At 43.4% G+C, this 72,089-nt stretch overlaps 2 protein-coding genes across 2 annotated transcripts in view; both read right to left on the bottom strand.

Moving 5' to 3' along the window:
- OC90 (otoconin 90) overlaps positions 1-934 on the bottom strand; it is a 36,626-nt gene extending 35,692 nt beyond the window's left edge. Inside the window, exon 1 of the mRNA XM_060202387.1 lies at positions 889-934. Within this exon, the coding sequence (XP_060058370.1) occupies positions 889-934 (46 nt within the window). The remainder of the gene's footprint in view (positions 1-888) is intronic.
- Positions 935-12,858: 11,924 nt separating this feature from the next.
- On the bottom strand, positions 12,859-57,787 carry HHLA1 (HHLA1 neighbor of OC90). The gene is made up of 14 exons (XM_060202384.1): positions 57,783-57,787; positions 56,197-56,303; positions 55,477-55,560; positions 55,296-55,379; positions 46,345-46,428; positions 43,323-43,379; positions 43,131-43,217; positions 39,648-39,887; positions 37,277-37,525; positions 32,162-32,230; positions 31,784-31,849; positions 23,806-23,962; positions 17,444-17,526; positions 12,859-13,753 (listed from the first exon to the last, which is right to left on the bottom strand). Exons 1-14 carry the CDS (start codon positions 57,785-57,787, stop codon positions 13,710-13,712), a joined length of 1,416 nt encoding a protein of 471 aa, XP_060058367.1. The 3' UTR covers positions 12,859-13,709.
- Positions 57,788-72,089: the final 14,302 nt, after the last annotated feature.

Here is a 72,089-nt window from a genome sequence, read left to right as displayed (position 1 = left end):
TCTCTCCTGCTCTGTCTCCCACTTCCATCTTGATTTCTCTCTGTCTCTATCCAAAATCAGTAAATAAAATATAAGAAAGGAAAGTTAAGAAAGAGAAATATCCACGGAGACCGAGGCAGTGGTCCAGCAGTAAAGCATGGAACTTGAATGCATGAGGCCTACGACTCAGTCTTTGACACAGCATAAACCAAAGCTCCTCAGTGGTGCTGTGGTCTCTCTCTCATGAGAATAAAATCAAAACAACAATAATTAATTTAACTTTTAAAAAAATATATTTATTTCGGTAGAGACAGAGATCGAGAGGGAAAGGGGATATAGAGAGACAGAGAGACATCTGTGATACTGCTTCGCTACTGCAGGTAAGTGCTGGGGGCTTGAACCCAAGTCTTTATGCATTGTAGCATGTGCACTTAACCAGGTACGCCACTACTTGGCCCCAGTTTAACAATTTTTTTAAATTTTATTTTATTTATTTATTCCCTTTTGTTGTCCTTATTGTTTTATTGTTGTAGTTATTATTGTTGTTGTCATTGTTGGATAGGACAGAGAGAAATGGAGAGAGGAGGGGAAGACAGAGAGGAGGAGAGAAAGATAGACACCTGCAGACCTGCTTCACCGCCTGTGAAGCGACTCCCCTGCAGGTGGGGAGCCGGGGTTCGAACCGGGATCCTTATGCTGGTCCTTGTGCTTTGCGCCACCTGCGCTTAACCCGCTGCGCTACAGCCCGACTCCCAACAATTTTTAAGATATCCATTGATCATTCTATCAGGAACCACGTAGGTTTGATTTCCATCACTCTATAGGCAAAGAGAGAACATTTGACAACACATCCCAATGCTTCTCCTTGGAGACCAAGCTAGAAACGCAGTGGGAAGTTCCATCACTCACCAACGAGCGGCGCTGTCAGCACACAGAGCAGGAGGAGCACAGTCATAGCAGGAGAGTAAGGAGCGACAGCAGAGCATCAGCTGGGGCAGGTGCCTGCAGGAGAACAGTGGCCGTGAGGCGGGCATTTTCCCAAATTCCCTCAAATAAGAAGCCAGAGAAGTCATCTATCCCTTCAGGAGATGCGGTAAAATGAGCAAAACCTGAAAGGGTTTCTATCAGCCCCACACCCCAATCTCTTCACTGCTGATGAGCAGTATGGCATTACCTTATCAGCGCTCCTCTATTTAAGGACTCAGTTTATCCATCTGTAAAGTGGAAATTTAACTGAATATCCTGAGGTCACAGCTCTACCTCACACGCTCATTCATCTGCCCTGCTCGCCTGTGTTTGTGGCGGACGGGGTACAAGGATCCAGGACTGTAATGTGTGCAGGCCCTTGTTCATTCACCAGTGCAAAGGAAGGACTTGTGTTATGCTTGGGCTTCTGTAAACTGATTTTTTTTTTCAGAGTTAAGTTCTGTTTCAGGGTCAAGCCGTGGGGCACCCAGTTGAGTGCACATGTTACCATGTGCAGGGACTGGGGTTCAAACCCCTGGTTCCCACCTGCAGGAGGGACACTTCAGGAGCAGTGAAGCAGTGCTGCAGGTCTCTCTCTTTCTCTCTCTCTCTCTTTTATGAAAAAAAAAAGGGTGGGGGCATAAGGAGTGGTATATTTCTCCTAAAGACATCAAGCCCCAGTGCTCATTCTGGTGACAAAGGAATCTAATAACTAGGGAGTTGGGCGGTAGCACAGCGGGTTAAGTGCAGGTGACGCAAAGCAAGGGTGGGCTTAAGGATCCCAGTTTGAGCCCCCAACTCCCCACCTGCAGGCGAGTCGCTTCACAAGTGGTGAAGCAGGTCTGCAGGTGTCTGTCTTTCTCTCCCCCTCTCTGTCTTCCCCTCCTCTCTCCATTTCTCTCTGTCCTATCCAACAACAACGACATCAATAGTAACTACAACAATAAAACAACAAGGGCAACAAAAGGAAATAAATAAATATTTAAAAATAATAATAATAACTAACTAACTAAATAAAACAAATTCTGAGTTTCTTTTCCCTCCCTGGCTTTGACACCATTTTATTGAAGCAATGCAGAGCTATAGGATTGTTCTTGTCATGGGTATACAGCTCCAAGACAGGTATCAGCACACCTCACTCTGCCAAAAACTGACCCTTCTCTTCTTACCACAGGACGCAAGTCCCGAGCTCCTCCTTTAGCTCCCCTGCCTTCCCCTTCTGAGTCCCCAGATCTGTGGCAGTAGAACACACTCCACTTGTGCATAGCGCATAGTACCCTGAGCACTTAACCGGGTGTGCCACCGCCTGGCCCCCAAACCATGCTATTTCTTGCTTTCTTTTAAAGTAAAATGTAAACAGATCATATGCCAACATACATCAAGTGCATTGCAACTATACTTGTAGCAGACTGACTGCAGAACTGTCTGTACCAATGTCACTTGAAATGTGAATATATCTGGCTGTGGTGTGGTTGCCAGGTAGCAAACAGGGTTTTCTATAGGGACTCCATCTTCCCTTCCTTGGATGTTTCTTCCTTGCTGTCAGCTATCCTCTGGTGATGAGAGACAGACAGGTTGAATACTTTGTTGCAATCCGAGGGCTTCAGGAGGCATGCCTCAGAGCCAGCCCCATACAAGAAGGATGGCGGAACTGGAAAGTGTCCAAGAACCTAGCCCATTTTAACCAACCTGCTCCTCAGATCAGTAGGTACTTAGCTTGAATTGTCACTGATTTCACTCCAGAGCTAAGTCAGGCAAGGAAAACATCCAAAAGGGGAGCAGGAAAAGAAAAACAAAGGCCAGAGAGCATTAGCATACCCTTAACTTCCTGAGAATATAATTCTCTAAAGAATATAAACTGGGGGTCCAGGAAATAGCATAATGGTTATGCAAACAACTTTCATGCCTGAGGATCTGAGGTCCTAGGTTCAAGCCCTTGTACCATCATAAATAAGCCAGGGCTGGGGAAAAAAAAAAATGAATGAAGAGTGTAAGATGGTTGGATGATGTAAGATGACTGCTCTTCTCTCGAATGTGTCTGTAGGGGCCTGGTGGTGGCGCACCTGGTTGAGTACACAGGTTCCAGAGCACGAGGACCTGGGCTGGAGCCCCCAGTCCCCACCTGCAGGGGGAAAGTTTTGTGAGTGGTGAAGCTATGCTGTCGGTGGCTCTCTGCGTCTTTCTTCCTCTCTATTTCTTCTTTACCCCCTCCATTTCTGACTATCTCTGTCCGATAAATAAGTAAAGATAATTAAAAAAATTTTTAAATAGAATATGTTTTTAGGACAAAGTGAATAATAGTGATGATGATGATAGTGATGAAGATGGTGTGTAGCATGATTTGTTACCCCTTAGACACACACACACACACACACACACACACACACACACACACACACTGGGCTTCTGGATAGACCTGTCCATGCTGCGCTGTCCCAAGGAAGTTCAGTAGAACTGAATGCAACTAGTTATCCACTTCATTACCAGAGCTGGATATTGGAGGAAGTGTCTGTGGGGAGAAGACATCTGTAGGATATGGGGCCATTACTCTGTGAACTTGTCTTAAGATCTATTACAGACTTTTGTGGCTATAACATTAATGTTTGCTGAGCAAGGTGGTGAGGTACAGGTTCTTGGAGAGTCTCACTCAATGTAAGCATTATCTACTAGTCTGCTTATTATCTGGTTTTGCTCTGACAATAAACTCTGCTTATCATCTTGAGGCAGCAGGTGAACCTTCAAGGTTGGACAGGCTTTCTGATTGCTCTGACAGTCAGATCAGAGTGAGTGCTTGCTTAAGCCGTGAAATAAGACGAACAATGAAGAGTGAGGCATGGACTGCATCCAGATGGAAGTGGAATAGCCTGGGAAACTCCATCAACAAGAGAACAAAGATGTTTCAAAAGCCATACCCCAGGGTTGGTTCTTTATCTTAATTGTTTACATCTCTTAGTGAGAGAATGTTCAAACTTAGAAGAAAGGGCAGTAGTATCATCTGATCCAAACTCTCTTTTTACGTATGAGGTCAATGAAGGTCAGAGATACCCAGGCCCAGTGCTTATCACAGTACCAGTACCCACCTAGGAAGCTGGTTAGACACACAGCAACCCACTCACAACAGTGCCTTATTAGTAAATGCCCTACACACAAGATGGTTACAAGGACAGCATTTGGCGCATAGGAAGGCTTAAGAAATACTGCTGGGAGCCGGGCGGCAGCACAGCGGGTTAAGTGCATGTGGCGCAAAGCGCAAGGTCCGGAGTAAGGTTCCAGGTTCGAGCCCCCAGCTCCCCACCTGCAGGGAGTCACTTCACAAGCAGTGAAGCAGGTCTACAGGTGTCTGTCTTTCTCTCCCCTTCTCTGTCTTCCCCTCCTCCCTCTATTCCTCTCTGTCCTATCCAATGAAGATGACAACAATAACTACAACAATAAAACAAAAAAGGCAACAAAAAGGAATAAGTAAATAAATAGTAAAAAAAAAAAATGAAAGGCTGAAAAAAGAAATACTCACTGCTTCCTTACTCCTGGTAGAGGGGAGGCCCTGTCTGACGACTGAAGGAAGGGGGTCTACCAGCCCGGTGGATGCTGTCTTTTTCTCTAATGAGGTTCATTTTACAGAAACATCTCCCCTTCCCCTGCTTGTGATCCTATTCAGAGGAAATAGATTGAGGGTGATGTTTATTGCAACTGTAAATATATTTACTGGATTCTCAAGCATATATTTACTAGAATGCTAATGAGCAAAAAGCACCTTCTTATAAACACAATCAACTCAGCTTTAATGTTTTTTTTAAGTAGGTTATGGGGAAGAGGGACTGGAGAATTGGCACTTGATAGGGACAAAGTTACAGCTGGGGGAGATTAAAAAAAAGTTAAGATGGAAATTAAAGATGGTGACATTAGTACTGCAACATGTATTTACTTACAGCTACTAAACTGTACACTTAGAAATGGTTAGAATGGCAGAGTTCACGCTATGCTTATTACTATTAATATTATTTCTATGGTCCTGCTCATCTCTGGCTTATGGTTTACTTGGGGACTGAACTCTTGACCTTTGGTGTCTCAGGTATGGAAGGCTTTTTGCGTAACTGTTGTGTTGTCACCTCAGCCAGCTACTTAGGGATTCATTTTTAACTTAATCATTATTTTATAAGGCCTTAACTCTGTATATGGCTACAATATTCAAAGATACTATCATTAATGTTTTAATGTAAATTTTTCAGAAGTGAGGGAATACAATTCAGCTCCTTACAGGTGCAAATCTGATTCAAGCTGCAAGGAAGTGGTTTTAGTTCTCCCCACGTCTGCTACAGACATTCACTTATATTAAAGAGGAGTATCTGTGAATCCTTCCACATTACTTTGAGAATTCTTACCTATCTCTGAACACTAAACATGTCACACTTCCTATGCTGATCATAGCTTCCCCTTCTCACAGCGACCTGGTGCCGTATGTAAACACACAAACCCAGACACACCAGAACATTCCACAATGGAGACCGTCTGGATTACAGTTACGCTTATTTTTTTAAGAAGTGAGTTACAAACTTCAGGCCTTATTCCTACAGGGACCTTTCATTGGCTGGGTCCTTCTTTTGCTAGGTATCCCTTCAAGTGTTCAAGAGGTTCTTAAGGGCAGTCTAAGATGTTTATTATGACAAATTTCCCTTCCTAAGCAATAAATTGAGGGTCCAAGAAGTCCAGCAACTGTCTAAGATTGCCTTTGTCACAGGATCACTGTAGAACAGTAAATGCAGGGTTCATGGAGGCAAGTCAGGTTGACTTGGTCTTTGTACCATATGCGTTGCCCTCAGCTGTCATGGAGATCAAACAGCACAAAATCAGCACTCTAGTAATTGTTCACTGCAGAACAAATCACAAATGCAATATATTTTTTTCAGTGCTTGTCTGGCTGACCCCAGAGAGTCACCAGTCTATCCCCTGGGGTGTGTTTGGACACTGCAGCTGATGATCTCTAGCTTAGAGTCAGGAAAAGAAAAATGATAGTAGCCGGTGTGGCAATCCATGCTCAGCTCTTAAGCGATGGCGAGGGAGACCCTACCCTTAGTATCTGGGGCTGTGGTGGCCCAGGGCTACTTCTGGAACTCTGCATTTTCCTGTCCAGTCACATCCAGCGACCTGAGGGGGGGTTCTGTCCATTTGAAGAAAAAGATATTTTCTTTTCTTTTTATTTTACATTTTAAAATATATTATTTTCTTTTCCTCTTTCCATATAACTAATTTATTATTGGACAGAGATAGAGAGAAATTGAGATCGAAGGGGAGATAGAAAGGGAAAGAGACAGAGAAACTCCTGTAACCCTACTTCACCACTCGTGAAGCTTCCCCCCCCCCCCCGGCAGGTGGGAACCGGGGGCTTGAACCTAGATCCTTGTGCACTGTAATGTGTGCACTTATACACTTAGGTGAGCCCCTGTCTAGCCCTCTGAAAAAACTATTTTCTAATTTGCCTAAGGAAGTCTCCCAGACTAACAGTGACCTCCTGGGGCAGTCCTGTTCTTGAGGGGCTAAGAATTTCCATGGCCCTAGAGAAATTTACAATTTGCAGACCTCCCTCACCAAAGTATATCCTGATGATTAATTCCACTCAGGGAAGGACGTGCATAAGAGCAAGGCCCGGCTACTGCTCAGGCCAGGGTCAAGCACAGCAAAACTGCCTGGAGCTCATTTTCTTGGTCAGAAAAATAGTGCCCATATGGTGATTCTTCATTAGGGCGTCACGGGGATTAGATGGACTAAGGATAAGGTTTGTAAAGGTGGGTTATCAAGGTGGGTTATATACCAAGTGCTCAGCTCAGTAAGGCCAGCCCATAATTTGTGGGAACTATGCCCTCCCTGTACCCTGGGGGCAAATCATTGACAATAGGATCCATACTGATACAATGTAGGTTTCCTCTCAGCTGAATCTGCTCACTGCCATTTCTTTCTTTTTTTTACTTTTTTTTTACTTTTTATTTAATTTATTTATTCCCTTTTGTTGCCCTTGTTTTATTGTTGTAGTTATTATTGTTGTTGTTATTGATGTCATTGTTGTTAGATAGGACAGAGAGAAATGGAGAGAGGAGGGGAAGACAGAGAGGGGGAGAGAAAGACAGATACCTGCAGACTCCCCTGCAGGTGGGGAGCCGGGGGCTCGAACCGGGATCCTTACACCGGTTCTTGTGCTTTGCGCCACTTGCGCTTAACCTGCTATGCTACTGCCCAACTCCCAGCTAACTGCCATTTCTATGGCATTGGGTCTTCTGAATTTATTATTATTATTATTATCATTATTGATTGGAGAAAGACAATCAGAAATTGAGAGGGGAGGGAAAGAGAGGAAGAGAGACAAAGAGGTAACTTCAGCCCTACATCACCACTCTTGAAGCTCTCCCCCTGCAGGTGGGGACTGGGGGCTTGAACCTGGGTCCTCGTGCACTGTAACATGTGCGCTCAACCAGGTGCACCAGCACCCGGCACTGAATTGCATCATTTCGCAGAAGGTCTCAGGGTAACTTTCAGCTCCCAGCTGCATTCAGGTCTCAGAATACCCTCCTCCCCACCCTCTACCCCTTCTATTTCATAGGAATCTCCTCCCTCTCTGCCTCCATCTTTCCTCCCTCTCTCATGTGCTCACTTCTTGTTCCTTCCGTCTCTTCTTCCATCCCTCTGTCCTCCCTCCTTTCCCTCCTTTTCCCTCCCTCCCCTTTTCCTTCATTTTGACTCCCTCCCACCGTCCCTTCCTCTCTCTTGATCTCCCTCCTATCAGGAATGTGAGGATCCTACCTTGAATGTCCCACTTGAAAGCAGTTGGATGGAGGATGCTTGAGTTTCCACAAGATGGAGACCGAGTCTTTATATCCTAAGGGAAGACCCTTAGTCATGTGACTCTCCCCCCCTTCACAGGCAGAGCACAGTCTTTCACAAAGGTTGACAGGTGCGTTGTCTCTGAGGGGGTGGGGAGGCATCCTAATGCTATGGTTTGGAACAACTAACGTCTCCATATTGAGCCTCAGAGGAGACCCAGGCTCTAATTAGTGAACAATGGCTCCCCTGTTTCAAGCCCCTCACCTCACCTCAAAGACTTGGAGACCCAGGGATTATGTCTCGGTCATCGGGGGGACTCTGGAGATGAAAGACGAATGAAGTTCACACAGGCCCTTTGACAAAGAAAAGAAATGGCTTTGTTTGGTCGAGTTAAATCTTTAGCAAGAGCTCTGTGGGGTGATTCTTCTTATATGTTTCTAGTCCCCAGGCCTGAGAATTTGATACAGTTTTTCCTTCAGGTTTTTTTTTTTTTTTTTTCCCGAACACCACCCCCCCTCCCAGATTGTGGGTTAAAGCAAAGTGAGGCTTTCATAACGAAACATCCTGGGTTCTAGTTCCGGCCCTGCCTACACATTAGTAGTGGGACACTGAATTTGTCTTTCCTTGTCATTCTTTGTCTTAACTCCTGCAGGTACTAAGTGGAGATAATTCTAATGAAGTTGTAAAGTGGGCCAAATAACCAGTGTGGTATGGTGTTAGTAAGGACTTCTTCAACTCCAAATCTTGTTTCCTTTTCACAGCACTCCTTAAGAATTCCTTTGGGAGTCGGGCGGTAGCGCAGTGGGTTAAGCGCATGTAGTGCAAAGCACAAGGATCGGCATAAGGATCCTGATTTGAGCCCCAGCTCCCCACCTGCAGGGAGTCCCTTCACAGGTGGTGAAGCAGCTCTGCGGGTGTCTGTCTTTCTCTCCCCCTCTCTGTCTTCCCTCCCTCTCTCCATTTCTCTCTGTCCTATCCAACAACAATGACATAATCAACAACAACAACAATAATAACTATAACAACAATAAAAAGACAACAAGGGCAACAAAAGGGAAAATAAATAAATAAAAATTTAAAAAAAAGAATTCCTTTCCAGATCTGAACCAGCAGCACATTTATTGTGTGATTTTTATGATTTTTATAGGATTTTGTTTGTAGCAGCTCTGCCATTGCTTTTCCTACAATCCAGTGTAGGATGGAGCACATCACACTTTACAAATAAGAAAAATGGTGTCATGGAGGGTGAAGTGTTTGTCCACGATGTGATGGGATTATCCCTGACTCGAAGGACTGACTCAACCATGGCTTCCTAGAAAATGACTTAACAGAAACAAAATCTAAGAAACACGCAGGGGCTATGAATCAACTCGCCAGTGTCCATGTCCAGTGGAGAAGCAATTACAAAAGCCAGAAGTCCCGCCTTCTGCACCCCAGAAAGAATTCTGGTCCCTATTCCCAGAGGGGGAGAAATGTTAGGGGAAGATGTCCAGAAGGTTCAGAAATCTAATTCCATCAGGACCTGAAGAGAGAAGAAAGAAGAACGATATTCAGAAATAGTAATCGGTACAGGTGTGACTTCGAAAGGAAGGGAAGGCAGGACCATAGAAAACTAGGTATATTTATATTCATAGACAAACCACATCTGTGACCTTGGGAGAACCACTGAAGTTTCCAGTGGAGGGGATGGGGACACAGAACTCTGGCGGTGGGAATGGTGTGGAAATATACCTCTGTTATCCCATAATTTTGTAAATCAACATTAAATCACTAATAAAAATAATAAACCCAAAATAAAACAAACAAAAAAGAAATCTGGGGAGTGGGGCTGTAGCGCAGTGGGTTAAGTGCACGTGGCGCAAAGCTCAAGGACCGGCATAAGGATCCCGGTTCGAGCCCCCGGCTCCCCACCTGCAGGGGAGTCGCTTCACAAGCGGTGAAGCAGGTCTGCAGGTCTCTGTCTTTCTCTCCCCCTCTCTGTCTCTCTCCATTTCTCTCTGTTCTATCCAACAATGGTGACAACAATAATAATAATTACAACAATAAAACAACAAGGGCAACAAAAGGGAATAAATAAATAAATAAATATAAATTTTTTTAAAAAGTTAATAAAAAAAAAATCTGGTAGCAGAACCTTCACAGAATCCCATGAACGACTTCTTCAAATGATTAGTCATCATTATGTCTGGAAACCTGTTGAAAAACCAGTAGCTCTTGCTCAGTGTCTGTCTGCCTTGCACTGAGGAATGAAGTCTGTTCTTCTCCAGCAAGGAGACCCCTCACGTCTGAAACTATCAGGACAACTGAAAGGTGTGTTTCAGTGTGGCAAAGTCAGCTCTTTCAGCACCTCTGCAGCGTGACTCCTGTTCAGTGTGAAATCATGTCCTGCAGAAGTCTTTTGTTCTGGACTTGTCATGGGGCTTTGAGAAGGTCCATTCTCACCTCATGACTCAACATCAGCACTCTCAATCTTTGGACTCAAACTTTTTTTGTTGTTGTTATGGGGGCTCATCTGGGCCTTATGGGATGTTTTGCAGCATCCTAGACTTTTATCCTCCAGATGCCTGTAGTAGACTGTGGCTCACAGAATGTATTTACACATTTCTCGCTGTTCCTTGTGGGGCAAGGTGATCTCCTTAATCAAAAGCCACTGGCTTAAAACATCCCCTGGAATGTTCTGGACTTAGCCTTTCCCTTTCCTGTTGCAGGATAGGGTGAGAGTGACGCTCACAGAAACTCAGACAGAAAAGGAAAAAGAAAAAGGTGATTGAACAATAGTTTAACATTAATTGCCTAATAATAAGGCCTTTATTCATGCAAATATGAACACACAAGCCCATAGAAAGGCACACTCGGACAAAATCCAAATCCCCTTCCCATCTTTTCTCTTTCTTTTTCTTCCTTTCTTACTCTTTCTCCCCTTTTCCATCATGTACCCTCCCCCCCCCCCATTCTTTTCTCTTATTTTCTGCTTTCTCTTGGGGCATGAATGAAATAGAAAGACAGTTATCTCTTTGTCTCCAGGAACATTGCTGTTTAATCATGTTCTATGTTTAAGTTGTACAGTCTTCTTCATCAGCTTGGAGACAATAACTTTCCATCTCTTTGAGCTCAACAGTGAATCACAGGTGGCCACAGAGGCACATATTCAGAGGAAATACAGTGTGTCAACACTTCTGAAGCTTCTTCATTACAGAAGCATTACCAAACCGGGACTTACTCACTGTGGCATGTGTGTGCCTGTGCATGTGCGTGTGCATGTGCATGTGCGTGTGTGTGTGTGTGTATAAAATCTCTCTTAAGATTCCATGGGATCATCAATTTCAGGCTCTGACAAGACTGTTCCTGCGCCCCAATTTTCTCCAGCCCTGGCTGCTGTTCAGACAGATGGTGTGATCTTTTTCCTGTCTGTAAGATTAGAGTCTGGCATGGGCCTCAGAGGTCTACCACATGTGAATTTTTTTTTAAGCTACTGCCATGCCTAGTCATTATTTCAAAGTATGGGCATGGGGAATGTGGATAGCTTGATGCCAGGACCATGTCATTAGTCTGTCCAAAGTCTTCACTTTTTGAGGAAAAAATCAAGGATCCTTCTCTGACAGAGGTTCTTAATTAATATCAGCTTCATCTATGAAGAAAGGTCTAGTTAGAGGAGTCCACACCTAGTGAATCACACTGTCTTCTTAATTCTCATCTAGACTGCATCGCTTTGTACTAGTAAATTTATCACATCTCCCTCAGCTTTGTCAACTGGAGGGTCCTTTGCATGATATTATATAACATATCATATAACATATAACACCTTCTTTGAAGCTCTCTCATATATTCTAGAGAGTAAGAAGAAATTTTTCTGTGTAAGAATAGACAGGGAAGTGTTTGGCTAATTTGCTCCCCAAAGTTCAAATCTGACCTCTTTAATACTCCTATGATTATCAGGTTGTTCAAGGACAATCAAATGCCTTCGGGGGAGGGCATTTCTATCTAGACCTTCTATTTGGAAGACAACTTTTGTCAACAAGTAGTTAGCATCAGTTACAAATGGGAAACAGATAACCTAGAAGGTGTACAGAGATGGAACAGAGTGGAAAACGGTTCTAGGTACCTCAGGAGGATTGTGGATCTCCCAACTGAGGAACTAAGGAGGATTTTCCATTCACTAGAGAAAGAAAAACTTCTTAGTAATGTTGTTCACAGACTCTAGACATTGACAGAGATCTTGGGGCAACTGCAAATCTGGGGATAGCAAAAAGGGTCCTGATGAAATGAAGAGCCTGTCTCAGTGTGTAGGTGAATAATATACGACAGGTCGAAGGCATTGAGACTCTACACTTTCCAAAAAAAACTTGAGCCCTTGCACTGTAGGTGAATAATATACGACAGGTCGAAGGCATTGAGACTCTACACTTTTCAAAAAAAACTTGAGCCCTTGCACTGTCTCTGGGAAATAGCTTCTAAAGCCTCGGACTGTCCTTCCAGACAAGATATCTTTGTTTACCAGGACTTTGAACCATGCCAGATAATCTAAGTTGACTTATTAAAGTTGTTGATCTTGTGGGCACTTTGTTTCTACATGGAAAACACCCCGTTAAATTTCTTACACTGTGGCTTGGATGGGCTTTCCTATCTGACCTATGCTTCCTGTGAGCATACTGTCACTGTGTCATTATTGTGGGGAGATGAAGTAGTGTCCACGTGACTCCAGCAAGAGAGAACAACTGAAAGCGAGAGCCTGGGTTCTGCAGGGTTTTACCTGCTGTGACTTTGCTTTTGTTGACATTTCTCTCCACTTCAGCATCACTCTATTAAGGAGATGTTGATTTACAGAGTTACTATTTTCACAAGGGTACATTTCACATCTCTCCAAGATAAATGGTGATACATATCCCCCTCCACCAAACCATCATCTTATTCCAACACCAGGCCTTGGTCTCCAACCTCCTTCCTGTCCCACATACTACCTGGTGAATGTGAACAGAATGGCATTTCTGAGATCTGTGAAAGATATTAGTGAATCAATGAACCCTAAGATGTCCTTGGGAATCACTCATTAGAGTTGTGTCAGGTTACGGGGAAGAGAAGAGACCAGGAACTCGTGGCTGAGTGGGAACGCAATGCAGTGCCTTTATTGATCAGAGAAAACACATTTACATCTTTTGAAATGGAAGTGGCAGGTTGGAAAAGGAAATGGCTAGGAGAGGGGTTGGAGAGAAGAAAAGAGTGTGAAGGTAGCAAGCTTCCATCTAACCAGTGGGGATTAGACCAATACCCTGCAGGCAGGGAGGGTCTCAGGCAAAACAATGATTATGTAAATAGACCACAGCGTCAAGCAATGCAGGGGACCTGGCGTAATGACCAACAGATTTGGGCAAAAAGAAGAGGAATCAAGACATGACATCAACAAAACAACTCTTCCTGAAGATAATTACTCATCCTCTCTTACTGTGGGGGGCAAGGGTTTAACAAAGAAATCTTGATTTCATAGTTTCCAGAGTCTGCTTAGTTGTAAATGACCAAGTCTGAGTTAGCTTATAGAGTGATAACATGTGCATCTCTCCTGAGTCGAGGGTCAGGATCATTCATGTATCCCTTTGCTGTCTTCTTAAAATCTCAAGTGGCGTGCCAGAGTTTCAGTGCCATAACCAGTTGATCCATGCTGGTTTCTTCTCCATGTCTCCAGTCTTGGGCATGCTGTGGGTGTCGTGGGAGTTTCTTGAGCATAGATACATTTCTGTGACCTTGTAACTGCTTTTGCTGCTTGCTTTTCCACCTTTAGTACTTATACAGATTCACAAGACAGATACAAAATACTATTGTAAAATTGTTGCTTTTAGTTTCTTGATGATCTAGAAGTTCACTCCTGGCTGAGATATGCCAAGTGCGGCCCACTTGAACCAAGGACCAAGGTGAAGCGTGCCACTGAATTTATACTTTGGGTCCATTGCTTTTTCAAAGCCTCACACAGACTTGCAGATATTTTCAAGGCATTTTTGCTTTAAGGCTGAGAGAAAAAAAAGAAAGAAAGAAAGAACTGAAGGTACTGAAATTGTCTAAAAAAAAAAAAAAAATCAGACAATTGCCCCAACTGGAGTAACTCATGCTAGTCCTCAAACCGCCAAACTGAGATTTAACAGATAGTTTTCTTTCTCCTGAATGTAAACTTAAGCAGGGATTGTGTGATCAGCATTCACAGCTGATCTGTCTATGCTAGACACCTGCCAGTCTGAAAAGGAAAGCAATATTGGCATAAGACACTCGTCTCTTTTTTCTTTTCTCTCTATGTCTCCCTACCTTTTTCTCTCTCTGTCTGTCTGTATGTCTCTTTTTTCTCCTTCTTTATTCCTTTATTTTACTCGTTTGACCCCTTTCTTTCATAAAAACTGCCTTTCACTTTATATATCTCACTGAGTTTCTATCAGCTTTACTGGATGTCATTAAAGGAGGAAGAAGATGGAACACTTTGCTTAGGACTCAGGAGCACTGTGTTTGAGAAGGAAGTAAGTAGGGCCGGGTGGTGGCGCACCAGGTTGAGCGCACATGTTACAATGCTCAAGGACCCATGTTCAAGCCCCAGTCTCAGCCTGCAGGGGGAAAGCTTTGCGAGTGGTGAAGCAAGTCTGTTGGTGTCTCTCTTTCTCTCTCCCTTTTTATCTCCCCCTTCCCTCTCAATTACTGACCATCTCTATCCAATAAATAAAGATAATAAAAAATAAAGAAAGAAGGAAAAACTATATGAACAAAAGGGAAAAGAGAAAATCAGAGATGGCATAGAAAAAAAAAAAACAATAAAAAACCGGGGGCTGGGCAGTGGCGCAGTGGGTTGAGCACACATAGTGCAAAAGCACAAGGACCAGTGTAAGGATCCCAGTTCAAGCCCCCAGCTCTCCACCTGTGGGGGGAGGGGGCGCTTCACAGATGGTAAAGCAAGTTTGCAGGTGTCTATCTTTCTCTCCTCTTCTCTGTCTTCCCCTCCTCTCATGATTTCTCTCAATGTTGATTTCTCAACAATGACAGCAATAACAATAATGATAATGAGGGTAACAAAAGGAAAAAAAAAGGCTCCAAGAGCAGTGGATTCATAGTTCAGGCACTGAGTCCCAGCAATAACCCTGGAGGAAATAGTAATAATAATAATAATAATAATAATAGTAAATCAAAATAAAAAACAAAGCTACAAAGACAAAAGAAACCAGATAGAAGATTGAATTCTAGGGGGAGTTATTGAATGAACTGGGAAAATAAATAAAGCTTAGAGAAAGGCTTTGAGACAATATCTTCTAGGAAGTGACTGATAACACAGAAAAAATAAAAAGCACAAGAGTTCCTAAGAAGGGCTGTCATCATGGCGGGGGGTATGGACCAAACTGTTAATACCCATGTGCAGAGGAGAAACAATTACAGAAACCAGACCTCCCACCTTCTGCACCCCACAGAGATCTGTGGTCTACTCTCCTAGAGGGATAAAGAATAGGGAACCTTCCAATGGAGGGAATGGGATACGGCTCTCTGGTGGTGGGAACTGTATGGAATAGTACCCCTGTTATCTTACAATCTTGTTAATCATTATTAAACCACTAGTTAAAAATAAGAAGTTGAAAAATAAGAAAACACAAAGCAGAAAAAATAATTGAAAAGAACAGGGGATCTTATTTTAAAAATATTTTTATGGGAGTCGGGCAGTAGTGCAGCGGGTTAAGCGCACGTGGCGCAAAGTGCAAGGACCGGCGTCAGGATCCCGGTTCGAGCCCCCGGCTCCCCACCTGCAGGGTGGTCGCTTCACAGGCGGTGAAGCAGGTCTGCAGGTGTGTCTGTCTTTCTCTCCCCCTCTCTGTCTTTCCTTTCTCTCTGGATTTCTCTCTGCCCTATCCAATAATGATGACATCAATAAAAACAATAATTACAACAATAAAATTATTTTTATTTATTTATTAATTCATAGAGACAGGGAGAAGTTGAGAGGGGGAGAGGGAGAGATAGTGAGAGAGACAGAGAGGCACCTACAGCTGGTCCACCACTTGTGAAACTTTCCCCCTGCAGGTGGGGACCAGGAGCTTGAACCTGGGTCCTTGTGCACTGTGATGTGAACACTCAACCAGGTGCACCACCAACCGGCCCCTTGGGCTGCTTTCAATGGAGGGGATGGGATATGGCACTCTGGTAGTGGGAACTGTATTCCTCTCATTCCAAAATCTTGTTGATCAGTATTGAATCACTAATAATAATAATAAAAAAAAGTTGAAAAATGAGAAAACACAAAGCAGAACTTGGACTGGGTTTGGTGTACGGCACCAAAGTAAAAGACTGTCGGGTGGGTGGGGAGAAGGGTGCAGGCCCTGGAACATGATGATAGAGGAGGACCTAGAAAGGGAAGACTGAGAAACATTACACATGGACCAACTACTGTATTTTACTGTTGATTATAAACCATTAATCCCCAATGAAGGAAAAAAAAAAAAGAAGGGCTGTCATGAATTTCATCTGATGTCTTTGCAGAACTGCAGGGAGACCGGATGACGGCTCTGCTGAATGCTCAGCATTGCCAACACGGACCCTGTGACCGCACAGATAATTCACGGGTCACATTAAGACGGGAGTTTTCACGCAGCTCAAGATAATGTCATCATTTTTACAAGAGTCTCTCTAGCAAACAGGTCAGGTAGATGGTACAGTGAAATGGCTAGACCATCTCTTTGCAACCAGAGATGCTGGATCAGCCATTGATGTCTGGGGGGAGTGGGAGAGAAACAAAGAAGTCTGGCATCTCAAGGAAACCAGGCGTTGATGTCCTCAGGACAGGGAGCTCCTGGACTCTCCCAGCACCTCACACTGCCTTCTTTTTCTTGAGTTATTTGCAAACATTTTTCTTTGGTCAGATATTTGAGTGTTCATGTGGGGTGGATCTTTTGTTTGCTTTTTCTTTGTCTCTTCTGGTCCCATGGGAAGCAGAGAAAATAAGGAACTTGTGACTAATGTACAGAAATGTTGGGTAGTTGCCATCTCCCCCTGGCTTCTGCTTAACCATATGCCTATATAGGGATTTTACTGATCCAAAGCTTTGGTCTATTTACATAAATCACTTTTACATAAAGCACTCCAGGGCATTGGTGGTTCTATGATAGGATTCTCTCCTGCTCCACCCCCTCCTTGTCACACACTGATCCCTTCCTTGTCACACTCTGATTTTCACCAGTCACTTTTCTCTCCACCCTCTCTATATCACATCCTGTTTCCACCCTACTTGGAGAGTATAAAAACAGCTGCTCTTCTGATTAAAGACACTTGGAAATTGCTTTCCGGCTCCGAGAGTTCCAGAGTGTATCTCCTGCGGAAGTTGGTGCAGCACGAGTTCCTGATCTCTCTCCCACACAGCAGCCTAGATCAGCTCCAGTTGAGTTCTCTCCAACCCAGAGAGCAGTAGCTCGGGAAGAAGTACCCTCAGGCTATCCCGGCACAGAAAGGTTTGGATGAACTAAGTCCAGCTTACTTTCTCAACAGCTTTCCACAAACATTAAAATGTTTAGTGAGGGGGAACCAGGCACGCCCTAGAGCTTTTTGTCTGGAAACAATTATGCCCGGAAGAACTACAGCTGTTCCTGTACTGCCGGGAATAGGAGAGTCACACCAGCTACTACAACCGTATTGTGAAATCTACTTACAGCCCAATTACAACATGGTCAAGGTGGATGCTTACTCTGTGAGTGAGACACCCTTTTCATCCTTTGACAGACATAGGTTGCATTCTTCACAAACCAGGAATAGTAGTCAAGACAGTATCTGCAGATTTAAATCAATGTTGAGAGCAATGCCTATCCTGCGATGACTTAGAAGAAAATCAGCATTTGTTATAAGGGTCAGTTAGTCACAACAAGGAATTCCCTGTCCATCCTGGTAGAGCCTGGGACACAAGGCAGAGAAGGGGGCTGAGCAGAAAAAAAACCCCTCATGTTTAAGAGCCAGCGAGATTGCTCTGAGCTCTATAATCACCCACTAGGGTGGGTGTCTTCAGGTTGATGACTGGATCATTTTTGTTCACATAAATTATTTTTTTTGTGAGATTTGTTTGTTTGTAATCATATTAATTTATTATTGTGTAGAGACAGAAATTGAGAGGGGAGGGAGCAATAGAGAGGGAGACAGAGGGAGAGGCAGAGAGACACGTGCAGCCTGCTTGATCACTTGTGAAGCTTTTCCTCTGCAAGTGGGGGCCAGGAGCTTGAACCTGGGTCCTTGCGCACTGTAATGTGAGCACTTACAGGTGTGCCACCACCTGGCCCCTTGTTCACATAAATTCTTAAGGCACTAATAGAACCCATATTCATGGATCATCAAGAGAAATGGCACAGGCAGGCAAAGCAGCTCACCTGGAGTGTGCAGTACTTTGCCTTGTGTGCAATAAAAGTTCTAGCCAGGATCCTACCATGTTGGAGGAAGCTCTGAGGCAACAGTCTCTCTCTGTCTCTCTTTCTCTGTCTCTCTCTAGCTGCAAAAAACCCCCAACATTTTCTTGGAGTGGTGAAACTCCAGTGGCAGCAACAACAAGAGGATGGTAATAGGTGCTCAATAAATGATACGCCTATTTAAGGCACAAGAGTGGTTCAGAGAGAGGGAGAGAAGAGGGCTGTTTAAGGCTGTTTTAGGCTGGCTGTCTTGGGGACTGCAGTGAAAACCATGTGCAGTGCCAGCTGGACCACTGCATCCTACAGAACTCTGGGAATGTGCTTCTCTTTCACTCCTTCACTGGATGCAAAAAGAGGATTTGACTAAACATTCTCTAATGTTTCTTTTATCATTATCATCCTGTCTTTCTAGCATACCCTGTGGAGTAACTAGGTACTCAAGGACAACTAGCTATAGAGGTTGCACCCCCGACCCTATTTATAGGGTATTAGAAGACTGAGGCACCACCCTGAGCGAGTTTGTCCATGAACACATCACTTTTTTTTTTGCCTCCAGGGTTATTGCTGGGGCTCACTGCCTACACCATGAATCCACTGCTCCTGGAGGCCATTTTCCCCCCCTTTTCGTTGCTCTTGTTGCTGTAGCCTTGTTGTGGTTATTACTGTTGTTGTTGATGTCGTTGTTGTTGGGTAGGACAGAGAGAAATGGAGAGGAGGGGAAGACAGAGAGGGGAGAGAAAGACAGACACGTGCAGACCTGCTTCACTGCCTGTGAAGCGACTCCCCTGCAGGTGGGGAGCCTGGTGCTCGAACCGGGATCCTTACATCAATCCTTGCGCTCTGCGCTACGTGCACTTAACCCACTGTGCTACCGCCTGACCCCGATCACATCGCTTCTAAACTGTGGTGCTGACTTCAGCCCACAGAATCCACTCTGTGACAGAACACACTGTTATCCTGGTCAGCAATTAGAGCAGCGGGAGTCAGGATCCAGCAGGGAAAAGAGAACCCAGGTGTTTCATTCTGGGAAGGAGACATAAAAGGGCTGAGCCACTAGGGCTCACAATAAATTAAGGGGGAGTTTTCCCCTCTATTTCCCCTCTATTTCCTTTCTACCCCCCCCCCCCCCACTATCTTCCAAAGGAAAAATTAGCAGGAAGCTGGCTGGCAAGGCACTCTGGGAAAAGTAGAACATGGCAGTTAGTCATGTGGATGACGAGCAGGAGCACAGGGGTGAACAGCAACAGGGCCGTCTTCACAGTGAGGCTGAGGCCGCATAGGGTCTCTCAAGCCTCAAAGATACAACGTCCAGCTTGGTCAACCACTGACAAAAGTGTTTGGCTATCGTAGTCCCAATATGTCAAGGACGTTTTGTTGTTGTTTGTTTCTTCTTCAGTATGTGTTATCATTCATTTCATTTTAATGAGGAATACAGAGAGATACAGAGGTAGAGACCAGAACACAGCTCACCTCTGGCTTGTGGTGGTGTGAGGGATTGAACCTGGGACTTTGGAGCCTCAGGCATGACAGTCTTTTTGCATAACCACAGTCTGCTCCTCCACTCTGTCAAGGATGTTTAAAGTGGGATTCAGACGTGGCTATTTGTGGTTGCTATCAACAACCAGAAATGTCTCTTCAGCAGTAACTCCTGACTGCAGCTCTCCAGGACTGCGGGCAGGGGTGCATGCACTATGTCCTTCACTCTGACTCATAGTCACTGAACAATGGGGCCTTTTCTACTACCCACTACTACCCTTCTACGTGAAGAGTGGTCACGACATTGTCATGTGCCATGCAGGCAGGGCTTCACCCATCTCACAGATAAACTGAATAGCCAGTTAGCTCACACAGCCTGGGCGAGGCAGTGGCTGAATTTAAGTGCACAGCAGCATGGCTTCCACTAAACTGACAAACTTTTCTTTTCCTTTATCTCCAGGGCTATCACCTGGGGCTCAGTGCCTGCATGTCAAATCCACCACTGCTCATAGTTATTTCTTTTTCTTTTTGCCTCTTTTTTTTTTTTAAATTATTTATTTCCTTTTTGTTGCCCTTATTGCTTTTTATTGTTGTTGTAGTTATTATTGTTGATGTTGTCATTGTTGGATAGGACAGAGAGAAATGAAGAGAGGAAGGGAAGACAGAGAGGGGGAGAGAAAGACAGACACCTGCAGACCTGCTTCACCGCCTGTGAAGCGACTGCCCTGCAGGTGGGGAGCCGGGGCTCGAACCGGGATCCTTATGCCGGTCCTTGAGCTTTGTGCCATGTGCGCTTAACCCGTTGAGCTACCACCCAACTCCCTTGCCTCTTTCTTGCCGCTTTCTTTTTACAGGACAGAGAGAAATTAAAAGAGGAGGGAGAGGGAGAAAGGGAGAGAGAAAAGGGGAGACACCCGCAACACTGTTGAAGCTTCCCCATTGCAGGTGTAAGCTGGGAGCTTGAACCTGAGTCTTGGCACATGTAACCTGTGAGTTCATCCAGGTAAGCAGCTGTGTGGTCCCTACCCCCTATTATTCTGAGAGCCTGAGTTCTTTGGCCTAATTTCACCCTCTATAATTTAGACTAACATGCATCTCTCTCTCTCTCTCCTCTCTCCCTTCCTCCCTCCCTCTCTCCCTTTCCCTCTCCCACCCAAGTACTAACCAGGCCCTACCCTGTTTAGCTTCTGAGATCAGACGAGATTGGGCATGTTCAGTGTGGTATAGCTGTAGTCATTCTCTCTCTCTCTCTCTCTCTCTCTCTCTCACAGAGGATATTGCATTACCTCAGGGAGTGGGTTCAATATTGCATTACCTCAGGGAGTGGGTTCAATGCCCTTTAAATGAAGGAGGAAAAAAAAAGTTGGATCTCTTTGGGAAAAGTCAAAACTCATTTGCAGGAGAGGACTGGATGCTTGGCAAGGCAAGATTTCCCAGAACAGGAACACAGTCTATAGAAAGGGTTGGGCTTGGAAGAATACAGACATGGTGACAGCCATCTCCAGGGTCATCACAGCAAGCATTTCCGAGGTCCGAAGATAGTCCAGGCTGCCTTCCACTTCATTACTGCGCATGTTTCTTTTGCTGGAGTGGCCTCTTCCATGTTCTGCTTGCAAAGCCATTCCTCCACAAACCTTTCCTAGTTCTTTCTTTTTGAGTCCCCAAGCCCATCACTCGGGACTTGCAACGGCACTAATCAAGTGACCCTGGAAGCAGTCTCTTCTTTATATGACCAACTATTCCACTAAACCACGTGTTTCTTAGTTGTAGAGACTGTCTTCCTTGATACATGCACTGACATGCCAAGTTCCAACTCTGTCTCACTTAGCTTTTATTCAATTGTTTAAGATGAGATTATGGAACTTTTTATTGTCAAGTTAGAATTATGGAAAATAAGTGGGTAAACTCAGGTTCATAAGATACCAAATTTCTCTACATTTAAATTCAGAACTTTTTTTTTTTTTTGGAACTATTTCCTTGCTTGTTAATTCTTCCAGCCTAAGAGGATAAAAACTAATTTTTTTTAAGTTCTGATATTTTATTTTTATATTGACCATGTCATGAATTCATATGGAATGGGTTCCAGCAGCTCTGGTTCCTTCCCGTTGGTTCGCACAAAGTGTGCTTCTCTGTGTGGGGCAGGCTGGTGCTTCAGCTGAACCCAAGTCCCCTTCTCTTTGGCTTCCTTTTCTCCTGATCATTTTCCTTCACACGTTTCAAGAAGCTGTCTCTGCTCTCAGCGTGCTTAATACACTCAATTCAAACATGAATTCTCTTGACAAGAATCTTTTGCCCTTGACTTGTTTGTTTACAACAATACCAGCAGCATGCTGGGTAACACTGTAGACTCTTCAGTTTTGCCAAGGTGACATTTGTGGGGCATTCCTTTTTGAACAGTGCCCATTCCCTTTACATCTATAATATCACCTTTCTTATAGATCCACATCTATGTGGCCAAAGGAACAACTCCATGTTTTTCTAAAAGGCCTGGAGAACATCTAGTGGTCTCCTCTCCTCTTTCCCTTTGTGTTGGTCATTTTGGTGATTTACTAGAAGATGGCTGCTCCAGCCAAAAGAAAACTAAACGGTTTTATACAAGTATGTATGACTTGGTTCTGTCAGTAATTATGTCATATTTTCTTTCTTTCTTTCTCTCTTTCTTTTTTTCTCTCTTTCTTTCTCTCTCTCTTTCTTTCTTTCTTTCTTTCTTTCTTTCTTTCTTTCTTTCTTTCTCTTTCTCTTCTTTTCTTTCTTGAGGCACCCAGGATTCTGGACTACATTTTCACTTAGATAGAGATAAGGAGGGAAAGAAAGAGCGATCACAATACTGGAGCTTCCAAATATCACAGTATCAGCCATCCATGCTCACAGGGGGCATACACCCTCCTAGGTGAACTGTATCTCTGACTCCTTATGTTATAGCCTTAGTGAGTACTTATAACTATTTCTTCAACCCGACTATGAAGATACAGTGCCCACACACTTCTAATTCTAGTTCACCCCTCTATCTCTGTGACGAAGCTCTCTGCAGTTGAAGTATAGCAATGATGCTACACTTGTGGCAGTAAAAAGCAGGGAGTAAAGGGACTGAAATGGGTCTGGTCCTGCAAGGAAACATCTCTTCTCCTAGAGGATCCATCTGCTGTGTAGACACATGTCTCTAGCTTGTCTGCTAGCACCATCTGGTCCCCATAGCAGACCTGTTTCCCCCTTAGGTAGAAGGAATATTCACAGTGGATGTTAAATCCAGCATCACAAAGGGGCTGTTGCCATCTTAAACGTGAGGGTCAGTGTCAGTAAATAATGGATATAGACAACAGGGAAGGGCCTGAGTAAACTTTTAAAAGAACACTCAAGATTTCAGGGATTGGCACTGAACCCCAGAACAGCAGTATCCATCTTTGCTGATTGGTTCTGTACTCGTAGCCAAGATGAAATCTTTGAAGAAAAGGCAGCATGCCAAGACAAGAAAATGTCCATGCTTAAGCTTTCTTGAGACAAGATGAGGTTTGTCTTTGAATTTTTTTTCTTATTTAACAAGTACATGACAGCTAGGGATTTATCAAAGCACTGGAATTTAGATGGATAAATCTTCTGATTATTATCTTCTAGCAAATAACACTCGAGGGGCCAGATGGTGGTGGCACACCTGGCTGAGTGTACATGTTATAATGCAGAAGGACCCAGGTTTGAGTCCCAGTCCCCACCTGCAAGGGGAAAGCTGTGAGTGGTGAAGCAAGTCTGCAGCTGTCTCTCTGTCTCTCTGTCTCTCTGTCTCTGTCTCTCTCCCCCTTCCCTCGATTTCTGGCCGTCTCTATCCACTAAATAAATAAAGATAATAAAGAAATTGAATTAAACAGAAAGAAAATAACACTCCAAACAGGGCATTTGAGTTAGTGAACCACTCCAAACACTCTACAGTAATTTGACCAGATGTGACACCACTCAGCTGAACTCGCCTTAACTACACATATTGTGACGGGCCCTCACTTAGTTCTGAGGACTCAGAAATGAATAGAGTTCAGTCTTGGATTTCGAGAAAGTGGTGGTCTAACCAAGCCAGTTCTTTGAAATACCCATGTCAGTTCTTGATGTACTAGTAAATTTCTGCCCACCTAGCCACCCGCAAAGAAGCCTGGCAGAATAAGAAGGCTGAGAAGCAGGAGCTGCCTCATGTTACCTCACGGTCTCCAGCCTGGTCGTCCTCCTTTGGCTCATGCAAAGACATTGCTGAAAAAAGCGGCAGAGTTCCATCAAACAGGGGCTGAGCTTCTGAATGGCCAGGCTGAGAGGAGCAGCTGTCATCAGCCCAAACTTGAGGAGTGGCTGAGGACACCCTGGAAGAGATGATCACCAAGAACGAGTCAGGAAGCTTCTTAGGTAGGTATTTTGATAGGTAAATACACCCTCGTCCTTGATCACAGGCAGTTCTACCCCAAGTAGGTTGACACAGCAGACATCGCAAATCTTTTTAAATATATATTTATTTATTTATTTTCCCTTTTGTTGCCCTTGTTGTTTTATTGTTGTCGTTATTATTGTTGTTGTTATTGATGTCATTGTTTAGGATAGGACAGAAAGAAATGGAGAGAAAAGGAGAAGACAGAGAGGAGGAGAGAAAGATAGACACTTGCAGACCTGCTTCATCGCCTGTGAAGTGACTCCCCTACAGTTGGGGATCCAGGGACTCGAACCGGGATCCTTACTTTGGTCCTTGCTTCTCACCACATGCGCTTAACCCACTGTGCTACTGCCCAACTCCCGATATAGCAATTCTTTATCCCTGCCTATTTACTCTCCTGTGACTGTTCCAGAGACAGGCAGAGAGAAGATATGGGGGTCCAGTTCCTGAAGGAAACCAGAGAAAATTTCACTGAGGCATAAATCTTAAACAGAAACAGAAAAGCATTGCACAGAAAGGTGTCAGGTGGAGAAATGCCCCATCCAGCTGTTAAAGTATGTGGTGACTCAGCATGATGCAAGGGACGGATGGGGAAAAGGTGACTAATCTGCTGGTAGAGAGAATACAGAGGAGGGGCCGGGTGGTGGCACACCTGGTTGAGTGCACACGTTACAGTGCACAAGGACCCAGGTCTGAATCCTCGGTCCCCCTTGAAAGGGGGAAGTTTTGTGAGTGGTGAAGTTGTGTTACAGGTGTCTCTCTGGCTCTCTCCCTCTCTGTTCCCTTCTTCCTTTCAATTTCTGAATGTCTCTATCTAATAAATTAATAAATCAAAACAAATTTAAGAGTGAATACAGGGCACTGGGTGGTGGCATACCCAGTTAGCGCACGTAGTACAAGCGTAAGGACCTGCACAGGAATCCAGGTTTGAGCTTCCAGCTCCCCACCTGCAAGGGGGTTGCTTCACAAGTGGTGATGCTGGTCGACAGGTGTCTATAACTCTCATTTTCTCTCTGTGTTATCAAATAAAATGGGGAAAAATGGATGCCGGGAGCAGGGGATTCGTAGTGCAAGTGCTGAGCCTCAGTTATAACCCTGGAGACAAAAGAAGGAGAAGGAGAAGGAGAAAGAGGAGAAGGAGAAGAAGCAGCAGAAGAAAGAGAATACAAAGGTGGGGTATAGACCTGTGTGCACAAGAGTATACTTGTGCATGAAGAGGGGTGTGTGTGTGTGTGTGTGTGTGTATTCACAAGTATTTCATATGATGCATGTTTGTATGGGTATTTCTAGACATGTGTTCACATGTGTGTATGACCTGTACATGGGCACAGATATGATCCACTATAAGGTGACTAGGAGGATTAAATTAAACAGTTTTTATGAAGTAATCATTGATTAGAAAGTCCCTGACATGGAATAGAGAGTAGCTATTATGATTACGAATGGATGCAGTAAGCCTTTATTGGACATCCACTGTGTTATAAACACTTCTAATAGACACTCAAGATAAAAAGTTTTCTTTTTTTTTTTTTTAAGAAAAAATAAGATTTGTTTATTCAATTGCTAATGAGAGAGGGAGAGGGCAAACCAAGGCACGACTCGTGCCCATAAAATGCCAGGGATCAAACCTGGGACTTCCTGCCCATGAGTCTGGTGTTCTAGCCACTGCACTTGCTTTCTTTCTGTGTAAAAATATTTATTTATTTTCTTTTTATTGACCTTGTTGTTTTTATTGTTGTTGTAGTTATTATTGCTGATGTCATTGTTGTTGGATAGGACAGAGAGAAATGGAGAGAGGAGGGGAAGACAGAGAGGGGGAGAGAAAGACAGACACCTGCAGACCTGCTTCACCGCTTGTGAAGCGACTCCCCTGCAGGTGGGGAGCCGGGGGCTCCAACCGGGATCCTTATGCCGGTCCTTGAACTTTGCGCCACCTGCGCTTAACCTGTTGTGCTATTGCCGGACTCCTGCCACTGTACTTTCTATAATCTCCAAGACCACTTAAAGTTCTCAGTGCTTGTTCTCCCTGCCTCTTTTTTTTCCCAACCCCTCCAAAATTCTCCATCTCAGAAAAAGACAGTTAGTTGTTCAAATTTGGGTATGCTTTTTGATTCTCTCCTAGGGCTCCTTCATTTTTAAAAAATGTTTTTTTTTTTAATTTATGTATTGGATAGAGACAGCCAGAGATTATGAGAGACAGAGAGACACCTGCAGCCCTGCTTCACCACTCACAAAGCTTCCCCCCTGCAGGTGGGGACTGGAGGCTTGAACTTGGGTCTTTGAGATTGTAACGTGTGCTCAACCAGGTGCACCACCACCTGGCCCCTGGCTCTTTCTGTTGTTTTGGCCGGGCTGGCTTCACAGGCTGGTAACAGACGACCCGGGACTCATGGCTGGGTTGTATGCAGTATCTCTTTAATTCATGCAGGACGCAGTGCAATCTATACCAAGCTAAGCTAAACTAAAAACTACAATCTTGTCCTTATAAATATACTAGCCCAGTAGGGTGGGAACAGGATGCAACGCAGAGAGGGTGGAGAGAAAAGTGACTGGTGAAAATCAGGGTGTGACAAGGAGAGGGGGCGGAGCAGGCGAGAATTCTACCACTGAACCACCAATGCCCTGGAGGGAGGGTGGTGCTTGTTAACAGCGGTTATGTAAATAGAATGAAGTGGTTATGTAAATAGAATAGTGTTAAGCAGGGGGGATTAAACTAATGAAACAGAAGGGGTTTTTAGAAGCATATCAACACCTTTCTATCATCCTTTCCTGCGGGTTCTTTCACCTCCAACCTATGCATTCAAATCCCATCTCCAGCCCTCATGTCTCATCAGTACAGTTTCCTCACTAGAGCACCTGTTCATAGCTTCCTTACTTCCGTTCCCACTCTTCTCCTGAAGAACTGTATCTGCAACACAGACCTGATTACAAACTGATTACCAACATGGTTCAGAAGAGTTTCATAAATTCTGAGCACGGATTCCAGCCCCACCTTCATCATTCTGCTTTCCAGAGCCAGGAATGAAGCCCTTTGCCTTTTCAGCTTCTAGTAAAAATCATGGCTTTCCTGTTTCAGGGTCTTTGCATCAGAGAGGTTTCTCCCAGGACTGTGCATTTACAGATGTACCTTGCTCAAATGACTCTTTCTGAGTCAATAAAGTCCTCTTAGATAACAGCCAGAGATCTGTTATCTTTTTATTTTTTTAATGTATATAGCATTTGTTGCTTGCTTCCCCCGCCTTAAAATCTTGTCAATTCACATTGTACATATTCTTCATCAAGTTATCACTGAAAGGAAGGAATAGACCCAGACCTAGGAATTAAAGAATTCTGAACTCAGATCTTACACATTTCTTTTTATTTTCTTCTTCTCCCTCTCCTCCTCCTCCTCCTCCTCCTCCTCCTCCTCCTCCTCCTCCTCCTCTTCTTCTTCTTCTTCTTCTTCTTCTTCTTCTTCTTCTTCTTCTTCTTCTTCATCTCCTTCTCCTTCTCCTCCTCCTCCTTCTCCTCCTCCTTCTCATCCTCCTACTCTTCCTCCTCCTTCTCATCCTCCTACTCTTCCTCCTCCTTCTCATCCTCCTACTCTTCCTCCTCCTCCTTCTCCTTCTTTTTCTTCACTATGTAGGACCCACTAAAATTGTTTAATGAACAAACAGGAGTCCAGAAAAGTGCACATAGTGTATCATTTGCAAGGATCTGAGTTTGGGCCCCTGGCCATCACATGAGGAAACTTCATAAGGAATTCACATCACATGAGGAATTCTACTATGGAATGTGTCTTTCTCTCTTTTACTGCCTCTCTCTTTTATTCTCTATGCTCCATCATCTTAAAAAGATGAGTCTGCAGGGAGCTGTAGAATCATACAGACTTGTGGCCCCAGTTATAACCCTGGTGGCAAAATAAAGAAGAAAAAGAAGGGGAGGAAATATAACCTATTTTGCAAGATTATTGTGAAGAAAAATCTTAAAATAAGCATAACAGAACTTAGAACAGGGGGCCAGGCAGTGGTGAACCTGGCTAAGTGCACATAGCACTAAACACAAGGACCTGGGTTCAAGCCCCTAGCTCCCTATCTGCAGAGGGACATTTCCCAAGTGGTGAAGCAGGTCTGCAGGTGTTTCTCTGTCTCTCTCCTTCTCTTTCTCAATTTCTCTCTGTCCTATCCAATAAAATGAAAACAAAACAAAACAAAACAAAACAAACAACAACAACAAAATCTGCCATCAGGAGCAGTCTCTGTAGTGCTGGCACCACGCTCCAGCCATAACCCTGGAAGTAGAAAAACAAAACAAAAAACACAATAGGAGTGCAATAAACATTCACTGAGTGGATGAATAAGCAAATGTCGAGGACTTTGGGCATCATTTTTTGGTGACCGTGCAGACTCCTTTCTTGGAAGCTGCCAGAACCGCCTCATTTTACCATTATGTTTTTGTTGTTGTTGTTGAATAAATAAGCAGATGAAAAGGGGTTAATAAATAGATGCCTAGATACATAGACAGAATTATAGATACTTATATAAGATCAAGACATACAGTCACATACTTCTTCTCTGAAATGCAGTCTGACGACACCCTCATCTCTATCACTGGTGCTTTTATTTTAGAAAAATTTGTGGGAAGGAGGGAGGGTTATAATTTCCTGTGGCGGCATAATCGCATCTTGGTGTCTGAAAGGCCCATTCATCATTCACTGCAGGTTGAATGTGGGGGCTGAGGCAGAACTCAGGTGACATGAAAGAAGAGACTGTGTAGGCCTAGGGATTTAATAATGCCTGTTGACACATAACTGGACGGTCCAGGAACATTCAGGAATCTCAGGTGGAAAGGCCTCCAGGAATAGAAAGGATCTTAAGACTTAACCAATTTTGAAAGATTTGCTTTATACCCACTTCTTTTTTTGTGAGAAAAAAAAATCTGGAACAGAGCGAATGCTGGGATGTCTGGGTTTGAGCCCTTACCCACACACCCACCCATGCAGGAGCACAGGCAGCAGGTAGTATAGAGATGCTGTGTTGTTTCTCCATCTGTCTCTCACCTTCTCTCTCTCTCTCTCTCTCTCTCTTTCTCACACACACACACACACACACACACACACACACACACACACACACACCTGAGCCTGTCCAAAGCATCTCTTCTGAGCCCCAGTGATGATTCTGGTGACAACAAACAAAAACACATTGATTCGATGGAAAAGAGGAGAGAAAGCTTTCAAAAGCTTGGACAATTCAGCAAAAATCACTGATACCCAAAGCCTTGTGCATCTGCCAGTAGTCCTAAAAAGCCAGCAGCAAGTTTAGAAAGTGGTCCCCTTCAGAATTCCACAGGAGTAAAATGGGTCAGGAGGAAGCAGGGAAGTGCCCTTTAAAATAGAACAAAGGGAGACTGGTTGGTGGCACACCCGGTTATCAGGCACAAGGACCCAGGTTCAAGCCCCCTATCCCTATCTGCAGGAGGGAGCTTCACAAGGGGTGAAGCAGGGCTGCAGGCATCTCTCTGCCTCCCTATCTATCTTTCCCTCCTATCTCAGTTTCTCTCTGTCTTTACTCAGTGAATAAATAAGTAAATCAAATTTTTAAAAAAATAAAGTAAAACCTAAGTAAGCCACACCCATGAGTGGGGACTGAGTTCTGGATTCTGTTTTGTACTCTTCTCCATCTCTGCTGGTAGCCATGCTCATTGTAAGGACAGGCTCAAGGGGGCAGAGAATGTGGAGCCCATATGAAGCGGAATACGACTCGGCTAAGAAAAGATGAAAGCTCGCCGTTAGCAATAGTGTGTCTGCATTTATATGTGGATTACCTTAAGTGTGATTTATCAGCTGGAGAGAGGCAAATGTCACCTGATTTCACAGATATGTGACAGACAGGTAAAGAAACAGAACAAAAGCAAACTCTCACATTCTCACAGTAGAGTATCGGTCATGAGCCCCTTGGAATAGACCTAAAACAGACTTCCTAGCTTCTTCCAACATGAGGACCCCAAATCTTATCTCCTCTGTTCTTACCTTTTGGTTCCTGATTACTAAACAGTTAGTTCTGCTTTATATCTTAATGCTTTTTCAGCCACCAAATTACAGATGCTAGCATGACCCCCAACATCACCTCCCTGGGCAGATGTCCTCACCAATGTGTCCTGGAACCCCATCTACCCAGAATCTTGCCCCTCTAGGGAAAGATGGAAACATGCTGGGGGTGTGGAGCCACCTGCTCATGTCCCTGTCCAATGGAGAAGTAATTACAGAAGCAGACCTTCAAACTTTTGCTACCCATAAAGAATTCTGGTCCATACTCCCAGAAGGATAAAGAATAGGGAAGCTTCCATTGGAGAGGATGGGACATGGATGATAAGAACTGTGTGGAATTGTGCCCCTTTTATCCCACAGTCTTGTTTATCATTATTAAATCATTATGTAAAAAAAAAAAGAAAGAAAGAAAAAAAGAATATTGGCTACTTGAGTGGCAGGGGTAGGGGTGGGGAAACTGGATCAAAGGTATGGCCATGTATGGAAGGAGGTGACAGTCATAATGTAGTCTATACAAGACCTGTGTCTCAGACTGTATACTTGGACCTTACGCACTGCTGTAGACTCATTCTACCTCTATTTTAGGAGAATCACATTTCACAGTCAGGGAGGTGGTATAGTGTTAAACACTCATCATGGGGCCCAGAGTTCTCTGGCATCATATGTGCCAGAGAGATGTTCTAGGTCTTTCTTCTTTTCTTCTTTTTTATAGCTTTTTAAAAAAACATTTATTTATTTATTTATTTATCTATTTTTTCCTTCAGGGTTATTGCTAGTGCTCGGTGCTTGCACTACAAATCTGCTGCTCCTGGAGGCTACTTTTTCCCCTTTTGTTGCCCTTGTTGTTTGTCGTTGTTGTTATTATTATTGTTGTTATTGCTGTCATTGTTGTTGGATAGGACAGAGAGAAATGGAGAGAGGAGGGGAAGACAGAGGGGGGAGAGAAAGACAGACACCTGCAGACCTGCTTCACCGCTTGTGACGCAGCCTCCCTGCAGGTGGGGAGCCGGGGGCTCAAACCGGGATCCCTATGCCGGTCTTGGTTCCTTGTACCATGTGCATTTAATAGGTCTCTCTTCTTAACACTTTTGTGTTAATGAATAAATAAGTCTTTCCTTTTAAAAATCAGCTGTCATTCGTCAATAACACAGCAACATTTTTTAAAGATTTATTTAATCTTTGTTTATTTGTTGAGTAGAGACAGCCAGAAATCTAGAGGGAAGAGGGTGACAGAGAAGCCAAGAGAGAGAGAGAGAGAGACACCTGAAGCCCCGCTTCACCACTCGAAAATCTTACCCCGTGCAGGTGGGGACTGGGGGCTAGAACCCAGGTCCTTGCATGTTGCAACATGTGCGCTCAACCAGGTGCGCAATCACCCACAGTGACTTTTTAATAGGCCTCCTCTCAATTAATGTTTATTGGAGTAAGTTTATAGAGCATTATAATTCCAAATAACTTCCATATATATTATCCTAGCTAATAATTAATACTTACTTTTCCCTGTGGGGAAATAATTTATTTATTAAGCAATTACAATAATTTCTATTATTTTCTTTTTCTCTCCTTCCTCCCTTCCTTCCTTCCTTCCTTCCTTCATTCCTTTCTTTCTTTGTTTCTTTTTGCAGCAAGCATATAGAATGGCAAAGTTCCAGCAGTATGAATGAACATGTATAAACAAACAACTCTTATTCAATCAAAACAAAGACAGTTTCAGTGAGGGCAACCTACTTGAACCTTGGTGTGGTACAGAGACTAGGACCGGCTCTTCTCCAGGAGAAAATGGCTGTACATCACCTCCAAGAAACAGAAAAGGCAGACACAGCTCAGAAAGAAATAGCCTTCACTCATACATACAACTAGAGACTCCTAGCACCTAAATGACAGCAAGATCTTGAAACCTATGTGGAAATTGTAACCAAGAAAGAAATGACTTCTCTAAGACCACAGGACAATTTTACTTTTTTTTGTTGTTGTTGTTAGAACAAGTAAATGTATAAATGCGGTTAGTCTGTCTACTCACACCCCTGTCTACTCCAACACCTACATCCCCAGACTTTTTTTTCTCCTATGGTTTCTGGTTTCTTTTTCTAGGGAAAATATTCTTACCTGCCTGTGGATACTTGGGGGCTGGTGCCTTGGTAGGACTAAGAGTTCGTGTGCCAACAGTGAAAGTTCCTGAAATCCAAAGAGCAAGATGTCAGCCCTCATTTCTTTCTTTTTTATTTATAAATAGGAAACACTGACAAAACCACAGGATAAGAGGGGTACAATGCCACACAATTCCCACCACCAGAACTCCCATCCCCTCTCCGATAGGTTTCCTATTCTTTAACCCTCTGGGAGTATTGACCCAAGGTCATTGTGGGATGCAGAAGGTGGAATGGAAGGTCTGGCTTCTGTAATTGCTTCCCCACTAGACATGGGCGTTGACAAGTGGATCCACACTCCAAGCCTGTCTCTCTCTTTCCCTAGTGGGGAAGGACTCTGGGGAAGCGGAGCTCCAGGACACATTGGTGGGGTCGTCTGTCCAGGAAAGTCTGGTTAGCATCATGTTAGCATCTGGAACCTGGTGGCTGAAAAGCGAGTTAACATATAAAGCCAAACAAGTTGTTGACTAATCATGAACCTAAAGGCTGGAGTAGTGCAGATGAAGAGTTGGGGAGGGAGGTCTCCGTTCTGTAGATAGCTAGTAGGCATATTTTAGTTATATTCCAAAGGGCCTGTGGCTATACTAGTTTTTTTCCCCTGAGCCTGACATCTGATATGCAGGTGGATCCAAGTTATTGTCTGGGGAGATGATGCCATGGCTGGAAAAAGGACCAGAGAGCTGGATCAGGGAAGAGAGTAGCTCCCAAGTATACATATTGTTGACTGTAAACCCCACTGATTTGATGTGATCTGGGGCTCATATTCAGCTTAGGAGCCTGTGTGACCTCTGTATTCCTGTAGATCTGAGCTCACATTCTGTGATCATAAGAAGGAACATTCCAAGCTGCCCCAATATCAACCCATCTTCCTCAGGTATAGCATAGAGTATGTTGTCCAGCCTCCCTTCAGAGGATGGAACATTCTCTACCATTGTTGATCCAAGTTGAGGGCAAGGTCCTATGGTGGTCCACAAGGGGGTCTGTTTTGTTGTTCCTGATATAGATGACCAGTAACAATGGAGAGAGACAGCAGATGAGTGGCTGAGAAAGCTGTGGTATATATACACAGTGGAATACTATGCAGCTATTAAGAACAATGAGCCCTCATTCCTTTTGGGAATACTTGACCAGATGCAACCTCAGGTCAGCTTACCCTCCCTAGTTCATTATTAAATCAGGGAGTTAGCAGAGCATGGAGAATGCAGACTAAAGTACTTATATATAAGGTGAAGAATGGAGGCGTTCCCAGGGTGTGATCAGTAGAATGATAACCTGCACTAGATGCCACTGGAAGCTGACTTACACTAGCATGGAATGGCACAGGATAGTAGTGGTGTTGCAGGCTGGTGTCCAAGCCTGGTGTCCTGGGCACGGAGACTGACAGGACTTTCCTAAGGCACAAGCCCTATTTAAATTGCCAGTCCTTCGACTTGACAGCATTCATGTCCCATGGAGAACCAATTACAGAAGCCAGACCTTCTATCTTCTGTGCCCCATAAGGTCTCTGGTCCATACTGCCAGAGGGATAAAGACTAGGGAAGCTTCCAGTGGAGGAGGTGGGAGGCAAAACTCTGGTACTGGGAACTGTGTGGCATTGTACCTCTGCTATCCTCCAGGCCTGCTAATTATTATTAAATCACTAATAAAAATTTCCAATAATGTTATGTTTATTTATTTATGAGTTTTTTAAAAATATAGTTTATCTGTTTCTCTTTAATGAGAGAGAGAGAGAGAGAGAGAGAGAGAGAAATCAGAGCACTGCTCACATCTGACTTATGGTGGTGAGAGGATTCATTCTAGGACCTACTCTTCCCTGTCATTTTCATGACAGAATGTGGGCTCTTTCCTGCCCCACTAGGGAAGGATAGAAACAGGCTGGGGGTATGGATCCACCTGCCAATACCCAGGTCCAGCAGAAAAACAATTACAGAAGCCATAACTCCCACTTTATGCATCTCCAAAAATAATTTTGATCCATACTCTCAGTGGGGGAGAAATAATGGGGGAAGATGACCACAGGGCTCTGGACTTCAACTCCCGCAGGACCCGGCGAGTGAAAAGGAAAAAGGGAGAGACATTTGGATGTAGTAATAGGTGTTTGTGTGACTTGGAAAGGAAAAGAAGATGTGACTATGGGGAATAAATGGGCAAATGTACACAAACATGGAGAGATAGTTGCAGAAATAACAGTTAACTCATATCTGCAAACTTAGGAGAATTGCTGTAGCTTCCAGTGGAAGGAACACAAAACTCTGGTGGTGGAAACAGTGTTGATTTGTACCCCTGTTATCTTGTCATTTTGTAAATCAACATTAATTAAATCGCTAATAAAAAATTTAAAAAGAACACGTTTGGTTTGTTTTTTTCCACCAGGATTATAGCTGGGAGTTGGTGCTTACACCACAAATCCACCACTCCTGATGACCATTCTTGATTTTATATATATATATATATATATATATATATATATATATATATATATATATATATATCAGAGGGGAAAAATGGAGAGAGGAGGAGAAGAGAGGGAGCAAGAAAGATAGGCACAGGCAGAGTTTCACAGCCTGTGATGTATTCCTCCTGCAGGTGGGAAGCTGGGGCTTGAACCCGGGTTTTTGACATGGTAATATGTGTGCTCAGACTTGCTGCACCACTGCCCAGCCCCCACACGGGCTCATTTTTAACAACTATCGCAGTCATTTTCAGAAAGTCCTGATTGAAGGACCACTTCATGATGTGATATATTTATTATCTGATTCTGGTCCCAGGTAAACCAGTAAAGTGGCCTCTTTATAGAGACGGAGGCAGAGGAAGGAGAAACAGGCAGGAGAAAAGGAAAGAGACTGACTTGCATCTTGAGCACGGAAGACAGGTACTTAAGACAGTCTAGGTGGATCCTGGGGCCCTGTGTGTGTGTGTGTGTGTGAGTGTGTGTGTGTGCTGTGTGTATGCATGAATGTGTGTGTTGTGTGTGTGCATGAGTGTATGTGTGTGTACATACAGATGACATCAGCTCTACGACATGATCAATGGGAACAGGCCTTAGGCAGGAGAAAAAGAACAAGTAGCGGGCCGGGCAGTAGTGCAGGGGGTTAGAAGCACGTGGCGCAAAGCGCAAGGACCAGCTTAAGGATCCTGATTCGAGCTCCAGGCTCCCCACCTGTAGGGGAGTCGCTTCACAGGCGGTGAAGCAGGTCTGCAGGTGTCTTTCTGTCCCCCCTGGGTCTTCCCCTCCTCTCTCCATTTTTTTCTGTCCTACCCGACAATGACAACATCAACAATAATAACTACAACAATAAAACAAGGGCAACAAAAGCGAAAAAAAAAAAAGAGCAAGCAAATCCAGAGAGACTAGAGCAGTAAGTAGGTAGTTTGATGCGACAGGAGCCTGGAGAATGAAGTGGAGGGTGAGGTTATGTTCTTGCAGCGGGCAGCGTGGCACAGTGAGGGCTGAGCACAGCCTGGTGTCAGCTCTTTCTTTTTCTAGCTCTGCTGCTCTGCCAGGTCTGTGAGCCCACAGTCCTAGGGTCATGGCGTCAGATTCGAGACTGCTCTCAGTCCACGTGGACACTCTGGTTGTGCCAGGACAACTGTGGGCTGGAAGCTGAACCCCATTGTCTTATGATTATTGACCATGTTTTATTCTTTTTCTTCTTAAAAATTTTTATCTGATTTGGGCTTGTTTTATGTTTCAATTTTTTTATTATTCTCTTTATTTATTTATTGGATAGAGAAAGCTAGAAATCAAGAGGGAAGGGGATGGCCGAGGGGGGAAAGACAGAGACACCAGCAACACTGCTTCACCACTGCTTAGTGTTCCAGGGGCTCAGACAAGGGTCCTGGTATGTAATACGGGCACTCGGCCAGTTGCGCCACCACCCAGACCCTTATTATTTTTCCGTATATGTGATTTCCAAAATTTAGACAAAGGTTTATAAACACGTAAGACCATATTTAGCTTAAGGGTTGAGGAGGCAAGAGTGAGTATTTTCACTGGATGTGCTGGTACTGAGGCCCAGCGATAACCCTGGAGGAAATAAATAACTAAACTAATAATATCACTGGTCATTTCCCTCAGGAACATCATCACAGGTCCTCTTGTGGGCTTCTCCAGAACCTTGAACCCTCTGCAGAGCAGCCGTGGTATGGACTGGCCCTCTTCTCTGCAGGGAGGCTGGTCATTCTGCTCTGCCACTCCAGGAAGATGGGTCCTGCCATGAGTGCAGCCTAGAACGTTCCCAGCTGTGACCATGGACGGCGAGCTCAGGCTGACAGGGACTCAGAAGTCACACAGGCTCCTCTGTTAAATGTAACTAGATATGGGCCCTGGGTCAGATTAATGGGGTAAACAGTTAATGGTATTTATATACTTTCCTCCTATTGGGGAGCTACTCTCTGCCCTAATCCAACTTTCTAATCATATTCTCAGCTCTGACACCGTCTTCCCAGACAATACTTTGAGCCCACCTGCATGTTAGTTATCGGGCTCAGGCAAAAATGACTAAAGTCATGGGCCCCTTGGATCAAACCTAAAACGGACTTCCTAGCTTCTTCCCACACCAAGACCCTTCGTTCCATCTGCCCTTTTCTTGCCTTTAGGTTTCCAAATTAATAAACAGTTTTTCCTGCTTTATATCTTACCACTTTTCAGCCACCAAGTTGCAGATGCTACCATGATACCATCTGGACTTCCCTATGCAGATAACCTGACCAATGTGTCCTGGAACCTCTTCCCTTATCCCACTAGGGAAAGATCGAGACAGGCTGGGAGTATGGCTAGACCTGCCTACAATGCCATGTCCAGCAGAGAAGCAATTACAGAATCCAGACCTTCCAACTTCTGTTCCCCATAAAGACTTTTGGTCCATATTCCCAGAGGGTTAATTAAGAATGGGGAAGCTTCCAATGGAGGGAATGTGATACGGAACTCTGGTGGTGGGAATTGTATGGAATCATACCCCTCTTAACCTACAAACTTGTTAAACATTATTAAATCACTAAAAAAAAAACCCAAAATTTAAAAGACTAAAAGTAATAATAATAATAAAATAAAAGAATGAGTCTCTTCTCTTACCTGAGGTTGGGCTGACCTTCAGTGGACTACCAGGTATGGCCATTGTCCTGACAGGAGGTTCCCAAAGGTTCTTTGTGGCCATGGCCTCCTTTGCCTCTGCAGGAGATTCTGATGTGGACAAAAGGCGTCCACTGGGAGGTCCTCCACCTGTCTCTTCAGCAGTGGTCTGAGGCAAAGGCACAGGTAGTGTGGAAGCTTTCGTCTGCCTACTGGCTGTCACCCATAAAACCTCAGTCACTCTCTTGGGAGCTGCAAAGACACAGTGACAGGATATGTTTTCTAAACCACTTTGGTTCAGAAATACAACCATTAAGACACTGCAATGAAATTAAAGAGCAAATAAAAAATAAAATAAATAAATAAAATGTGCATTCATGGTATAGCTCTTCCAGGGCCTTAGTCCTGACCCTACACTGGAATAACCAGACTCAATTAGACATTTCCTAACACTTTTATTTTTAATTGTCCAAAGTGCTTGGACTCTCAGATATCAGTCAGCTGGGGTATGTGTTTTGAGGACAGTGGACTCTCTTTTAAATTAAAAAAAATTATTTTTCATAATGTGACATAGTAGAAAAAATATAAAGTTTGGGGTAAGGAGATGTGGAGTTGGTTTAAGTTAACTTGCTTGCTGTGCATTTTGGGGCAGGATACAGAAGTCTTTTTAATTCTGCCATTAAAATGGAAATTACAAATTGTCCCCCTCCCCCCCACCCCAAGTGTTGTAAGGCTACAGACTGAATCAGGCCCATCGGTGTGTCTGCCTCGATCTCTGTTTCTGTTGTGTGAACTGAGGAATAAACAGGAAGCATTGCCAGTGCTGTGTTGTTAGCAGCCAGCATGCAGTCTGGTGTTAAGGAACACACTCAATTCCCGCCACTCTGGTTCACTTGGGAACTCACAGAGACAGTACTGACTCAGTGAAAGGGTTATGTCAGTCTTATCTTTTTTTGCAAATAGGATAGGCATAGCTCTAGAGTCTTCAGTGACAGCACCACGAATCTTATTCATAAAAACATAGGGAAGGAGGGGGCTGCTGGTGGTGCACCTGGTTAAGTGCACGTGGTACTAAGCACAAAGACCCATACAGGATCCAGGTTCAAGTCCTTGCCCCCCACCTGCAGGGGGGATGCTTCTCAACCAGAGAAGCAGGTCTGCAGGTCTTCTTTCTCTCTCTCTCTCTATCATCCCCTCCTTTCTCAATTTCTCTCTGACCTATGCAATAAAAAAGAAAAAAAAAAAAAAAAAGGAAAACATGGTCACCAAGAGCACGGCGCTGAGCTCCAGTGATAACCCTGGAGGTAAAAACCAAAGTGGGGAAGGAGGTACCTCTTAGCATGCCATCAAGACACTATCAGATTCTTGTATTACTATGTAGCCAGCTACAGACTAATCTGACCCCATTATAAAAAAAAACACCCCAAAACAGGTAACTACAAATTAGCCTAACCCTGACTTCATTTCACTATTCAGTTAGCATTTTAGGGAAGATTCTACTAAAGACTTCATTGAAATATTAAGTATCTAGGGAAGAAATTCCAGTGAAGTCTCTGTCTCTTTATCTGAATAAAAAAAAGAAAAGTCATCCAAAACAGTGAGGTTGTACATATATAAGTCACAGTTCCATAAAAACAAAGAAATATCTAGGCTAAGGCATTTCAGTTATTTAAGATATCACTGGAGGATTCAGCATGAAAGGGGGTCAGCAAACTCAGCAAACTCTCAGCTGTTTTTGCAACACCTCTGAGTCTTAAGAAAAGTAACAAAATATGCACACTACAGAGACAAGCTCCCTGCTATGCTATGGGGTTTGCATGCCTGAGGCTCCTTCCTAGTTCTACACTCAGCCTTGGCTCACCCTCCCCTACTCTTCTCTCTTTCCTTCCCCCACCCCTCTTCTATATACTAAATATAAAATAAATACATAGATAAATAAATAAACAAACTTTTACAGTTTATGAAATATTTTCAACACATTATGTATGCCAATGACGTTTGCAGCCTTATTTTTTCTGTATGGGAACCCTGCTAATTCAAGCTGATTTTCTTCATTGCTCCAGGCTGACAATTTTTCTTTCATTTAGAAGATGGGGCAGACAGAGGGAGAGAAAGAAACACTTCATAGCAGTGAAGCTTCCCTCAGTGCAAGGGGGTTAGGGGTTCTACGCTTGAGCCCGAGTTGCATGTCTGACAAAATAGGCACCTTCACCAGGTAAGCTACCTTTCTGTCCTTTGCCTCTTAGCTCAAGGAGGTTGAAGTATAAGTAGATTGGTGGACAGTAAACACCGTGAAATATTGCACTAGTGCTTGTGAAAGTACAGGGCATAGGGGCAAGCAGACAGGAGAGGAAAGGGTGAGAGAGCATCTTACCCAAGACTGAGAACCAAGCAGGAGAGTGACCTGGCATGGCCATGGTTGCGGTGAGAGTCTCAGGAGTCCTGTCTCTGCTCATGGTCTGCACTTCCTCTGAATGAGGAGCTGTCTCTCTCCATGGAGGTGTTCTGGAAGCAGATACTCCTGGGCTCTGGGCTGTGGGGGAGATTCTTGTCCTTGGTGGTGTTTTCTGACTTACAGGTGTGAGCTCTGACGTCACGGCTGTTCCCCTGGTAGCTGTATATTCAGACAGATGGTCAGCAAGAGCTTTCGCGTGTCTGACCCTTAGGGAACAAACATGTAGTGAAAAATATGCAGAGATTCACACTTTACTTGGAACAGTAACATGTGTCACCAGAAGTTTCTTCCTAAATGACAAGTGAAGCTAAAACACTGGTCTCTGAAATCAGCATGAAGTGTCACCATGCCACCTTGAACAGGATGCAAAGCTGTCAGACCAGAGCACAGCAGACATTTGTCATGGTTCCTGAGCAGAGCCTGGATCCCATCAGAGTCCTTGGCTCACTTTGCAGCCCTCAGCTTCTCTGTGACTCTGGCATTTGTCATCGGAAGAGGACTGCTTAGTCTAGTTCCTTGTGGCCTGTTTGTATGACTAAGGACTAAAAGTTTTAGCGACCTGGGAGATATAAGACAGAAACTGCTCAAAAGCCAGGCTAGTGTCTCTCCTTTTCTCTCCCTCTCCCATTCTCCTTCCCTCTCAAATTTCTCTCTGCCTCTCTCAAAAAGGAACAAAGAAAGAAATACGGAAAGAAAGAGAGAGAGAAAGAGAGGGAAAAAAGGAAGGAAAGAGTGGGTGGGAAAAGGGCATAGGGAGTGGCGTGGAGTCATCAGGCAGACGCCCAACCCTGTGACAGTAAAACATGAACAATTACAAAAAGAGTAGGATGTGAGTGTAGACTTGGTGAGGCAATATGAAGTCTGCCTTTAGGTGTAGATCCTGCACTGCTGACGTACGAATTCTGAGCTATGAAGAGAAGTAACCCAACTGTATTTCAAGAATATTATTCTTTATCTTTGTTTTGTTTTTAGCCACTAGGGTTATAGCTGGGGCTCAGTGTCTGGCCAAATCTACTTTCCTGGAGATTATCTTTATTTTTATGGCAAGGGAAGGGGGGAGGAAGGGAGAGGAACAAGGAGAGGAAGGGACAAGGAGAGGGAGAGGGAGAGGGAGAGGGAGAGGGAGAGGGAGAGGGAGAGGGAGAGACCTGTAGCACTGCTTTTGCTTGTAAAGCTTTCCCCCTGCTGGCTGAACCTAAGGTTTTGAACCCTGGTCCTCTTCTATGGAAAAATATGAGCTCTATGGGGTGTGACATCATCAGACCGCCCAAATTATCACTGTTATGACAAAGAAGAGAAATTCCAGAAAGATTATATTGCACCAAAGTAAAAGTCTCTGGGGTAGGGGGTGGGGGTTCAGGTCCTGGAACATGATGGTGGAAGAGGACCTAGTGGGGGTTGAATAGTTTTATGTGGAAAACTGGGAAATGATACACATGTACAAACAACTGCATTTTACTGTTGACTGTAAACCATTAATCCCCAAATAAATTAAGAAAAATTCTGGAGAAATAAAAGAAATTGGGTCAACTGGTCCAGGTTCTCACGGCAACTGGCTTAGAGACTATGGTAGTTTCATGTTAAATGACAAAAGCTTGGACTAACCACAGTAGCAGTAGGTAATCTTGGAGGACCATCCAGATTTCAGAGGTTTCATTGAGTTAGAAAAGCAGCTAAGTGAAAGGAGGGCAGATAACTCACAAGTGGTTATATATACGCTACCCAATACCAGACAGAAGATGGGAAGGTGGATAGTGTGTGCATGTAGATGGTCCGGGCATAGAGTATGGCAATGCTGATAAGAGGTCCACAAATTCAGAGTCCCAGAAAAGCCAGGGAGTTGTCAGGAAGGGAGATAATGTAGGTCACTTCCTTGGGCAGATGACCTCAAAATGTGTCCTGGAACCCCACCTCTCCAGAGCCCTGCTGCACTAGGGGAAGATAAAAACAGGCTGAGGGGATGGATCCACCTGCCAATGCCCATGCCCAACAGAGAAGCAATTACAGAAGCCAGAATCCCACCTTCTGCACCCCATAAAGAATTTTGGTCCATACTCCAGAAGGATAAATGATAGGGGACAAAACCAGAGGGCTTTGTACCCCCATTCCACCAAGGTCTGAAGTGATTGTCACTAAGAATCTTGTTTTTATACTGGCAATGAAAGGGAATTGAATCTGGAAAATCATGAGAGGAAGCCAGGTACTGTTTCTCTCATCTGAGAGAGAAGACAAAAAAGGAAAGATGCCCAAAGTAGTAGTAGGGGCAGAGGTGACTTAGAAGACAAGGCCATTATATATATATGCAGCCCCTATCTGTGACCTTGGGAGAACTACTGCAGTTTCCAATGGAGGGACACAGAATTCTGGTGGTGGGAACTGTATGAAATTACACCCTTCTTATCTTACAATTTTATAAATTGATATTAATCACTACTACAAAGCAAATTAAAAAAATAAAAATCAAACCCCCAAATGTAGGTCAATAGGGAACAGAGAAGACTATGGAAAACAAAAGGAAATTGTGTCTCCTTGCTGGGGAGATAGGACCCAAGTTATTCTAATGCAACAGCTTGATGTTGTGGATGAGAGGACAGAAGACCCTCAACCTCACAGGATTCTTTTGTAAAATAAATCAGAATTTAAGGGTGGGAGGAATAACTCATCAGAAAAATGCTCTCTCCCTCTCTCTCTTGCAAAAGAAGTTGGCTTGGAGTGGTGAAGCCATAGCGATGACAAAAAGAAAGAAAGAAAGAAAGAAAGAAAGAAAGAAAAAAAGAAAAGATTCATTCAGAATTTTAAAATTATTTGTCTTGCTATGTGTATGGCCCAGGTCTGAGCCCTAGAACACCACACAAGGGTAGGTTTATAATAGTGAAAGTATTGTGGTAGCTCTTCCTCTCTCTCTCTCTGTCTACCCGTCTCTCCCTGCCTTTCTCCACCTGAATAAAAAAGTTGGCCTGGGATAATGAAATCCTATGGGGTAGCAATATCATGCACGCATGACACTTCAGTAATAACCCTTAATATCTGCCAGTGAAACCATCTCTTCTATTTTTTTCCCCTCCAGGGTTATTGCTGGGGTTTGGTGACAGCACTATGAATCTACTGCTCCTGGTGGCCATTTTTTCCATTTTATTGGATAAGACAGAGAGAAATTGAGAGAGGAGGGGGAGATAGAGAGAAGAGAGAAAGACAGACACCTGCAGACCTGCTTCGCCACACTTAGTACTATGTACTCTTGGCTGCATGTAGCACCGCCCACCTCACTCCCCAGTGAAATCATCTTATTGTAACATAGTACAACCATGTGAAACACCTGCATATGGTATCCAATCTTCAGTTTTCTAGGTGGGACCCTGGTCTGGAGACTCCATAGTTGGAATTTGTAAGGTTCACACTCACCCAGAATGCCAGACATGCTGCTGGTAAATGTGTAATTAATAACAGGAAATTTCTCCGCCACCTCCCAGAAGTCAGAAAGATTCCGTCCTGTGAAAAATCACACCCATAAGATCAAAGCTTGGCCTTATCTACTGGCGGGTCATGTTTAATTCTCAGCATTGAGAGCTTGTCCAAAAATGGCTAGTCAGTCACCTGACTTCCCTGTCATCACACAGATGAAGACACAGTCGGATCCATTTGTCTGACTCACTGAAACGAAGCAGAATAGGGCAAGATTTAGCTCTTGGTTTGAAGTTTCACGCCTTGGGCTGAAATAATTATTAAGTGAAAATCCTTCATTGAAAATACTATAGGAAAATAAGGCTGACTTCTTTTTTATATATTTTATTAATCATTGAATATTGATTGTAAACCTATAACAGGAGTATAATTCCACACTGTTCCCACCACCAGAGTTCTCTGTCCTCATCCCCTCCATTGGAAAGTACAGTAGTTGTTCCTAAGTCACAGATAAGAGTTGACTTTATATCTCTATCATCTATCTATCTGTCTATCTATCTATTTATATACATATATATATATATATATCATCTATCTATCTTTATTTTGGCCATTTTTCTACAGTCCTGCCTTCACTTCCTTTCTCACTCACTCCCACACCTATTATTACTTCCAAACATCCTTTCTCCCCCTTCTCTTTAGGTAAGAGAAACAGTGTATGTCTGACATCTTATTCTTTTTTCTTATTCTTTTTCTTTCTTTTTTTTTTTTTTTGCCTCCAGGGTTATCGTTGGGACTCGGTGCCTGCACCACAAATCCACTGCTCCTGGAAGCTATTTTTCCCCTTTTGTTGCCCTTGTTGTTTATTATTGTTGTTATTATTGTTGTCATTGCTGTCGTTGTTTTTGGACGGGACAGAGAGAAATAGAGAGATAGACGAGGGGAAGACAGAGAGGGGGAGAGAAAGACAGACACCTGCAGACCTGCTTCACCTCTTGTGAAGCGACCTTCCTGCAGGTGGGGAGCCGGGCACTCAAACTGGGTATTCTCACTCGGGTCCTTATGCTTTGCACCATGCATACTTAACCTGCTGCACTACCACCCGGCCCCCTGACTTCTTATTCTTACAACGGTCTAATTAGGGGGCATTACCGGGGGTTGTTCAGCACAATTTAATGCCTAAGGTGCAGTCTGTCTTTGAGGTCCCTTTGCAGGGTTTTGACATCTGCTCTGAGTTATAGCTGTGTGAATCTGAGTGTTAGTTTTCCCTTTCAAGAATTCAGATAGTGAAGATGTGAGTTAATAGCCCCTTCTGCAATTCCCAAACCCTCTACTACTTTAAAACTAGGACGCTGTGTGTAAACCTTGTATAAAAACTCACTTTGTGGCAAAATCTTTATATATCTTTATCCCACTCAGGGTGAGGGGTCAGCCATCTTGCTGAAGGAACACTGATATGTTTGACTGTAGCAGGCTGCCCTGCTTGCTGCCAAAGCCATTGCACTGTGTATGGCTATAAACACTATTAGATCATCAAAAAGTCTGAAAGTCTTGAATTCCTCACCATAGTTACCCTTGAGTATGCTTCCAAATGAATGTTTGCATTTCTTTGGCAGAATGACCATGACAATTCAGGAAGATGATATCTGTGATAGGATTCGTGACAGATAAAAAAAAGATACACAGAATGATATTGACGCTGAATGTTTTTGTGGTGCTAATATGTCTATATGTGGTGACTAAGTACATGGACTTCAAATCAAATCATCTGGGTAGCAATTCTAATTCCCTGCAGACTGATCTGGGGCAACACACTTAGCTTCTCTGTGGCATAGCTAGAAGGACTATCCCACGTCGTAGTGAGGATCCAGTGAGGGGACACTTGGGGAAACCTCAGAAACCTCCTGGTACTTGAGGATGATAATAGTTTATTTCACTCTCCCAACTTTTAAAGCAGTGGATACTCCATAGCACAGCACGCCATTTCTCTGACGATTCCAACTACTGTCTCTGGTAATATTTTCTGTAACAATATTGCAGTCATTGGAAAGCATATCCACAGTAGGTTCTAATAGGCTTTATTATATATCTTAGGTACATAGTAGTCTGGGCCATCTAAGTTTATGTCATTATACTGTATGATGTTCCTACAATGTTGTACCTACCATTTTCCAGGAGGAATTCCAGATGTTTTTCCAATTAGACTCACAGGGGAATTAAACTGGGAGCTAGAGGAAATAATCTGATGAATGAGGTATATGGTCCTCTTTTTTAAAGAGATTTATTTTGCTTATTACATATGAAAGTTTACGATGACAGAGAGAGAAAGAGAAAGAGAAAGAGAGAAAGAAAGAAAGAGGGAGAGAGGAAGAGAGAAAAAAAGAGAGAAAAGAGGGGCAGGGCACCTCTTCGTGCATTCAGTGCAAACCAGGAGCCCCAGGCATACAAAGCTGGTGCTCCGCCAGTTGAGTTACTGCCTCAGCCAAGGCATACATTTCTCAATCATATATATATATACATGGGTTTAATTTCTATATAGACCTCAATCTTAATTCTGAACCAACCTTGAGAAAAGCAACTGCCCTCAGTTAATCTTGATTTTTCTCATCTTTAAAAATGTGCAGACGACCCCACCAATGTGTCCTGGAGTTCCACTTCCCCAGAGCCCCACCCTTCTAGGGAAAGAGAGAGACAGGCTGGGAGTATGGATCCACCTGTCAATCAGCGGGGAAGCAATGACAGAAGACAGACCTTCCACCTTCTGCATCCCACAATGACCCTGGGTCCATACTCCCAGAGGGATACAGAATAGGAAAGCTATTAGGGGAAGGGATGGGATACGGAGTTCTGGTGGTGAGACTTGTGTGGAGTTGTACCCCTCTTATCCTATGGTTTTGTCAATGTTTCCCTTTTATAAATAAAACAAATGTAGTCTTGTTATCCAACAGATGTTATCTTAACTCTGCCTAGAGTTCTCCAACTTTGAATCTTTTACCAAATCTCTTGACATCTGAAATAGTTCTGATTGGAAGATGGAGGTGTCAAATAATGTCCACTGAAACCGGACAATTCAGATTGTCTAAAAATCCTTATATGAAGTCTCCTGGCAGCTTGACTTAGGCAGGAATTCTAGAAGGTGTACTAATATGCTTGATCACACTCCATAGTCAATGCCAAGTCACAAAATTTGCAAGAACTTTTAAGATGAACACACCTGAAAGAATGGAGGTTGACTTAAAAATTTCTGTGAGGTAGCTGGTAGAATTTCCGATGATGTCCACCAGGAGGGCTGTGAAGTCTGTAAGACAGATGGAGGACATTTCCATGTCTGATTCAGAGAGAGAGAAAAAAATACTGCATCTAGAGTTTTCCATGTAAATTCTACATTGAGTTCAGTTTTTGGAGAAAATTAATAACCATATAGGGAAATGTTATTTATTTTTATTTTAGAGAGAGAGAGACCAGAGCACTGCTCAGCTCTGGTTTATGGTAGTGCTAGGGATTGAACCTGAGACCTCAGAACCTTGGGCATGAGAGATTTTTACATAACCCTTATGCTATCTCATCTCTAGCCCTTTAATATATTTTTTAAACTTTTATTTATCCACTCATTTTGATAGGACAGAGAGAAATGGAGAGGGGGAATGGGGAAATAGAGAGAGAAAGAAGAAAACAAACACCTGTAGTTCTGCTTTACTGAATGTGAAGCTTCTCCTCTGCAAGAGGAAATTGGAGGCTAGAACCTAGGACCTGTCACACGGAAACATGTACATTCAACCGGATGCAACACTGCCTGGCCCCAAGTAAGGTTTTTTTTTTTTTTTTTTCTCTTCTTCTGATTTATTTCCTCCTGCTAGGTCATCTAATTATTTTAGAATATCAAATTCACCTTATAGGAAGCAGCCCCACAAGCAACTAAAACAGATTTCCTTAATTTTAGGCTTTCCAAATGCAGTGATGATTTTTATCAGTAGATTATGTAAGAGTTAAGGACTCTGCAAAATAGAGCCAGGATCCTCTCTGCCTGCTACCACCATCAACACCATTACCTTCCCACCCACACAAGAGGAAAAAGACTGTGAGAACGTCACAACAATCCAGGCTACATAATCTTCATGAACACGGTTGACGCAGTGAGTACCACTGATTAGCCAAAGTTCTGAATACATTTCCTGTTAAATGGTTGTAGCCCCTTCCACTGTTTATTTATTTATTTTTTAATTTTTTTTTATTTACTGGATAAAGACAGCCATAAATTGAGAGAGAGGGAGAGAAACACAGAGAATCTGAAGCCTCGCTTCACCACTTGTGAAGCTTTCTCCTACAGGTGGGGACTGGGGGCTTGAACCTGGGTCCTTACACACTATAACCCGTGTGCTCAACCAGGTGCATCACCATGCAGCCCCACCAGTTCCACTGTTTACCTTTTTCTAGAAAAAAAAAAGTTGTTGGCTTCTAAATTAAGAGGAATGTGTCCTAAGAGTCCCAGATTATTTTTTTTAGGAAGTTTCTTTGTTGCCCTATGTAATTTCTGGCCATGAATTGTATAAAATACTTCTTCACTATAAAAGTAACTATGGGGGAGCTGGATGGTGGCACAGTGGGTTAAGTGCATGTGGTGCAAAGTGCAAGGGCCGATGTAAGGATCCTAGTTCTAGCCCCCAGTTCCCCACCTGCAGGGGGTTCGCTTCATGGGTGGTGAAGCAGGTCTGCAGGTGTTTATCTTTCTCTCCCCCTCTCTGTCTTCCCCTCCTCTCTCCATTTCTCTCTGTCCTATCCAACAACAATGACAGCAATAACAACAACAGTAATAACAACAATTAACAAGGGTAACAAAAGAGGAAAACTAAAAACAAATAAATTTTAAAAAGTAACTATGTTATGGAAAACTGAGAAATGTTATACATGTATAAACTATTGTATTTACCACTGAATATAAAACATTAATTCCCCAATGAAGAAAATTTTTTTAAAAAGTAACTATGGGCTTTGGTGGGGAGAGATTTGACATGAAAATAGAGGGAAAAAATGACTGAAAATAATAAACCAAGAGAGGTCGACAGTGCAGTGTGGCCACCCATGGACTGTGCTGCCTTTGAGGTCAGGAGGAGGTGCTACTTCCACCCATATACCAGAGCCGTGAGGGCCCTGACCACCCCTGATCAGATGCATAGCTAGTCCTTGGGGGTGTGTGGCAGCACGCCTCTGTGCATGTGGACATCTGTCCATCTGGCAAGGACAGACACTGGATGTCCTCTTTTCTATGACTCTTTAGATCAGTCTGTTCCTATGCACATTGAAGAAATGGAGGAAACATGGTATTTCACTAGCTAGCCCAATTAATTTTCTTTCTACTTCTGAAAGTAGTTTCGTTGTGGATTCATAATACTAAGATGGACTTAGTGTTCTGAATGTGCTTAGGCATCTGCTAGGCACTGTAAGACCCCCATCTCTACCCTAAGGGAGCTGAGATCAGTGGGAGAGACTAACAGATGAAAAATAATAATAATCATCAAGCCCACCCGTTATCCACTGTTACCATAGAAAGTCTCCATAATATTGCTGAGGATTATGAGAAAGGTTCTGGAACCTGGACACAGAGATGGAGTCTGGATTCTGCCAAAGGTTCAGAGAGATGACAGATCTGTCTCCAGGCCCCTTTGTCTGTTTGCAGAACTTGAATTCGAGCTGGTCCTTGGAATGAAGCTTCCACTCTTCCAATACTTCCACTACTGCTCATATGGCCTCATTCTAAACACATTTCCTCAACTTTCCTTCTTGAACTACTTTCACTATCTACTCATGAGACTAGCCAGAAAGACGTAACCTTAAAGATAATCTTAAAAATTTTTTAAAAAAAATTTATCAGGTAGAGACAGCCAGAAATAGAGAGGGAAGGTGGAGATATAGAGAGAAAGAGACAGAGAGACACGTGCAGCCCTGCTTCACCACTCGAAAAGATTTCCCCCTGCAGGTGGGAGTCAGGGGCTTGAACCTGGGCCCTTGCACATTGTAACATGTGCGCTCAACCAAGTGTGCCATCACTGGGCCCCCCCTTAAAGATAATCTTTAATGAGACTTTGAGTTATCTTATTTAGGAGCAAAAATTATATGTGAATGGTTATTTTTACTACCTTCAGATATAAATAGAAATAAAAAAGCCTTGTTTTCTTGACTGGTTGTGATTTAAGAATTTCTCCTGACACTCAGTGTTGACAACAGTGTGGAAATGCATACAGTGTGATGCACTGACTTTAACAGAGTAAGCTTATAAAATATTTTATGAAAAAAAACATTCTAATACCACAGCCTGGTTTCCTTGTCAACAATTTCATTTCAGACCTTATTCTACAGTGATAATTGCGCCAATAATCCAAGTGATTATATGCAGATATTCAAAGTAGTATTTTTGAGGGCTAGGCAGTTGAGCACTGGGTTAGTACAAAAATGCAAGGACCTGTGCAAGGGTCCAGGTTCAAGCCCCTCGGCTCCCCACCAACAGGGGAGTCACCACACAAGTGGTGAAGCAGGTCTGCAGGTGTCTTTCTCTCTCCCTCTCTATATCCTCTTCCCTCTCAATTCCTCTCTGCCCTGTCCACTATGAAATGGGTACTGAGCACCAGCCAGCGATAGCTCTAGAAGCAAATAAATAAATAAATAAATAAATAAATAAATAAAGTATTATTTATACTTGTAAAAGCATTGGGAATAAATTACTTCCCTCAAACATAAAAGTTTTAAAAGTATGGCATCTTCCTTTAAGGAATATTATGAATATATGTATGAAGGAAAAAGCAAATTCATATTCCTTGAAATACATGGCTTATAGGTCATACTGTTAAATTCACAGATAGATGATAAAACCACATGGAAAACCTGACTGATTCTGATGATTTTGTTCCACTATCCATTTCTTATCTTCCCTTCGTAAGAGAGCATAAAATTCCAGTTCAGCACAGGGTGGACTCACACACTGATAGCCTTTTCCAGCCTTCTTTCCATAGGACCACATTCTAGGCAAGAGTGACAAGAGGAGACGTGAAAGCATCCGGCTTGGTACTTTACAGGATAGGGGCTGCCTTCTTTTTTTTTTTTTTTTAATATTTATCTAATTTATTTATTCCCTTTTGTTGCCCTTGTTGTTTTATTGTTGTAGTTATTATTGTTGCTGTCGTTGTTGGATAGGACAGAGAGAAATGGAGAGAGGAGGGGAAGACAGAGAGGAGGAGAGAAAGACAGACACCTGCAGACCTGCTTCACCGCCTGTGAAGCTACTCCCCTGCAGGTGGGGAGCCGGGGTTCGAACAGGGATCCTTACGCCAGTCCTTGTGCTTTGTGCCACCTGCGCTTAACCCGCTGCGCTACAGCCCGACTCCCCAGGGGCTGCCTTCTGACTCCTGACTCCCCCGGGGCTGGGTGGAGACGTGGTGGCATATTGGTCTCACCGCGACTATGAGAACAAGAGCTAACACTTTACTGAAGACAGTTGCTAACCAGAACAAGCCTAGGCCCCAAACAATCAGACTCCATTGTTACCCTTCTTCTTCTAGCGTTTGCCCTTCTTCCGTAGCCAGTCAACAGCATCAGGCTGAGCCTGATGTAAAGTTTCGAGGGTGGGGCTACTCAGGCAGTCACATGTGAAAGCAGTCTTTTTTTCTTTTAGAAACCAGAACACTGCTGGGCTTTAGTTAATGGTGGTGCTGGGGATAGGACCTGCAGCCTCTGAGCCTCTGGCATGAGTCATTTGCATAATCCCTGAAAGCAATTAAGTTCTAACTTAATTTTTTTAAAGAAAATTCCTTCTGCAACCCACAATGACCCTGGGTCCATGCTCTCAGAGGGATAGAGAATGGGAAAGCTATTGGGGGAGGGGGTGGGATATATGGAGATTGGGTGGTGAGAATTATGTGGAGTTGTACCCCTCCTACCCTATGGTTTTGTTAATTTATCCTTTCTTAAATAAATAAAAAAATTCGAATAACAAAAAAGAATTCATTTTCTAATTTTTAAATTATATTTACTTATTTATTGCATAGAAACAGCCGGAAATGGAGAGAGAAGGGGGAGAGAGACACCTGTAGTCTTGCTTTACCACTCGCAAAGCTTTTCCCTTGCAGGTGGGGACCAGGGGCTTGAACCCAGGTCCTTGTGCACTGTAATGCTTGCTACCAGCCAGGTGCACCACCACCCAGCCCCAGGTTTTAATGTGTTAAAATACCTTACTTTAGGGTCATTAAGAGCCTATTTTAAGAGCCTATTTTGCATGCTAAAGAATATAGATAGAAAACATATGGGAGGCTGGGTATATCACTGAGGAGAAAAGTCAAGACAGGTAGGTTAGATGAATTGATTAGAGGTGGACAACAGAGGTGGCTTAAGTAACTCTGGCTAATGTTTAGCAAGATGCTGAAAGCAACTTCCTGTGGACACGGGATATCAGGTATTTCTGTGTTTTTATTTATGCCAGTCTGTGTTAGCATCCTGACATCACAATGCATTATTTTTAAACTAAAAACATCTAAGATGTTTTATTTAGAATGAATGTGCAAATATGGTCTCAAGGAAAACTCAAAGCCAGGTTTGAGAATATTCCAAAGAAAATACGCCAGATATAAAGATTATAGCCACAGATACATTTTTCCCAAAAGTCGTGAGCAATGGCAAGATTCCGGTCTGTTGAGAGGAATCTTGTGATTTGTCCGACCTTGTGAAGATCACTGTGGCTTACCAACCTGTTGGAGGCAATAATCCATTGAATGATTTTTTTAAGATAATAAATTAAGTGTGCAGAAATAGGCTTTGGCTCACAGAATGGAATTATGAGATCCTTTCTAGGAGATGTGACTCTTTTGTACAATTTTTATATTTATCTTCCACACAATCAGGGCTGAGACTCCTTGCCTTGCACAAAAAAAAAAAAAGAAAAGCTCACTCCCCCACCCCCCCAGCAGGAGCTAATGATATAATGAGAATCATGTGATTATAAGGACTATTTTTCCTCCCAAATATAGCTTGTTAATAAGATTCAGAGGGTGAGTTAGATAAGATAATTGATCTTAAGTACTCATTGCAGGGTCTGAGGCAAAGAATTCATTAAATAGTAGTAATGATTCTCTTAGGATGACCATGATATCTGGTCTAGAAATTCTAGTCAGGGTAGCCAAGACTCAGAAAGTAATCTGAAACAAGAAATTGCACTATGCATCCTGCAGATTTTGCGATGTTAAAGAAAATCTAGAAGTCATTCAAAAGTTCAAAAACATACACAGCTCGTATCACCACTGTGAATAATCACAAAAATAATATGTAGTATCCTGTAAAAACTCTCTCAATTTTAGGTAAAGTGGAAAAAGGAACAGGAGGCTTTGGTCAACTCCAGTTTTGCTTCTCTTACCATTTCTTCATGAATAAAAAGTCACAAAATTCTTCTAAAATGTTAAGTTAAACTTTTTGTTTTGTCAAAACAATCGTAACAATTGCCTTCTTATTTGGAGTGAAAATCAAACTCCATGCAGCAGATGCTAAAGTTGGTATCTGTGGTACACCTGCCTACACCCTCCTTCATTCTGATCTCATTTTCCATTACTCTGGCCTCTTCTTCCTCCTCCAGACACTCTGCCCTCTCCAGTTCTCACTCAGCTGCCTGGGATTTTGTGGGGGACATTCTGTCCTCAGGTGTCCTAAGAGGTTCCCCCACTCCCTGCAGGTCACCACGTTCCAGATGCTAGCATGATGCCAACCAGACTTCCCTGGACAGACAACCCCACCAATGTGTCCTAGAGCTCCGATTCCCCAGAGCCCTGCCCCACTAGGGAAAGAGAGAGACAGGCTGGGAGTATGGATCTACCTGTTAATGTCCATGTTCAGCGGGGAAGCAATTACAGAAGCCAGACCTTCCACCTTCTGCATCCCACAATGACCCTGGGTCCAGACTCTCAGAGGGATAAAGAATAGGAAAACTATCAGGGGAGGGGATGGGATACAGAGATTTGGTGGTGGGAATTGTAACCCTCTTATCCTATGGTCTTGTCAGTGTTTCCATTTTATAAATAAATACATTAAAAATAAAAATAAATAAATAATTTAGGTTTATTTCAAATCTGTGCATATTTCACTTAGCGTAATCACTTCCAGCTCCACCCATTTTCAAACCAATACTAAACCAATAAAAACAGTATCGAGGAAAAAAAATTACAGATGCTAGTGGGGGGGTAGTTAAGCTCCAGGAAAGTGGAGGATGTGTCCACTTGGCTTGGGGTGGCATCCATAACTAGAAGAGTGTTTGCTGATAGTGTATGCTCAGTAAAGAGTTGAGGACCTGGGAAAGGGCATAATGGTTACATGAAAAGACTTGCATGCTGAGGCAGCAGATGTTCCAAGTTCAATTCCCGGACCATCATAAGCCAGAGCTGAACAGAGCTCTGGTAAAAAGGAAAGAAAAAAATATTGATAGATGTATGAATTAGAAGGAAAGAATAGTTTTCATTTTTTGGTAGTCTCAAAGTATAAGAAACATGAACAAGTTTATTTGGCTTTTTAATCCAACTAAGTTTTAAGCAGTAAAAGCAATACATAAATACACTTTGTAAAATTTTTCTTTTTAATTATCATTATTTGTTGGATAGAGACAGCCAGAAATGGAGAGGGTAGGGGGTGACAGAGCAGGAGAGAGACAGAGAGACACATGTAGCACTGCTTCTCCACTTGCAAAGCTTTCCCCCTGCAGGTGGGGTTTGGGGGTTTGAAGCTGGGTCTTTGTGCACTGTAACATGTGCGCTCCACCAGGTGCGCCACTACCCGGCCTCCGTAAATACACGTTCATAGTCACATCCCCACCAGCCAAACACGTGTGTATCTGGCCATCACTGACTTGTGTTCTACATGTACATGTGCGATTTTCTTTCTGTCCTTCCCTTTTCCTTCCTTCCTTCCTTCTTCCTTCCTTATTTCCTTCTTTCTTTTTCATGTTTGTATTTGTTTAATTTATATAATGGAAGTATTGACAAGACCAAAGGATAAGAGGGGTATAATTCCATATAATTTCCACCACTTTTGTCTTTCCTTTTTCCTTCCTCCTTCCTTCCTTCCTTTCTTTCTTTCTTTCTTTCTTTCTTTCTTTCTTTCTTTCTTTCTCTCTCACTTTCTTTCTTTATTATTAGATAGAAACAGAAAGAAATTGAGAGAGAATGGGGAGAGAGAGAGTGAAAGGGACAGAGAGACACCTGCAGCCCTGCTTCACCACTCCTGAAGCTTTTCCCCCTGCAGGTGGGGAGCAGGGACTTGAACCTGGGTCCTTGCACACTTATAATGTGTGCACTTAACCAGGTGTGCCATCTCCTGGCCCTATGACTTTCTGTTTCTGTAAAAAAGTTACAGAACGTTTCCCATTTGCAGGCCAAATATGGCCATTCTCATTCACCTAGGTAATGTCTATAGTTGTATGGCAGAGTTGGCTTCTGCAGTAATTCAGCAATTTCCCTAATGATGGATGTTTAGGTAGTTTGCAGATTTTACTGCTGTAACAGGACTATGGGGGAGGGGAAGCTGCAGAATAGCTCAGTGGGTAGAGCACACACCTTGCCATGTATAAGATCCTGGGTTTGAACCCTAGAACATGTGAGAAGCAAAATCAGCATCGAGAGGAACTCTGTGACTGGTGATTTAGTGTCTCTGTCTCTCTTTCTCTCCTCTCTCTCCTTTTGCTGCAAGGATATAAAATTAAAAATCTGAATGGAATGGGAGGACTACTCAATGATATCACACAGGCATAGGGATCTCTCTGTTCTTTCTCTGAGCTGCATTTGAAAATGCTGTATGACCATTTGTCCTTGCCCTCCTTGCACAACTATTTTCAATTATCTTTATTTATTGGGTAGAAACAGCCATGAATCAAGGGGGAAGGGGGATAGAGAGGAGAGAGACGGAGACACCTGCAGCACTGCTTCACTACTTGCAAAGCTTTCCCCCTGCAGGTGGGGAACATACCTATTTTTTTAAAGATAAAAATCAAGAATACTTTTTGTGCTAATACATATGTACACATTTAAGTGTGATGGATACCACCTTCATTTCCTACTTTACCCTGAGGAGACAAGACTCAAACCTACTTAAAAAGGGATAAGCAAAATTGGGAGAGAAGCAAGCCTTGTGTACAGTTCCACCCACCTGATAAGTCATTGGTCTGATTGTTTAAGCAGTAGCAGTAGCGGGTGGGGAACTTGGCCAGGTCCACAGCCTTCAGGTTCGAAACTGTGTGGAGAAATGAACCACATACCCATTCCCACAGTCTGTTTCTGCAGGCTGGTCATCATTATCAGCACCAGGAAGAGTCAGAGATTGCACTCACTGTTGTAAATGACCACAGAGAACTTGTGGAAGGCGAAGGAACTGTAGGAAGTAATACTCAGCAAGGAGAAGAACTTCCTGCTGTCTGCCAACAAGAGAAAGACAATATATATATATGAGTTAGTACAGAATAGACATTAATGATACCAGGAACAAATAATAAAAAAAGAGAGACCTCCCACCTTCTGCACCCCATAAAGATCTTTGGTCCAGACTCCCAGAGGGATAAAGAATAGGGGAGCTTCCAATGGAGAGGATGGGACATGGAACTCTGGTGGTGGGAACTGCATGGAATTATACCCCTGTGATCTTACAACCTTGTTAATCATTATTAAATCACTAATAAAATGATAAAATAAAGAGCAGAAATCAAAGGCAATAAGAAAAATGAAACACCAGAGAAAGACAAAATCAGAGTCCACAGAGCACGCCTCACTTTGCTGGATTTCCACCCCCAGCCCTAAACAGCGGCGATTCTCTCCCAGTAGAGACCACCAGTGCCTGCGCACACGCTATGTTGGGGATGTGCGACGTGCTTGGAAACCGCTGTCAATTCCCTGCTTCAGCTGGACCTCTCTAGTCATGGGAGTCAGGTCGAGCAAAGCATTCTCCACTCTGAATGGGGAGAAGCTGGGACCCATTTAGCCCAGGTCAAAGAGATCTACAGAAATGAAGATGACTGGACTTGGATTGGACTTACTAAAAAAAAAAAAAAAGTTACCTTTTAAGGCACTGCCCAACATTCCATTCACCAAGTCAGTCAGGTTAAGTGCAGACAGATCAACGGACCTTGCTGGCAGCTCTGAAAGTGATTTGAAGATAGCATCACTACAGACATTTCTCTCTCTTTAATTTTTTTGGTATTATCTTTATTTAATTATTGGACAGAGACAGCCAGAAACCAAGAGGGAAGGGGGTAAGAGAGAGGGAGAGAGATAGAGAGACATATCCCTCTCTGCTTCACCACTTGTAAAGCTTTCCCCTTGCAGATGGAGACTGGGGGCTTGAGCCCACATCTCTGTGCATTGTAACATTGACCTCAACCAGGTGTGCTACCATCCTACTTCCCTGACTTTTCTCGAATAAAGTTCCTCATTTACTTTTTTGTTTTTCGGTTACTTTGTATTTATTTAGGAGACAGAAACATTGCGAAGGAAGAGGGAAAAAGGAAGAGAGAGAAAAAGACATCTGCAGGGCTGCTTCACCACTCATGAAACTTCCCCCTGTAGGTGGGTAGGGAGTAGACCTTGACCAGGTATTTTTACATACTGTAACAGGTGCCCTCAACCAGATGCACCACAGGCCAGCCCCCCCAAGTTCCCTGTTTAATTGGCATTCAGTAGAGGTGGACATGGGCAGAGAGCACACCCCATGCCAAGCAAAAGGACTGAAAGGCATGTGGTAGTTCCTGTCCTCAGCGGACAGCCCCTGTCTTGTGTTGCAACAGGCTGCAGTAGGTCCATGTTTGGTGAAGCACAGGGAGCAGTTATTTGAGTGAATATTTCATCAGTCTGGAGAAAATAGTTGGCAGGAAATCAGCAAAATCATAATCCTCAAGAGCATGGCTTCTGGGAACAATTGTAGTGTGTAACAGAGGGGACTGGTTTTGGGCTGGTGTGACTATCACTGGAAAGACTATTCATTTTGTTCAGTTCTGCAGTTCCAATGGTTGGACTCCATTCTCAGAGATTCAGACTGAATAGGGCTAGACAATCAGCCCCGCTTCATGTCTGTGGCCCTGGCAGCAAATGGGAGACTCATGTAACTACTTGCAAAGACTACCAATTCAGGGACACAGGGGGCCAGCAGACCACTCACCTAGGTCTAGGGGAATGGAGAATATTTCCCTATGAAAGTAACACAAAATCGCCAGGATTTTTTTTGTTTTGTTTTCTCCATTGTCGTTAACGTTCGGGGGTGCCAGAGAAAACAACTCTCCACCATGGTTATCTCTGGGATATCACTGCTCTTGGTGGTCATTTTTGTTTTTGGCTGTTTTTGTTTAGAGAGAGAGAGGGGGAAAGAAAAAGAGAGAGAGAGAGAGATAACAAGGGAGAGCAGAAGAGAGAACTAGAGACAAAAAGAAAGTGACACCTGCAGTATTGCTTCATTACTTACAATGCTTCCTCCCTGCAGGTGGGGGACAGGGCTTGAACCAAAGTCCTGACACATGGCAACCCATGTACTTTACTAGACGAAGATGAATCATTTCTCATTTTAAAGTTGATAACATTTAGTTACGCTGCATCTGTTACTATTATTGTCACAGTCGTTATTTCCCAAACTACATTCTGGTAGAGAAGTTGCGTCATGCCCATTTTCAGATGGAAAAAACATCACACAGAGAAGCTACACGGTGCCATTCCATTTACACACAGAGTCAGTAAGATTCAGAACAAGTCTAATTACCCGTTGCACCAAGGAAAACCCCATCTTTTTTCTTCTTCACTTCTATATTTTCTAGACACTAAAATAAAAATTTTCATGAAGGAAAGTATCAAGGAAGTACAGTCTCATGCAATTTTTCCTATCCCTAGAACTTGCCTTATACAGCATGTCCTTTGAAGAATGAAGAAATCAAAGACCAGAGAAGTTAATCCACTCAGATCCCATAACTGAACAGTGGCCCTGTCACTCCTCCTGCCCCAAACTTTTGCAAAAAATAGTTTGACTGTTTCAGATACTTATCAAAGTGGTATCATGTGGTATTTGTCTTCAGTGCCAGACTAATTTCTTTTTTTTAATCTTTATTTATTTATTGGATAGAGACATCCAGAAATTGAGAGGAGGTGGGGAGATAGAGAGGAGAGAGACACCTGCAAACCTGCTTCACCACTCGTAAATCCTTCCCCCTGCAGGTGGGGACCGGGGATTCGAGCCCAGGCCCTTGTGCACTGTAATATGTGCGCTCAGCCAGGTGTGCCACCACCTGGCCCCTAGACTAATTTCTCTTGGGATAATGTCCTGCAGTTGCTGCTGCATTTGACCAACTCAACTTCCTTTTTTTTCTTGAAATAATATTTGTTTGTAACAGTATATTGGTTTTAGATAGATAGCATTAAAAACCAATCTCTGCTTAACCCCTCCCATAGAGTGGAAATAAAATATAACATAAATAATTTAATCTAAAAAGTTAAACAAAAAGCCCAAGAGGTAGCCCAAGAGGTGGCACAGTGACTTGGGATTTGAACTTAAACATTTGAGGTACTCAGTGCCACATGTGTTGAGGTGATTAGAATGATGCTCTGATTCTCTCTCTCTCAACCTCTCTCTCTCTCTCTCTCTCTTTCTCAGTCTCTCTTTCTCTATCAGTCTCTCTCTCAATATCTCTCTCACAATCTCTGTCTCTCATAACAAAGACTAGAGGAGGAATATTCTTAAGATACATAGTACCTAGTGCCTTTCATATATACTCATTCTTAGCACTCTATCACCTTTAATCTACTAATGGAGCAGGACTTGCTCCATGCAAAAGGGAGGTTCAAGTAGGGGAAACACTGACCACTACCCTCCTTATGCACAAAACATTGGTGCGACTGATGTTTTCTGAGGAAGGCAAGTGGTTGACTGGAGATGCATTTCACTTCAAACATTCTTGATGTTTTTGCATTTCAAACCCAATAGATATACTAATTAAAAAACAGGGGATGTGACACGGAGCTCTGGTGGTGGAAACTGCATGGAATCGTACCCCTGTTATAATCTTATCAATCATTATCAAATTACTCATCATTTTTTTAAAAGTATAGTCGCAACCCAGTCTCCTTCCTGAAGCATCTATGATCCTACTTGTATATCAAAAAGTTAGGAACTGAAAACTGCGCCCTGGCCAAGATGTGTACTTGACTTCAATCCAGCACAGTCAGTTTCATACTGTGGAAGACTAAGATGATGAAATGCTTAGAAACATTATAATGGCAAATCATGGTACTTCTCACTAGAAAAATCATCTACTGTTTGCTAAATGAATATCAAGTTTTTATTTTTCAGTTAATAACATTCTGAGAGGAGGAGCCACAAGTTCATGAATTGTCAAACCATAAGATGCTTATAGGAATCACCGTGCTATGATTCAGAGCTTGAGCTAGAGATACAATCTCTATTTCACAGGGAAGGGGAGGAAGGCTTAGGGAAACCTCACAAAGAGTGAGCGGGCTAGGATGGGGCACTCGTCCACTAACCTTTGGAAGCGAGGAAGGTCATAATCTTTTCCTTCTTGATTTCTCCTGGCAGGGCAGACACTAAAGTAGAAAAATATAATTTCATCAGGGAAATTACAACCCACATAGAGATTTTTTTTTTCATTCAAATCTATTTTATGGTGGAGAAAACACTAATTTGGAATAGTGAAATGAGATGCTTAGCCTTCCCCAGTGTCATTGATTCAACTGATTAGTCATTAAGAGGGATGCATTAGATCGACCTTCCCGTGGTGCATCCCGTGAGTCCCCATTCACTGGGGAAACTGAAGATCCTTCCTAGCCGACTGAATCCACATGGATCCCAGTCACTTTCAAAGCCAGCAACAAGCAGCTCCTGACAGCTTTCAACCTGACCTATTGACTGGCTACGGAAGAAGGGCAAACGCTAGAAGAAGTCATTAAGAATGTTTGAACAATAATAGTAGTGCTATCTATTGAAGATGTTAAGAAATACTTAGACTTTAACAGACATAACATTTGTCAGATCCTGTGGGCACTGTGATAAAGAAATAGATAAGGGTAGGGGTAGATAGCCTAATAGTTATGCACATAGACTTTCATGCCTGAGGCTCCCAAAGCCCAGGCTGAATCCTTTCAACATCCATAAGTAAAAAGAAAAAAAAATAAAGGTGGAGTGGGCTGTTAAGTGCACATCGTACATAGTACAGAACTCAAGGATCTAGGTTCAAGCCCCCGCTCCCCACCTGTAGCGGGAAACTTCACAGCGGTGAAACAAGTCTTCAGGTGTCTATCTTTCTCTCTTCCTCTCTCTCTCCCCCTCCTTTCTCAATTTCTGTCCTATCCAATAAAATAGAAAAAGAAAAAAAGGCTGTCAAGAGCAGTGGATTCATAGCGCCAACACCAGGATTCAGCGATAACCCTGGAGGCAAATAAATAAGTAAATTAAAAAAAGAGATAATAAATAAATACATAAAAATAAATAGATACAGGTTCTGTTATTTTGAAACTTATAGTTTAATTGGAAAGCAAACATAAGAGAAATGAAGGCTTGAGGGTGTTATGAACAATGTTGAAATCTAGTACTGTGAAAAAAAAATTGAGTATGTAACAGAGAGACTAATCTTTGAACTTTTCTCTTTATTGGGAGGTTAAAAGATCACAGTACAGTTGTTGGCATATGGGTACAATTTCTCCTTTCCCTCTGATAATCACTCTCACTGCAATTGAGGTCCATGTCTGCCATCATTGTGACGAGGACAGCAATGCCCCCTTCACTCACTTTTCTCCTTCAGCCCGGAGTCCTTTGCCTTGGTGCAATATAGCACACTCAATCCGGGTACCACTTTGTGCTTTTCCTCTCTGTCCTTACCTCTTCAGGGAGACTAATTTGATGTCAGTGATTTTAGAGCTTTCCCCAAATTTGATTTTTGGCTGTGACCTTAGGGACAAATAGTACTGAGTAGGGTTTAACAGACTGAGTGGGTGTTCAGTGTACAGATACCAGTCAGTGTGCTGAGATGGGCATGCAAACTCGTCTACAGAGCAGAAAGAAGGCCAACCGTGATGGAGATGAAAGAGATAAGACTGGGAGGAAATGGTGCTGATGGGGGGAGAGGCATGATGGTAAGGACCACACTGAAGAGAGGAAGGGAGTCACTGTGCAATTTTTAAAAATAATTTAATTTATTTATTCATGGGAAAGATAGGAGGAGACAGAGAGACAGAGAGAGAACCAGTCATCACTCTGGTATATGTGCTGTCAGGGATTGAACTCAAGACCTCATGCTTGAGAATCCAATGCCTTATCCACCAAGCCACCTCCTGGACCACTAGTGTGCACTTTTGGGATGGGAGATAGATCATGCGGGAGAAACCTGGAATAATAATGAGATTTGTGAAGAGATCATCATGTTGGTGAGTGAGTGGATAACAGGTCCTGGGCAAGGCTAGAAATATGGAGCTTATCTGAAAATCTTTACTGGGCGTCCAGCCAAGAAGAGGCTGATGACAGTTACATGAGCATGGTTAGCTGTGGAATGGAGATAATCCTTTGGCATAAGTGGAAGTCACAGGCAAAAAGGAAAAATAAAAAGGTGTGAGTGGGTGATTTATCTTTGCCATGAAGATCAAGTTCATAGAGAAAACTCTTATGAGACATTGTTTTTACCAAATTCTAGAGCAAAGGAACCCCTGGACTTGGCATTTGCATTCTAACCAGACCCACCTGTGTTCCACAGGGACAGGGCACATGTGAGTCCCAGGCACAGCTTCACCACAGAACCATTTAGTAAGAAGCCTGGCATGATTATGACAGTGGCTGACCTGGAAGGAATCAGAAAGCACTCAGGGAAAACAGACTTGATTATTGGCCACAATAAAGGAGGGTTACGGGGGAATTAGAAATACTACTGGGGGTGGGGTGGGCGAGCGGTAGCACAGCGGGTTAAGCGCACATGGCGTGAAGCACAAGGGCTGGCGTCAGTATCCTGGTTTGAGCCCCCGGCTCCCCACCTGCAGGGGGGTCGATTCACAGGCAGTGAAGCAGGTCTGAAGGTGTCTGTCTTTCTTTCCCCCCTCCTCTCTCGACTTTTCTCTCTCTCCTATTCAACAACAATGACATCAATAACAACAATAATAATAAACACAACAATGATAAAAAACAACCAGGGCAACAAAAGGGAAAAAAAAAGAAGTAAATACTTCTAGGTGGTGGTGCACCTGGTTAAGTGCCCATATTTCAGTGTGCAAAGACCCAGGTTCAAGCCCCTGGTCTCCACCTGTAAGAGGAAGGCTTCATAAGTGGTAAAGCAGGGCTCCAAGTGTCTATTTGTTTCTCTTCCCCTCTCAATTTCTCTCTGTATCTATCCAGTAATAAATAAATAAAATAAAATAAAGAAAGAAATACTGTCTGTTAAAAGACTATCAGGGGATGGGACTATGTGGGATACAGAGTTCTGGTGGTGGCGGGAATTGTGTGGAGTTGTAACCCTCTTATCCTATGGTTTTGTCAATGTTTCCTTTTTATTAAAAAAAAAAAAAGACAACCTCACCAATGTGTCCTGAAGTCTCACCTCTCCAGAGCCCTGCCCCACTAGGGAACGATAGAAACAGGCTGGGAGTATGGATTCACCTGCCAACACCCATGTCCAGTGGAGAAACAATTACAGAAGCCAGATCTCCCCCCTTCTGCACCCCATAGAGAATTTTGATCCATTCTCCCAGAGGGATAAAGAATAAGGAAGCTTCCAATGGAGGGGATGGTGGTGAGAACTGTATGGAATTATACCCCTGTAGACATGTAATTTTGTAAATCAATATTAAATCACTAATAACTGTAATAACAGGGAAGCTTCCAATGAAAGGAATGGGACATAGGACCCTAGTGGTGGGATGAATAGAATTGTACCCATTACCTTCATTAATAACAATTTTTAAAAAAGGCTTTGTACTTGCTAGGATAGGTTATGTTATGCTAGTGGTTACAAATTAGCTTTATAATCTCCTTAGTTGAACTGAACAGAAGCTGATTTCTAGTTGATTGTCAGTATTCACAGCAGATGCGTGGGGAATTCTGCTTCACAGTCAGGGTGTGTGGCTGATGGGAACTTCACCAGCTTGTAGTTTTCAATCCAGACACGGTGGCTTCCTTTGTCATCAGCTGACTAGGGCTGGAGAAGAGAGAGAGAGCTGAGATTCATGCACCAAGACTTCAATATTTTGGCAGGAAATGCCATCACTCACTTTGATTTATACCTCTTGCCAGAATTACTCACATGACTCTGCACACCCACGGGGAATATATTAGGGACTCTAAGTACTCTTCCCTGGTTTTCCTGTCTCTCTTGGAAGAAAATACTCTCCAAATGAGGCATCACCGCTGTCTAAAAATAGTAAAATAACGTGATTCTCTAGTCAGAGAATCATACGTGTCTTCACACTCTCCTCCCCCTCTGCAACACTGTGAGCCGGGCCTTCCCCTGGGAATCTGTGCGCACAAGTGATACCTCGTGGTGTGAATCTGGAACTAGCAAGTGGAGTGGTGAAAATTGGTTGAGTGTTTTCCGTGTTCTAGACAACGAACAGAATGCTGCCTACTACACATCATTACTTGATAAATACGCAGTCTCTAGGTGTAGGTGTTGATGGAATTCATGTTAGACTTATGGGCTACACAGACATAACTTGAAAAAACTACACATCTGCTGTTGTTAGAGAATGGGCTAGGTCTGGAAGGCGAATCGGGGGATGTGGATTAATGCCAAAACCAATGCACAGACACTGGGAGCAAAATATCTCAGGAAATGAATGTCTCCAAGGTAAATTATGCTTTAAGATGTTTTACTATCAAGCCAAGATGGAACCACCTTTAAAATATTTTTGAGACATGCTGGTAAACATTTAAATTTTAATTATTGGTCAATATCTGTATGGTGTTCTGAAATATTTTTCTTTCTTTATTATTGGATAGAGATAGAGAGAAATTGAGAGGGGCAGGAGAGATAGAGAGGGAGAGAGACAGAGAGACACCTGCAGCCCAGCTTCACCACTTGTAAAGAGTCCCCACTGCAGGTTGATTGTGTTCTTGCGCATTGTAATGTGAGCACTTAACCAGGTGAGCCTCCATCTGGCCCTGGTGTTCTTTGTTCTGTTTGCCACCCTGGATAGAGGAAACCTCTCTGGTAGAGTAGGAGGCTAGGCTTTCCTGCAGTTCTGTATCCCCATAAACGTGCTCACTGTGCTTCGTGCACTCAGCCCCATGTGCTACAGCCCAACCCAGCCAGCACTCACCCTAGAAATCCTATTCTCTTTCTCATCTTTGAAGTGGGAATAAGAGAACAAGTCTTGGTAGTGTCTGGCACACAGTAGGGTGTGTATGTAGTGTGTGTATATAGTGTATGTGTGTGGGGTGTGTATGTGGTATGTGTGTATATGTAGGGAAACTGAGGGTATGGCTGAGCCGGGTGGAACCTCCCATTGAAAGATGGCTGCCTGAGGAACACGGTCTTCCCGTCAGCCTCTCTCTTCCAGAGAGCATGGGAGAGAATGGCCTTCAGGCTCAGCTTCACCCGTCAGACTCTCAGCCTCACAGGGAATCCGCATTCCCAATACAATGGTGTGCTCATTCAAAAGCTACCAGAAGTTATCATACCTGACCCATCTTCTCTCGGCCCTCAGGACACCTCTCTGTCTGCTAGCCATGGATAACCCTACTTCCTCATTCCCAGAACGGCTCTCCTGCTCACACAGATGCTATCAGAGGCCCCTTTTCTCACTTCTTTGTTCTTGCCCTTCTGAATAAGCCAATAACCAAACCTCACCCTCCTGACACGCAAGGACCCCTACAGCCAGGCACATCAACGCCCAGCTTCCTCATTCCTTACATCACTCACCTGATAGCTTTCCCCACCCCTTACCTTGCTCTGCCACTTTTCTGCTTTAACCATATTTGGTATAAACAAGCTACCTCCTTCTGCAACCTCTTAAAAGCTTTGCCTCTCTGATCAATAAACGGATCATTGCTATCAGCTTGGTCTCTGGGTCATCTCTAGTCACGGACACAGAGCAAGTCCCATAAAGACTCAGACCCTGCTGCCTTGGGTGACATTCTCCTAGACCCCCACATCTGGTGTGCAATAGGGTGGGGATGCCAGAAGTCTACACCCGAGAAGAGGTCTCCCCACAAGAAGAGCAGCATGTGTAGACACTAACCACTAACCATATGGAATATATGTATACATTTTCACTCACTGTGTGCAGGCTGGTGACATAGGACATATTAAATATGTCTCTCCTTTCTTTAAATATATGATCTAGTGGTCCAGGAGGTGGTGCAGTGGATAAAACACTGGATTCTCAACCATGAGGTCCTGAGTTCGATCCCCGGCAGCACATGTACCAGAGTGATGTCTGGTTCTTTCTCTCCTCTTATATTTCTCATGAAAAAATAAATAAATTCTAAGGAAAAATATCTATTCTATTTAGAGACAGAAGTTGAAAGAGAGCTGCAACACTGCTTCACCACTTGTGAAGTTTTTCCCCCTGAAGATGGAAAGTGTGTGTGTGTGTGGGGGGGCGGCTAGAACCTGGGTTTTGCCTCAATTTTCAAGCCATTCAGTAATTTGGAAGAAGTGTAAGTACACACGACCAAGTAATTCACACCTGAGTTAGAATCATAGAAAGATTGGTTAAAGAATAGGAAAGCTATCAGGGGAGGGGATGGGATACGGAGTTCTGGTGGTGGGAATTGTGTGGAGTTGTACCCCTCTTACCCTATGGTTTTTGTCAGTGTTTCCTTTTTATAAATAAAAATTAAAAGAAAAAAAGATTTACTTACCAAGCAGAGAAAGAGCTGAGAACCTAGCTTTTATTTTCAACAAAGGGGCTGGGAATGGGGCAGGTGGTAATACTGTAAGCTGGGGGGTCTTCCCCTGGCACCTCAACAGCTACAGAAATATCACCTTATCTTCCTGAAATATATGCAAAGTGAGCATTATCATAGCTACCTTGATGATATTTTGATGGCTGAATTCGATTATGCGATGTAGAACCTAGTGGGAAAAGATTGAGACGTGGTCAGGACTGAAGACTTGAAACCCCTGCCCTGTTTCCGTATCTTCAGATCTTGTTATTTTAATTTTTATTTATAAAAAGGAAACACTGACAAAATCCATAGGATATGAGGGCTACAACTCCACACAATTCCCACCACTGGAACTCCATATCCCATCTCTTCTGACAGCTTTTCTATTCTTTATCCCTCTGGGAGTATGGACCCAGGGTCATTGTTGGACGCAGAAGGTGGAAGGTCTGGCTTCTGTAGTTGCTTCCCCGCTGAACATGGGCATTGACAGGTTGATCCCTACTCCCAGCCTGTCTCTCTCTTTCCCTAATGGGGCAGGGCTCTGGAGAAGCAGGGCTCCAGGACACATTGGTGGGGTCATCTGTCCAGGGAAGTAAGGTTGGCATCAAGTTAGAATCTGGAAACTTGTGGCTGAAACAAGAGTTAACATATAAATCCAAACAAATTGTTAACTAATCATGAATCTAAAGGCTGGAATAGTGCAGATGAAGAGTTGGTGGGGGGGTATCTCTGTTTTGTAGATAGTTGGTAGGCCTATTTTAGGTATTATTCCAAAGGGCCCATGACTAAACTGTTTTTTTTTTTTTCCCTGAGCCTGACATCTGATATGCAGGTGGACCCTAGTTATTGTCTGGGGAGATGATGTCATGGCTGGAAAAAGGGCTAGAAAGCTGGATCAAGGCAGAGAGTAGCTCCCAAATATGGGAAAAGTGTATAAATGTTGTTGACTGTAAACCCCATCTTCAAGTCTTTGCTCTTTCTTCTCCATGTCCATTTGGGGTTCCCAGAACAAAGCCTAGAGTCATATGCTGCAGGAAATAAGAACTTGCAGTGGAGGAAGTAATTAGTAATTATCTTTTTTTTTTTTGCCTCCAGGGTTATCACTAAGGCTAGGTGCCTGCAATTGGAATCCACTGCTCCTGGTGGCCATTTTTTCCATCTTTTTGATGTTGTCGTTGTTCCTGCTGTTGTTATTGTTGCTGTTGTTGTTGGATAGGACAGAGAGAGATTGAGAGAGAAAGGGAAGACAGAGAGGGGGAGAGAAAGACAGACACCTGCAGACCTGCTTCACTGCTTGTGAAGTGACGCCCCTGCAGGTGGGGAGCCAGGGGCTCAAACTATGCTTTGCATTGCGTTACATTCACTTAGCCCTGTGCATCACAGACTAGTGTCTTGATTATCTGTTTTTATATGCTATATTTCTCTCCAGTTTATTCTGTTTTTCTCCTTTTTTTATAACAGAGTACTGCTCAGTTCTGGCTTATGGTGGTGTGGGGGATTGAACCTGAGACTTTGGAGCCTCAAGCATGAGAGTCTCTGCATAATCATTATGCTATCTACCCCCACACTGTCCATTTTTATCTCTTTTTAAGCACGTATTTCATTACTGTACCTACTCTCTTTCTATTACTAAAAGTAAGCATATTCACATTATTGTACAAAAAATATTGTAAGACCACAATGTTTTTTGGAGGAAACTATATGTTGCTCTCTGTCTATTGGTCAAATCAACTATGTGTTTGAAGTGGAGTTACCAGATTTAGCAAACAGAAATCTAGGACACACCGTTCCACTTGAGGTAAATGATGAATGATGTTTTGGCATAGCTTATGCAGTGCTTGGAGCTACCCTAGTTTGGAGAGTGAGAGCATTTTTATTAAATGAGCCTGTTTTTACTGCAGGCTTGTGTGCATGTGTCTCTGAAGTAGTTGCTTAGTGAGCAGAATTTTTGGAGTACCCCACACTCTAATCTTCAGGCTTCCAGGTAGTTTAGTGTGTTTTTTATTTTTAAAGCATCTTCACATTGCAGAATGTTCCGTTAAGGCATCTCATTTTTCATTCTGAGTGCCTTTCACTCTCAAGAGGAAAACCAGGAAGCTGGAGAGGGGAGACAAGGAAAGGTAGTTTGTGGAGTGTGATTTATTGGGTATCGTCCCTTATTTTACATGAGAGAGGGAGAGGGAGAGACATTCTGACTATGTAGGATAACGATCCTGGAATCCGAGATGGGGACCTCTGGCCATGATCACACAGCTTCTAAGTGGAGTTACTAGGACCTGATCTCTAAGATACTAACCTCTGTGTCCTTTGTCACCATATTTTTACTATCCCCAGCCTTTTATTCTATTAGTGATTTAATATTGATTTACAAAATTACAAGATAACAGTGGTATAAACCCACACCGTTCCCACCACCAGAGTTCTGCATCCCCAGTCCCTCCACTGGAAGCTACAGCAGTTCTCCTAAGGTTGCAGATATGGGTTAACTATTATTTCTACAACTCTCTGTCTATATTTGTATAGATTTGCCTCTCCCACAATTTTTTAAAAGGTCCCATCTTCTCTTCCTTTCCAAGCTGCACATCACTACTTCCAAATGCCCCTCCCCCTTTTTCCTCTTCTCTCTCCAGGTTCTGATGGAGCTGGAATTCAGAGGCCTCTTATCCTCTTCTTCCTATCACTTCTCCCCCTCTGGGAGTATGGATCAACATTTTTTTTAGTATTTATTTATTTATTCCCTTTTGTTGCCCTTGTTTTATTGCTGTTATTGATGTCGTTGTTGTTGAATAGGGCAGAGAGAAATGGAGAGAGGAGGGGAAGACAGAGAAGGGGAGAGAAAGACACCTGCAGACCTGCTTCACCACCTATGAAGCGACTCCCCTGCAGGTGGGGAGCCGGGGGCTCGAACCGGGATCCTTAAGCCGGTCCTTGCACTTTGTGCCACGTGCACTTAACCCAGCTACCGCCGGACTCCCTGGATCAGCGTTCTTTATGTAGTGCAGAGGGTGGGAGTTCTGGCTTCTGTCATTGCTTCTCTGCTGGACATGGGTGTTGAGAGGTGGATTCCTACCCCAGTTTGTCTGTCTCTTTCCCTAGTGTGGCAGGGCTCTGGGGAGGGGAGGTTCTAGAGCACACTGATGAGGTCGTCTACCCAGGGAAGTCAGCATGGAATCATCATAGCCTCTGAATTTGGTGTCTCCCCAGCCTTCTGAAATAGCATCTGGGAATGCTAAGAGATAGTTGGATAGTGATTTAAAAATATGCCTTTGATTACTCTAAAACATTTTGATAGGCAAAACGGATTACAATTACACTCAGTCTTCTGGGAGGACTGAGAGGTACTATAGTGACTGAATGGCTGTAATCTGCCCACTCATCTTATGAGTGAACTTTAAGTTTATTTTTTGTGTTGGCAAAAGCCCTGGATAGCTGACTGTTGGTACGCTTCTGGTTCTTCTGCTTCTGGGAGCCCTTCTGTTACACTGCTTGACGTTGTGGTCTATTTACATGGTCATTTGTAACATTGGTTTGGTCTCACTCCCCCTGCCTCCGGGAGATTTTAGTTTCGTCCTTGCTAGTTAGCACTTCTTGCTTCTCCTCGCCCTCTATCCTACATACTTCCTTGGTTCCTGACGCTGCGGCTGGAGGAGAAAGATGCAGGGCAGATTTGGGCTGTGATTAGATTAGATTCTTTTTTTGAACTGTTCGCTCATAAATAAAGAAATACTGCTTCTTTGCTCAGCCGTGTGTCCCTGATTGTCTGTCTCCCACCGTGAAGCTAGCCCGGCATACTGGCGCCCCGAACTTTGACCGACAGCTGACCATAGCCAGAGCCTGCCTTAAACATTGTGTTACTTCCAATGAGTAAGAATCACATGTTACTAGAAGTTAGTTTAGCTTCTAGAATAAAACTGCCTTTTCCACTACCCTTTGCAGCTGAGCGAGAGGTGAAAATTCACACACAAAGTTCTACCTCATTTGGGCTTGGCCACTAAGCATTACAAGTTCTATACCTAAAATGGACTTCCTAGCTTCTTCCTACACGAAGACCTGGGTCTACTTTCATCTGCTCTGTTCTTACCTTTGGATTCCTGTTGATTGAACAAGTTGTCCTGCTTTATATCTTAGCACCTTTTAGCCACAAAGTTGCAGATGCTGCTATGATGTCACCCTGACTTCCCTGGGCAGACGACCTCACCAATGTATCCTAGAGCCCCACCTCTTCAGAGCCTTGACCCACTAGGGAGAGAGGCAGGCTGGGAGTATGGATCCACTTGCCAATGCCCATGTTCAGCAGGGAAGTAATTATAGAAGCCAGACCTTCCACCTTCTGCATCCCACAATGACCCTGGGTCCATACTCCCAGAGGGTTAGAGAACAAGGAAGCTTAGAATGGAGAGAACTCTATGGAACTGTAATCCTGTGATATTATAATCTTGTTAATCATTACTAAATCGCTAATCATTAAAAAAATAATTACAAGTTATTTATTTTTCCCCCTCCAAGATTATCACTGGGGCTCAGTGTCTGCACTACAAATCCACTGCTCTTGTGGCCATTTTTTAAATTTTTTTGGATAGGACAGAGAGAAATTGAAAGGGAGGGGAAAGATAGAGAAGGAGAGAGAAAGATGGACACCTGCAGACCTGCTTCACTGCTTTTGAAGTGACCCCCTTGCAGGGGCGAAGCTGGGGCTCAAACTGGGATCCTTGAGCAGATCTTTGTGCTTCATACTATGCGCTCTTAACCTGGTGCACCACCACCTGGCTCACCTTTCTTTCTTTTTTTCCTACCAGGGTTATTGTTGGGGCTCTGTGACTTTATGATTTCCCTATTGTCTAGCAGATTCAATCAATCAATCACTCATTTTTTTTTTTCTAGATAGATGAGAATGAAAGATAGGGAGTAAGGTAGAGAGACAGAGAGAAGAGTTACCACAACACTGCTCCATTGCTCATGAAATTTCTCACAGGCAAGTGCTTTCACATGGTGATTGAAGGCTCAAACCTGGCTTCTCCTGCGTGGCCATGTATTATCTCCACCTGCTGAACTATCTCCCAGCCAGGGACTCCAGATTCTGCTGACCCATCCACTCAGCCACCTCCTCATACCAGCTCTTTCTCCCAGATGAGGGTTGGAGGTTGGAGCCCTTGTGCAGGGTTCTTAGACAGGTAAACACGTAGCCCTGGTCTCTACACTCAGGCATCTGGCTCCAGTTTCTGGACTCCACTCTGAAAAGTAAGGTTCTGCCTTTTCAAAAACAGCTAATGCAGGGCTAGGTGGTGGAGCAATTGCTACAGCAAACACATTACAGTGTGCAAGGACCCAGGTTCAAGTCCCTGCTCCCCATTTGTAAGGGGAAAGCTTCAGGAGTGGTGGAGCAGGGCAGCAGGTATCTCTCTGTCTCCCCCTCTATCCACCACTCCGCTCTCAGTATTTCTCTGTCCTCATCCAATAATAAATAAGCAGTTTAAAATAGCTCATTAAAAAGGAAGAGGTAACAAATCTAAAGTTTGCTGAACCTCTGATGTCACATATGAAAATACACTTGTCCTCAAAGCAGCCCCAGTGCTTTGCTGTTATTCTTACTTACTTTACTGTTTGAAGAAACCAAGGTTTAGAAAGGCAACTGACCCATCCCCACTGGCGGGGGACAGGCAGTTTCAGGAGCTGTGGAGAAGTTCTGTAGGTGCCTCTCCATTTCCCTAAGTCTTTTCTCTCTTTCTCTGTCTCTGTCTGTCTGTCTCTGTCAATGGAAAAGGAAAGAAAGGTTGCTGGGAGCTGTCCAGTAGTTATGCAGGCACTGAGACCCACTGTTATATATATGATATAAATATATATGTTTCTTTTTTCTTTTCTTTTCCAAGAAAAATAATGACCCCAAGGAATGCAACCCGAATTGAGTCTGCAGCTTACTTGTCACCAAAATCCATTTCTGGTTGTCTGTTAGACAAATACAGTTCCTTGAACTGCTGTGTTACTACCAACTATTTTCAAGGGAATTATAAAAGCCTCATTCCGATGCTTTGGATTAAAGATTGTGTTTCCCTTATCACTGATGTGAGGTTAAGCCGTCCTCCCAGTTGATTC

The sequence above is a fragment of the Erinaceus europaeus genome, chromosome 1, assembly GCF_950295315.1.
Source record: "Erinaceus europaeus chromosome 1, mEriEur2.1, whole genome shotgun sequence".
Taxonomy (NCBI): domain Eukaryota; kingdom Metazoa; phylum Chordata; class Mammalia; order Eulipotyphla; family Erinaceidae; genus Erinaceus; species Erinaceus europaeus.
Note: the sequence above shows the minus strand (reverse complement) of the source record. Positions and strands in the feature narration are given on the sequence as shown.

Excerpts from the sequence above, each read along its gene's own strand:
- HHLA1 (XM_060202384.1), bottom strand. Across the intron at positions 55,380-55,476 it reads CTCTGTGGTCATTTACAACA|TTTCGAACCTGAAGGCTGTG; the intron begins GTGAGTGCAATC and ends TTCTCCACACAG. Across the intron at positions 43,218-43,322 it reads TGTGATGACAGGGAAGTCAG|GACGGAATCTTTCTGACTTC; the intron begins GTGACTGACTAG and ends GATTTTTCACAG.